General features: G+C 51.2%; 1 protein-coding gene across 2 annotated transcripts; it reads right to left on the reverse strand.

Annotated features, from left to right (window-relative positions):
* Nucleotides 1–7,553: 7,553 nt before the first annotated feature.
* Pofut2 (protein O-fucosyltransferase 2) lies at nucleotides 7,554–20,327 on the reverse strand. Of its 2 annotated transcripts, none has more exons than XM_059281551.1 (9): nucleotides 20,179–20,327; nucleotides 18,795–19,045; nucleotides 17,079–17,223; nucleotides 16,248–16,358; nucleotides 12,895–12,961; nucleotides 11,911–12,036; nucleotides 10,209–10,389; nucleotides 9,949–10,072; nucleotides 7,554–8,619 (listed from the first exon to the last, which is right to left on the reverse strand). In XM_059281551.1, exons 1-9 carry the CDS (start codon nucleotides 20,307–20,309, stop codon nucleotides 8,466–8,468), a joined length of 1,290 nt encoding a protein of 429 aa, XP_059137534.1. In that variant the 5' UTR covers nucleotides 20,310–20,327; the 3' UTR covers nucleotides 7,554–8,465. The 2 variants fall into 2 exon arrangements, 1 of the variants encoding a protein (XP_059137534.1); XR_009383453.1 differs by having other exon boundaries at nucleotides 8,507–8,619; nucleotides 9,949–10,067.
* Nucleotides 20,328–71,196: the final 50,869 nt, after the last annotated feature.

Raw genomic sequence — 71,196 nt, forward strand, 5'->3', positions numbered from 1 at the left:
AGGCATGACATCTCTCCTGTGGAGCAGGCCTCATAGCCAATCAGTAGAGGTTGATCTTTCTGTGCCCTGCCTCCGAGATGAGTGGTGTCTTCAGCATCTGGTTATGGTGGACAATTAAGAACAATGGCAATACCCTGTATAATTTTTTAGTTAGTGTACAAGCCAAGCTGAAGTTCCAGGGACAGGATCGCTGGGTCATGGGACATATACATCTTTAATGATTTTTACTATGCTTTTCCAACAACTAATGATCTCTAACACAGCCCTCAAGCACAAGGTTGTGCCGTAGGTAGTTCCAGAGCAATCAAGACTTTTAGACCATCAGCTGTTCATCAGCTAGCCCGGCATGCTGGCAAACATCTTTAATCCCTGCACTCGGGAGGCAGAGAGAGGTGGAGTTCTGTGAGTTTGAGGCCAGCCTGCCTGGTCTACATAGGGAGTTCCAGGGTTCCAGACCAGGCCAGTCGTGACTACATAGCAATACCCTTTCTCAAAAAAAGAAGAGGAAGAAAAAAAGTTCAACTAAAACCACCGCCTGAGACACCTCGGGCAAGTTAAAAAGTTTTCTTTTTCTCACGAGAAACAGGTGAGTGTGGAGAGGAAGAGAAAGCTCACGGCTAGGTGCCGTGCCATTCACTCCTCAGCCCTGCTCTTTTTACCATAGTTCCGTGATTATCCTGCACCCTACGTCCATCAGGTCTATTTCTGGGAAACATCTTGTGGGTTCCTTTTCTAGAGGAATCTCTCTTCTGTTATCCGTGAAGGATGGTGTGAGGCTGGAGACACAAAGCCAGGCTGACGGTCACTGCCCCATGGTAGAATGGTCTGGAGACAGTCCATGCTCTAGGCCCCTGCCCTGTGGTTTCAGGAAGTCACTGGTCTGCTTCTCTGTGGCTGTGGTCACCTTTGGTCCCCCAGCTTACTTCCCTGCAGCCCTCCAGGGTTGAGTCACATCTCACCTCTTGGGATTCCTCAGCCTTCTGGACATGAAGAGTAATGTCTAGAAAGTTTCCGCCCAACATCTCTTGAACAGAACTTTCCTTCAGTCTATCCTCTCTAGAGTGTTCATTAGATGGCATTGGCCTGTGTGCTCTGGCCGCTCTTGCCTCTCCGTCTTTGGCTTTCTGGGATGTGCCCTGTGGCATCCTCAGCTCACCAGCTATCCTTAGGTGCTGAATTTTCTGTTTGGTTGTTTGAATTGCTCCTGTCCCATTAGATTTTCCGTTGTGGGGGTTGCCTGCTGCAGTACCCTCTGTTACTTCTGTAGACATGGCCATCGAGGTCTCTTAGGTCTGTTACGATCGCTCACTTTCTGCGGTGCTGGGGGGTGGGGTCTGCACCGTGCTGTTCCTTCTACTGAGTCCCACCCATGCGGCCCCCTGATCTGGATGGAATTGGGTTCACGAAAGTGGATTCTGCAAGGCATATGAGAGTGGATTCCTCCACAGGATTTATGGGTTTTTGTTTTTTTTTTTCTGCCTTGACCTGAGGCAGTCCACTTGGGAATTTATTGATTTGGGGAGGAGGGGCAGGTGGGAGCATTTTTTATTCTACTTCAAAATGCCCTGTGGTTGGAAGTTCTCCCAGAGGGGATTTAGTTCAGTGGTAGAGTGCTTGCCTAGCACCAGAGGAGAGGGGGGTTACAAGCAAGTCTCTCTCTTTTTGTCCCTCGGCCCAGAGGTGGGGTTCACACCCTAAGTACTCTGTCCCTTTTCTGTGGCCCAGGTTTCCCCATTCACTGTCCCCTAGAGTCCTGCCACACCCAGGCTGACTTTGTCCCCCGCCACTCTTCCGGGACTTGCTAAGCCCAGGATCCTACCCTGCCTGTTTACGGAGCCTTTTTTTCATAGTTCCTGCTGCAGGGAACCCTTCAGGCCCTCCCAGCACAGCCTTGTGTCCAAAATCGTTTCCAAATGGCCCTCCTGGGGGTTCCCAGGTGTGGAGGTCCCTGTGGGGAGCCCCAGCTCCGTGGCATCCCCATCTCCACAGTTCAGTCACTGGAACTTCCAGACCCTTTGAAGTTCATTTCCTACTCAGTGTCCAAGACACAGGACATGTGGCCTGGCTCGCTCTTTTTAGCTGTCTGGATCTGTAGCTGTGTGCCCCTGGGGACTTGGTTAGAGTTCCCCGCTGTGTCCACAGACTGGACCTTCCATGGCCCTGGACCCGATGACAGAAGCATCAGCGGCTCCCCAGCCCTGGCCTGCGTCTCTACCAGACCTCTGTCTCAGCCTCATCACCCTCCACTGAAGCATTAAAGCTACCTGGGTGTTTTTGTTCATCTTAGCTATTCCCTGAGGCCATGGAGGGTCAGAGAGGGTGGTACAGCCCCCCTCCTACCCCATCCTACAGGATGGATGTGGGTGTCTTTTTCTGAAGGTCTGTGGCCTTGTTTGGAGCTTCCTCTACAAACCTGCTTGCCTTTCTCAAGAACAAGCGGGTCCCTGTGGCCCCAGGCTGCTGGAAGCCACCAAAGCGCCACCCTGGCCCCACAGCTCAGGGCAGGCAGGTGCCACTACAAAATGAACAAATATGTGCTGGACAGGTGGGGGGAAAAGCAGAGTGGCGTGTTGTGCTAGGGAGAGAGGTGGAACTGGAGATGTGACGGCAGTGTCAGGGGAGGGAGAGGGCTGGGTTTACATGCTGTCACCGCCCAGTAAGGATGGTGTACAGCAGCCAGGAGCTTATGCAGACACAGCCCCCAGACCTGGACCTTGGGATCCTCTGGGCAGTGATGGAGGCCCAAGATGAGGAAAGGTTCTCTTTCTAGATTGGACCCCCTTGAAAGACCACCATGGTCTGTGATACCATCGGAAGCCATGTTGGTGTTAGTGGTCCATGCTGCTGCCCCCGTCCTCGATGAAGCCTGTGATCCATATCGACATATATCATCTGTACTGCTGCCCGATGCCCGGGTGATGTCCTCAGGCTTTGCTTCCTTGGGGAGCCATGCTGATGTGAGTGACATGTGTAACCACCTGAGGCCATGTTGAGGCTCATGGTCCATGCAGCCACTGAAGACCATGAGTGGGTCAGTGGTCCTGATACAGCCAAAGGCCTTGTCAATGTCTGTGGCCCATGTTACCACCAAAACCCATACAGATGCCTGTGGTCGGGACTGCCACCTGAAGCCAAGTTATGTCCGTGGGTGCAGGAGAGCTAGCCCCATCCCTCACAGGAGAGCTGACACTACCCCTCACTGGGCCACAGCACTACAGTGCAGGAAAGCTAGCCTGTCCAACTCTGTCCACCAAACGGCTTTCCTCAGCTGATGGCTTCTGGCGTGGACGTAGGTGGAGAAAGACTCATCCTCCCTTGTGGGGCTAGCCACTAGGAATTTGACCATGCTCCAGTGAATATATGGACAACACAAAATGGACTTGTTTTTTTTGGGGGGGCTCACAGAGGAAGGGGGCAGACATGGGAAGATTAGGAGGTAAATGCCATTGGGGCACATGATGTTAGATTCCCAAATAATAAAAACATAATAATAAAAAAGTGGCAGGTGCATGTTCTAGAGGGGGCGGATTGGAGGTGTTGCTGCCCCCCAGACCCCAAGGGTTTGCGGGGCTCTTGTGTTCCTTTTGAGGTGGGGGGAGCTGATGGTGCCATGTGTCCTGCAGTCCTGCCCTCTGTGGAGCATGAGGGCGGCCATCTACAAGATACGTGAGCCCTTCTTTGTCCTGAAAAGGCCTTTCCTTAGAGCCAGGGGTTGAATTTGTCACAGGCCATTTATTGCAGCCTCCATTAGTTAGCTGATGTGGCGGCAAGGAGTGATGGCCGTACAGCAGAGGCAGATGGCACTGGAACCAGCCAAGGTGCGACTCAATACGGTCCCCAAATGTGTTTCCTGCCCGTTGTCCTCCCTCCACGTCTCCCTGAAGCTAGCAACCAGGTCATTGACTCCAGACTGCCTTGGCTTACTTCTGGAGAGCAGCAGGCTCCATTCCAGCCAGGGTCCTGCCTGTTCAGCCTTCCCCACAGACCCCTGCCCTCCCAGTGGACCCCACAGAGGGTAGGTGGGGAGGGAGAGCAGCAGCCCTAGCTGTCCAGACCAGCCCTGGACAGCAGGTCTCAGAAACATCTCTTGGTTCCACTTTGGTACATATCCTATCACAGACTTGCCGTACATGACCTGTGACTCTCCCCATCATGCAGGCTCCAGGTCCAGCGGACTGGCTACTCTGTTCTCCAGGGCAAGCTGGCTCTGAGTAAGCTATCCAAGGTCAGCCCTGACTTCTGGAGTCAGGAGTGATGTGTAGGCAATGTGAGGGATCGGGGCTCAGTGGTTTTTCAAACTCTACTGCTGAATCCCTAGTACATCTGAGCATGGTTCTGTTTGGAAATGGGGCTGTTACAGAGGTGACTAAGGTAAACTGAGGTCACCAGGGCAAGCCAAATCCAACACGACTATGTCCTTGTGAAGGAGGCTGGACAAAGGGATGGCTCTGTGGGGATAGCGAGAAGACTCCAGCTACAAGTCAAGGACTGCTTGAGGGGATGGTACTGCATTCCATGATCCTGGAGTTCCAGTTCCAGGCGTAATTTTTGTTTGAGACTCTTATCTGTCACATGTGTCTGTCTCTCCAGAGTCCCTGTTGGTTTCCTGTTGTTCTGGAGCTTATCTTGGTTCTGTGACTGAGTGTATTGTGTCCCTTCCCTGCCAAGTCCTACTTTAAAAGTGGGCAGCAAGGATCCCTACATAAGCCCCTGATGGGGAATGGATGACCCAAGTAGAAGATGGACACAGCCCCTGAGGTCTTGCAGTGTCTCCTTCCGGAACCACGAGGGCAGGGGTTCTGTGGAGGGCTTGGCTTGGCGTCTGGTGTGGATCTGAGGACAGTGTGACGTTTAACTCTTGCTGTGGCTGGGCATGTGCTCACTCCCAGCGCCCTTTCCTGTGAAGTTGGCAGTGCCAAGGGGAAGTGGTGGAATATTTAGACTTAGGTCCAGCTCGGGGGCGGGGGGCGGTCCTCCAATCTCAGTGCTGTTCACACAAGGGTTAGGTGGTCCTGGGGGAGCCTCTGTCACCCTCTGAGAGGGTCCTAAGAGCCATAGCTCAGTCCCTCCCAGCTCCCAGCCTCTGTGTGTAGGTATGATCTTCCTATTCACTTTGGCATGGCTAGCTCCCATGAGCCATTGCAGCCAAGGTAAGACCCCATTGGAGCTGGCACAGTGACATTTCCAAAGCTGTGAGCTAAATAAACCTCTGCTCAAAATGGATGAGCACAACTCCTCAGAGGCTGTGGAGCCTCAGTCCCAGACGCTGTGGGCAGTAGTGTGTCTGATTTATAGCCTCAGGTGTCCCAATTAGCTGCTGCCTCAGAACAAATGGCCCTGTGGTTCCACCAGGGATGGCCACTTGTCATCTGCATGGTCTCTGCACTGAGCCCCCGAGTGGGCTGGTTTATGCTGTGACCTGCTTGGATGGTACTGCTGGTAACGGTGCATTGTGGGTAACTCCGTTGTTCTAGTGTCCTGGGGTTCTGGGCAGACCTCAAGTGTGGCTACAGGTGGCACCAAAGACCATATGGTCCTGTTGTTCTTTCTGACCACTGGCCTTTCTCCCAAATTGTAGAACTCAGCCTCCAAGGTCCACCTCATCCTCAGCATTGCCCTGTTTGTTCGGGGCGAGAAGCCTTGCCTCCCTGCTGCATGTGGGATACGGTGTTACTAGGATCCTTATTTTCCCTCCTGGCAGTGAACTTTGAGATGACAGGGCCTGGATCATCAAATGCTGGATGGTGCCTGGAGACTGCCAGATGACAGGCATCTTAGGGCAAAGGCTTCCAGACACAGTAGATTCAGAGGCCAGAGGCCACAAAGGACCCCCTAACCTGACTGATACCGGTAACAGCTCAGGCCAGTGTGGCTGTGTTCATCTTCCTACATCTGAGAGCAGGGAAGAGCGGACGATGAGCGAGTTGTAAGCTCATAGCTGGTGCACTGAAAAATACACACCGCAAGTTGCATAAAATGTGAGGGCTGAGCACAGACTGGTGCCCAGCAGGACATGTCTATGTGTCCAGCCCATGTGATGATGGTGACAAGGACATCAGCCATGCCTGTCTTGTTGGTGTCATCTGTACCAGTGTGGAGGTCAGGCTCCCCTGCCCACTGTTAAGAAATCCCTGGCAAAAGGGGCACCATGGTAGTGTGACGGAAGGGGCAGAAGGGGGCTATGGCATGTACCTTGGCACAAGCAGCTGCTGTAATTCATGCCTGAGTTGCAATTGTCAGCATCCCCAACCCCAGTAAAACAACACTGACCCAAATGACCCCATCAGCTCCCAGCTGTGGCCTGGCTTCTCCTGGACATAGTCAGCTCCCAGGTCTTCTGTTGAATTTGCTCATTTAGAGCCGTCCCAGTTCAAGGTGAACTGCAACCTACCTTTGTAAGGAATTGAGCTGCAGGCTCACCAATCCTCCTGTGACCACTATCACAGCAACCCGTCCAGCTACCAGTAGACTGCTTCAAGACCTCCAGGCTACCCAGCTTTGCCCAGAGATGCTGCCATGTCCCCTGGCTCAGAGAGCGACCAATTCCATGTTCTTTGCTTAAATCAACGATACAGCCGTGTTTCACGCAGGCCATGCAGAGTCTCTTGTTGCTCTCTGTCAGAGGTACATGGCATGTCCTTGATACATGGTACCCGGTCCTTACACCACCCTCCTCAGATGACCTGGCCCAGCACATCACTCCATTGCCCCAGCTTGTACCCCTAGGTTCTGGTCACTGGCTGTCACTGTGGAGCAGGAGGCTCTGTCCTGGTACCAGGTGTTCCTTGCTGCTGCTGCTGCCTCTGTTTCCAGCAGATGAGCTAGCCACCCCTTTAAACAGCAGAAAGCCCACGATGGCCGCAGCACATGAACTAGCCACCCCTTTAAACAGCAGAAAGCCCACGATGGCCGCAGCACATGAACTAGCCACCCCTTTAGACAGCAGGAAGCCCACGAAGGCCGCAGCACATGAACTAGCCACCCCTTTAGACAGCAGAAAGCCCACGATGGCCGCAGCACATGAACTAGCCACCCCTTTAGACAGCAGGAAGCCCACGAAGGCCCCAGGAGAACTAGCCACCCCTTTAGACAGCAGGAAGCCCACGAAGGCCGCAGCATATGAACTAGCCACCCCTTTAGACAGCAGGAAGCCCATGATGGCCCCAGCACATGAACTAGCCACCCCTTTAGACAGCAGGAAGCCCACGAAGGCTGTACTGCCATCTCCTTGGAGTCCAGAAGATGGGATCTTCAGATTTTCTATAGTTGGAGAATGCTTTCCCCAACAGTCCTATCAAACAGTCCAACAAAGAGAACCGGGTTGTGGTGGACAGTGACAAGGTCCCCATGGCCAGATCCAAACCCCAGGTACCAGGACACACTGCTCTGTCCTCTCACACCTGGCTAGTTTGTCTTCTACAGATCAACAAGGGTCTACATTGCACACTGCCAGGTGAGCAGGCCCTCATTCTCCCAAAAGGCACAGTTGTCGTCTACATGGCGCAGCTCCTGAGCTAAGGAAGCAAAGTACTTAAAAGGCACCATTTCTGTGATTATAGCTTTCTTGAAAAAGTATTTTATTAATACACTTGGATGTACAAATGGAAAAGAATAAATACATGATTCTACCTGGTGAGCTGAGTGAGCCACAAGACCTTGTCTGTGCTCAGGGTCTACCTCGGTGCTTGGGAAGGAGACCTGGGCAGTAGCTGAGTGGGGGCTGCTCAGTGCACGGCACTGGGGAAGGGGCTGTACTGATGAGGTCGAGGACCCGAGGAGAGTGCCCTGGTCCAGGCTGTGCTGACCCTGCCTCCTGTGCTGCAGCATGAGGCCTAGGAAGGGGTTTCACAAAGCAGTGTGTGTCTCAGATGTGGCCTTTCGAAGGTCACTTCTGTCACTTCTCAAGTCTGTGTCTCAGCTGAGTGCAACGAGCCTGGGGACCCATGTGAGGTGAGGGAGTCCCTGGCACTCAAGGGCTGTCCTCAAGGTCCCAGCGTGCTGGTGAGAACAGTGCCCAAGCCGTCCACTGCAGGAGGAAATTAGCTGGGGTACCAGGGAGATGGAGGGTGAGGCAAAACCTGGCATCTGCTCACACTGGGCATGTGTGAGTCAACCTCGGTAGACAGTTATACCAACATCTCAGGAGCCAGCATCCACACCCGAGGGTGTTGCCACTCACTGGCCATCCTCAACTTGCTCAGGATGTGGCTGAAGGGCCTGTCAGGGCTTATAAATGTCCCTCACATTTCTGGACTAGCACACATGGGACATCTGTGATGGGGACACGGGTTCTCAAGTCCTGAAAGAAGACACAATTGTGAATCCTGAAGGGGGCGGAGCCTACACAGGTAGATGTCGGCCCGTGAACACAAAAGAACACGGGCTTTAGGTGTGTTGACACCCAAGTGGAGGCCTCCTCTGGGACCCTGTGACCGAGTGACTGGCAGGTGGTGGAGAGGTGGGCCTCAGTAAGCAATCTTCCAGTGTGTGGGCTGCTCACATGCTTTCTCCTGGTCTCCACAAAACCGGTTGTATGTAGTCTTGGGGTCCAACCCCAAAATCTCTCTCTCTTCATGAATCCGAAAAGAAAATGTGGAGACTGAGGTGCCAATAAAAAACCTGCAGAGTAACGAGAGGTTACCTGGGACCAAACTGGATTTATTAGTCACACACACGCACGCACCCGCATGGGTCATCCCATGCTTCAGCACCCACTCTGCCTTGCAGACACCCGTGTATCTCTCCACTACAGACAGAGACCTCCACTTTGCTATACAACAAACACCAAGAACTCTGCGTCCATCCTGACACACTGGCAGTGGCAGGGACTCTCCATACATGCTGTCATAGCTAAGGGAGCCCCTTTTCCAGGGTCCTTCAGATTCTGGGGTGACAGCGAGATGCCGCCAGCCCTGACTCCTGTAGCCTGGCCCTCTGATGGCACCTAGTGACCAACTGATCCAAGAGAAGTTCTGGAGTGCTACATTACATGACTATCCTGGAACTCTGGGGCCTTAGGTGCACCCCACCTGTGGAGGCAAGTATCGGGTGCGCTGCGCTGATGACAATCAGCTGTATGAAGTGCCTTCTGAGCTGGGAATTGCGGTCAGTTCCTGAGACACAGCTTGTGTCTAGTGGATCGTGGGAAGCACCCCAGGCAGAGAGAAGGGGCAAGCTCAGAGCCTCCTGAGAGCACTGACAGGGAAAGAGACAGAATGGCCTGGCTCCCCGTCATGCACACTGCACAAGCCATGCCTGCCAGGGGAGAGCAGCTAGTCCCCAGAGATCAAGAACGAGGCCCTCACCTGCCTACCCCTGGTGCTGGGACGGTGTCAGCGGGAACCGCAGAGGCCAGCACACAGCAGGAAAGCAGCGGTCACGGAGAGAAAAGCAGCAGGACAAGATGGGCACACACTAGCCTTCCTGCACTAAGTGTGCACGCTCCGAGCACCTCCGCATCTGGAGCCACAAGGAAAGGCACACATTCTGCCTTGATTCCCATTCTCCTCGGGGCATTCGAATCTGAGCCCACCCGGAGGGGCCTGCACTGACGTACAGAGGAGGGCTGCAGAGCCAGCAGCCCTCACGGTCTCCCAGAGCGCTGAGACAGAGGCCTTGGGCTGCAGGCAGCTCTGTGTGGCTTCAGCAGCACAAACATGCCAAGGAGGCCACGCAGCCTGGGCAGGCGACATCCCTCAGGCAGACAGGAGCAGAAGGGGGTCTTGGTACACCCCAAGGAGAATGTGTGCAGGAAAGACCTGAAGGGTCCAGACCCACTGTTCATAGGAGCCAAGGAGACACTGGGCTGGGTGTTACAGTTTAGAGAGTAACGAAGCAAAAGGGGGTGGAGAAAATGGACGGCTACAGCCACCTGCTCAACTGCTGAGTACTGGGGCAACAGGGACCCCTGAAAGGAGCGAGAGCCCCCCGGGCAAGCTGGGCAGGCACCTGGCATGAGCGCAGATCCACTGATCGATGATGGCCACACCTCCGTCCTTGTACAGCTCCAGCTCCTCCCAAGTGGGCTCAAACCTCACCATTTCTGGAAGTAGCTTCCTCAGTTCTTCCTGCTCTGCGAGGCAAAGGAGAGGCTGCTGACCCCCCAGAATGAACAGGTGCACTGTGGAGGGTCATCATGAAGGCCTACACCTGCCCAGCATCCAACGGCGGTAAGAGGCCTAGCAAAGCACAGGCTTAGAACTGCCTACCCTTCCTGATGGCATCTGTGGCCACGAACACCTTGTCCAGCTGGTGAGTCTTCATGAGGCTGCGGATCTTCTTCACGGCACCCTCCAGGCTGGGCACGTCCTCTCTGTGGCCCCAGATGAAATCCTTTCTTCTCAGGTGGACTCCGAGGTAGGGGCCGCCGAGCGCTGAGCCCAGTTTGACCTACGAAAGGCAGGGATGTGGGGAAAAGATGAGGAGAGTTCACCTGGTGTCTTGGGAAGCAGAGGGACAAACATGTCCTCGCAAGTATCCCTCCAGCCTAACTGAGTCTCACATAGAATCTCCTGGTGGAAATGGATGTCTCGGTAAGACCACGAAGGAATCAATCATCACAAATGCTTTATCTGAGCAAAATAAAAACCATAAATGAACCACTAGGAAAAAAAAAAATGAAAAAAAAAAAAAAAGCTATTTAATACTTTCTTCTAGGCAAGACCACCTAAGCACAGACCACCCACAGGCCAAACAGGTACGGTGGAGTCCTAACATCCACTGACGACACAGAGGAGGTGCCAACCATGCCAGTCAAAGAAAAAATGACACAGGAAACACAGCTTTGAGGGGAAAGGACACATACAGCAAGGAAAGGACAACACAGGACCAAAGGACTGAAGGAGCTTGTTGTAGACTATTATTTTAAGACGTGTTACGTTTGTTTGCACCATGGAACATTTTTCTAATGATGCAAAGGTGTGTTGCATTCTTTTATGTTGCATTTGTTTAAGTCTGTGAAGCTGTGTTACTTTGCCTGTTTAAAACACCTGATGAGCTAATAAAGAGCTGAACAGCTAATAGCGAGGCAGGAGAAAAAATAGGCGGGGCTGGCAGGCAGAGAGAATAAAAGGAGAAATCTGGGAGAAGACGAGGATCTAGGAACAAGAAAAGAAGAAAGAACAAGGAAAAAAGGAGAAGATGCTAGGGGCCAGCCGCACAGCCAGCCACAGAGTAAGAATGAAAGTAAGATATACAGAAGTAAGAAAAAGAAAAAGCCCAGAGGCAAAAAGATAAATGGGATCATTTAAAATTAAGAAAAACTGGCTACAAATAAGCCAAGCTAAGGCTGGGCATTTATAATTAAGAATAAGCCTCAGTGTGCGATTTAATTGGGAGCTGGGTGGCGGGTCCCCCCAAAAGCGCCAAGAGAGCAAAACCAACCCACTACAGGAGCTCTGGGACAGGCGGGCTGGCCTGCTTCTTTTCTGCTGAGTGGAGGCCACAGAAAAGGCTGACGACTCATCTTTCAATGCCTACTTCTGCTTAGGGTGCCCCCCGCCTCCCGCCAACTTCCTTCTTTTCCTTTTTTTTAATATTTTTATTTGAGACAAGGTCTCTCTACTTAGCCCAGGCTGGCCTGGAGCCCACAGCCTTCCTGCTTCCACCTCTGAAGACGGGGGCCATAGACATGTGCCACCATGCTGGGCAGAATCTGCAGACTTATAATATATATATCTCCTATTTTATGTTAACAATAATGTTCCCACTTCAATAAGGAGAAATCTGTATAAGTCCTGTCCATAACTCTGCATCAAGACAAGGATTCAGAGGAGCTTGCCCTGCAGCTCTCCTGAAGGTCAGATACTGGGTGTCACTCACGTCTGGAATATAATAGCCACAGGACAGGCATGCTAGCCTAAGAGCTGAGCCCATCCCTAGTTCCTTCTCGGCCAAGAGCAGCACAGCTACCTTCATCCGCGTCCAGTCTTCCTCGGGGACCATCTTATCGGCGGCATCCGTGGAGTTGAGGTGCTGGCTCCTGAACTCGTCGCCCACTGCCCGCAAGTGCTTTGCAAATACCATGCTGCGCCGCGTCTGCACGAACAGGGCTGAGCTGAGTGTCACGAGGCCTTCGGATGAAGGAGCAGTCACAACTTCACTATCCAGCACCGGCCCCTCCTTTCCACAGGCTGCCTGCCGCTGGCAAGGCTCCTCAGCCCTCCTAGCCGGGTCCTTCTGTGCCCACTACAGGGCCTCTAGTTAATCCCTGAGCTCTCAGGCAGCAGTGGTGTCACCCACAGAGATGGGGACGGGCCCATGTAGGGCCACTTCAGGGAGGGGCCCCCCTCACCCAGGCAGCCCAGAGCGGGGCCTGTCTAGGCTGCAAGGCTGGCCTGCACCATCTGCCCTTGGCCAGCAAGGCCATGCAGCCTCATTACCTCCATGTCTGCCCAGCTCCTGGCTTTATAGTTTGCCTGATTCAGGCTTCATTTTTCCTAAACTGAACCGAACTGGATGATTCTGTCTCTGTTGCAATCCAAGTGCTTTAGGAGCAGAGTTGCTGTTCCCAGCCTGACACCGGCTCAGGTCAGCCAGTGTCCCCTCCAAGCAGAAATGGTTCATGGTGTTGGGACTCACTGCAACAAGTGTCCCCTTCCCCAATCCAAAGGAGAAATGTCACGAGTGTCGCCACCCACAGGTGCAGAGAGGACAAGTCACGGGCTGCATGCCACTCACGGCAAGACCACCATGTTTACGGCACGAAGCATGGCTCAGCAGAGCATCCTTGAGTCACTCAGTACCACACCAGGCTCTGCAGTGAAAGCAGACAGCTCCCTGCTTCACAGCCATGACTGCACAGCCCGGGGTTTCAGTCAGCAAGGGTCAAAGTTGCTGTTGAATGTGAAGTTTTCAAAACATGAACACATGCAGAGGCCACCGTGAGGTACTCACATCCCAGTATTCTCTGCCTCCATAGTGGTCATGAAGCAGGTTTTCAGCTCGGTCCAACATCACAGACCTGCATTTAAATAAAGGAAAAAATAAAAGATTTCAACCATCTAAGAGTTAAAATGTTTATATTTGCACTTTCCAAGAACGGGAAAGCCTTGGGCCCCAACAGTGAGAGTCTGTTGGAGACCCTAAATGGGAGCATCCAGCAAGTCCCTGCAGAGCTGTGAGCAGGGGAAAGAGGACATTAGCACTAAATGAACACACTGCCAGTCCGGTGGGTGTGCCAAGGACCTGTTACCTGTCACACAGGAGAGCAAGGCACGTGGCTGTAGGTTCCACAAGGCACAAGAACATGCTCGCTCCTGTTACAAAGGGAGAGGGCCACCCCTGGGGGTCTGCATGTCTCAAGCTCACACTACCATCTTCCCTGACAGGACCAGGGACTGAGGAAGCGAGCCTGTCACCAAAGCCTTTCCTCTCACCAGATTGCAGCTGTAAGGGGAACGTGGAAACTGAAACTCACACTGGGACCCAGAGGACTTAAGGACACTGAGATGACACAGGGTGGAGCAGAAACCCAGAAGCCTTTCCACAACAGGCTGTTCCACAATAGGCCATGGAAATTTACCGGTGCGCAAAAATATCCATTTTACAGAGAAAATAAGGGTAAAATATTTAAACTTGGGGCTTCACAGACTAACATTTCAAAGGATTCCCAGTCAGAAACAAGCAAGCAGACAATAGACTCTTTCTCCTTACTCTCCCATGTCAGAGTCTGGGGCTTTGCATGGGCACCAGCTTTATACCAACGGCTCAGATGACCCCAATGAAAACTGCACCCACCACAGCCATTTCAGTTCTGGACACAACCCTACATTTCTACTTCCTCAATGTGTGCACAAAGGATTCTCTACAAAAATGCTCCAGTCTGTAGCAGCTCAGACCTGGAGCCAGCCAACCCCAAGATGGGCTGATTCCATGAACTCACTTTGATTGGTGCAGAGGCTAAAACTGTGGGGATGGCCATGCGTCCTAACAGTGCCCAAGGTGCTCAGCTAAGTGAGGGCATGAACAAGCAGCCATGTGGAGAATGCCTAGATGGCATCCACCTGTGTTTAAGACGTAGCCACACATGTGAAGAGGAGTCTGGCGGAAGGGCATTCCTAAAGGGAAATGGGAAAGTCGGTGGCTGCCTGTGACTTCCAAACAGCACTGTCCTCTGATCATAAAATAGACAGCGATACGTGTGCCGTCACAAGTACAGTTAGACAAACTGGTCAAAAGGACACGGGTCCCCTACATCCCCAGGGACTTCCCAAGAGGCCTGGTTAGCATCACTGCCCAACATACATTCCTGCCTACCTCCTGGCACATGCCTGGCACTGAGCCCCGCACACATGGAACCTAATGTCTCACAGCCCGATGATACTCTGTTGCTGAACGAGCAGCATAGAGGGTCTTAGCTGAGCAGTGTTTGGACTTGAGCACATCCCTTAAGCCGTCTATCACTGAAGGGTGTTGGCTTGGGGTTGCCATGGAGGCCTCTGGCAGGTGTGAGGACGGACAGACAGACAGTGTTACTGAAGAGGATGGATAGACGGCTTTGCTGTGCCACAGATCTGTGATCTACAAGCTTAAGTCAAGCCCTCAGCAGAGTGACCTGATTCTCCTGCCCAGGGCAGTGCCAGTCAGCTACCTGCCTCCCTGTGGTGGGGACCTGGGGGTGGGGCATACCTGTTCTGCCCAAAGCTGCCTGTGCTCATTTTCCTGTGGGCTTCCTGCCAGGCACCTGCTGATTCGGGGACAGTGTGGACAGTCTCATCCTGATCAAATATGCTGCTGCCTCACCTTCTCTGTAGTCCATCTCCTCAGTTTTTAATGGACACTGGCCGGACTTCTAGATTTTACAATAATTTAATTGGCTAGTGTTTTCCACACCTTGCTTAGCAGCTATCCCCACCCTAAGATCCTGGGGCTGTGCTCTGACAGCTTACAGTTCTCCTGCCCAGGAGGTCATCGACCCACCTGGAGTTGGGTGTTCTGGTACTAAAGTGGGCGGTAGTCTTACCTCCTCTGCCCACACAGCACCCCTCCCACTGCTCCTGAATCACAGCCGTCTATTCTCAGTCCCTCTCTGGACTCAGCTCTATTCTAGGCCCTCAACATGAGAGGAGAAACTGACCCTAACATCATGCACCTCACAGGAACAGGCTGTTGGGTTTTGTTTGTAAATCCAGGCCCTGGAATACATAAGGCCTGGTCCTGAGACAGCGTTAATGCTGAACCCCACCAGGCATGAAACGAGGGCCAGGTCCCTCCACCACATCGGGTGAGCATCTGCTTCCGTATGGAACCCGAGGCCGTCACAACATGCTCAGCGGTGGCAGGGAGGCTGCAGCGTCCAAGCCCACTGTGGCTGGCTGCTCCGACCAGGCCAAGGCTAAGCGAGTGGACTCTGTGGACAGAATCATGGCCAAAGGCTCCAGAAGTCTTGGAGGAGACACGGAGCCTGACAGGAGGAGTGTGGCCTAGAGTGCCCTGACTAGCACAATGCTCACAGCTAGCTGCTGGACACACTGAGGGCACTGAAGGGGCAGACAGGGCTTGAGACTCTAGGATGCCTGCAGCACGTTCCTGGGACGTGGCACTCAGGCACTTCCTCACAGACTCATGCCTGCCCCGCCCCCCACTCCTGGGTGGACCCCTTCCTTATGCCTGTTACCAAGGAGAGGAGGAGCAGCTGCCCTCACCTACTGTAACCTCCTGATTCCAGAAACAGGGTGTGCTTATGACCCCCAACCCTCAGGAGAGAAAGGACGAAGACAGCACGAGGCACTACTTCCAAAGCCCCAGTGCTCGAGCCCTGAAGACGCCACCTTCCAGCCAAGGCCCGGATCCCTACAACCTCCACTGTTCATGCTACCTCCACCGGACACACCGTCACCTTTCCACACACACACACACCCATACACACTCCCAGCCAGCCTAGGATCCTCATGGCATCCCAAAGAGGAATGCAAAGGGAAGCCACGAGTGTGTCCTGCCTCCACCGTCCACAGCTGCCACTCAGGGCACAGGAGGAGGATGACAGTGTAAGGATAAAGTGGCTTTACTGAGCAAGAAGTTCAGGAGAGTGCAGAGCATTCTCACACCCACAGTGCCAGAGCACAGCAGACAACCCCGGGCTGGATTCTCTCTAGGGTTCTTCTTCCAGGACACACAGTCTCCTGCAGCCTAGTCCCATGGCTGTGGAGGTGGGCACCCCACAGACTGCTGGAGTGCAGGGAGGGACTTGGTGAGGCATCACGATGGTGACATACAAAGCCACCACAGTGGAGGGCCCGGGCACTTACCGAGCAGACGTGTTCTTTAAAAGCACAGGCGCTACAATGGAAGCTGAGCCCTGGACCGACAGGCAGGAGACATTCAGACCACGCGTTTCCTCATAGCCCCAAAACCAGCCTCTGGAAAACAGAGCCCAGCCCGTCTGTCAGCCTGCATGCTCTCCCCCAGGACAGATGAGGGGCGTGCAGACGTAGAAGCACAGTCCTGCTGACCCCAACCCTTCACTCTGCGGCTCACAGGCTAGCACTATGGACAACCAGGTTCTTGTAAGAACTATGAGAAAATCCACAGAACTCAACATTCCCCAGTCACTGACAGGAGATGGGCAGTGGAGAAGGAGGTAACAGAAGCCATGGCTCAGCCAGAAAGCCATGTTCTCCAAACAACTCCTCTTCCAAGAAGACTCTCGTACATCACACATGGAGGGTGCTAAGTGACAGCCAGGACTTTGGGGCTAAGACCACCATTCCCATGCCAAGCTCAAGTGTACATAAAAGGTGTGGGTAGCTGGGCATGGTGCATGACTATACGCTCCGTGCTTCGGAGGCTAATACAGGAAGATTTGAAGTCAGAGGCCGCACTGAGATACACACTGAGAGCTGTCTTTGAACACAGAAGAACTGGAGAGATGTAGCTCAAATGGTGGAGGGCCTGCTTAGCATGCACAGGACCCTAGGTTCAACCCCCAGACCACAAAAATAAAGTAAAAAAGTAAGGGTATCTTAGTGAGGTTCTTTAAAGACCCTATGAGGTGAGCTACACCAGAATGTACCAGGGCTCGGGGGCGGCCCCTCGGGACAGTCTCTGTGAACCATGTGGGGCCCGGACCACAGTGCTACCTGTAATACTCATGCTTGTCCTGTGAATACAGCAGAGGGTCAATGCAGGGCCGCTCGTCCACCTTCTCTTCCCAGGTGCCCTCCTTCCAGCCCTCAGCGTAACCTTGCAGGACATACACCTGGTCGATAAAGGGCCCGCCGGACTCTGAAAGAGACCCCAGAGGACGTGCCACACGACAGGGACCACAGCTGCATGTACAGCTGTGCACCACACACGGATGAGGCTTGGTAAAGCTTCCAAAGCAGAGAGCGAAGGAATCAATGGTGTGAGCATGTGGCCTGGGGGGACAGAAGGGGACGCACTGAGGTCTCTTTGGCCTCTCTGTCACCCGCTTTTCCCCACTGTCCCCTAACACACTGGAGCAGGCCAAACTTCACCCCTTCTCCTGTTGCTGCCTTGGACTGTTCGCCCAGCGTAGGTTGACCCAACTGGTAAGTTCCCCTCCAAAGCTTGTTCCCACTCTCAAGACCTGCAGCATGTCCTATCATCATGTCTACTTCACCATTAACCCCCGGCGAGAGGAGTCCCAGGAAGTTTTGTGTTCCCCTTACCTGTTACCATCACCAGAACCACCAGTCATACCCAAAGTACCAAGAAGAGTGTGTCTGGAAGACGATCCCGGTTATGGCAAGAGGCAAAAAATTAATCTCTATGTCTTCAGATTCACACTGCCTGAGGCCTGCATATGGCTGATGGACCTGAAGCCCAAGATGGACAGCTCCCCTCACACCAATCATGCATCAAGCGCTGGGCTGGTCCCAGCAGCTTTATCCTGGTAGTCCCGCACCCATGGCACAGGTACCATCTTCCGTGGGCTTCCCCAGGCCTAGTCCAGCTGGAGGGACGGAGGTTCAGTGGCAGCAAGGAGAATCAGCCCTGTGCCTCCAGATGCCATACTAAATGGCAGGGGCCCCGACTATACCTTTCCCACAATGAGAAATCACTGCCCTTGCCCCACAGAGAGGCATGGGCAGCTTCTCCGGGCACTCGAGACTGAGGCTCAGGCAAAGGTCAGGCTACCTTAGGTGAGTCTGGCACCCTAAAAAGCCAATCCCAGCTCTTGTTTTCCAGGACCCACAAACAAGTTTGGGAGCTGGGCTAGGAAAGGGTATATTCTAAGCATGCATTTACTGACTTTGCATCTTCAGCCTGAATGAAAAAGAAAAAATACCGCTTGCGCTCCCATGTTCCCAGGACTGACTATAACACAGAACACGTTTGATAGTGATGAGATCTGGGGAGAGAACCACATCCTGGAAATACATCCTCCTGAGGCAGCAGTTCTGAGCAGGGGGCAGAGGTCACGGAGGAGTAAGGATCTGATGCACACCACTGGTACCAGCCAGCGCAGCAGAAGAAAGGATCTGTCTTCCCACCAAAGCCACAGTCAACTCTAAAGACCTCTGTACCCAGGAAAGCTTGATGCCTCTCACCAAGTGGGAGCAGGGTGAAGTCAAGCAACAGGCCTCTTCACAGATCCCTCACCAGCGTGGTGCAACCCACGCAGGTGTGCATCTCCCAGCTAAGATGGCCTTTCCGCTGCTTTCTCATCAGCACTGACCACACCTGCCATGGCTGTTCAGCCCTGCTTCCCTGGAGAAACCATGGAAGCAAGCGCTACAGCAGGGCTAAGTGGAAAGTGCCGGCCAGGCTGGGCCAGGACGCCGCCGGACGTCTACATCAGAAAAGCCTCCCAGCTTCAAGCCCGGTCTCACCTGCAATGAACTGTTCATACTCAATGACTGGGATGTTTTTATTGAGACTCGGAAGGTCAAAAAACTCGGACCAGGGAATCCGGACCTGATGGATGTCAGGGCTTTGCCAGTGGTACAGCCGGCCCCATGGGGGCAGGACAAGCACCCACTCCTCAGTCTTCAGCAGTGTCTTCAGCAAGGATGCAACTCGGATATAGACATCCCTGCGGAGATTGAAGCCTTCTGGGGGGTTGACATCATACAGAAGGTACCTGAGCCGAGAGCAAGACACAGGCTTTGAGTTGTGAGGGCCCTTCACCGAGCACCCATTCCCAGAGACGGTAGTTACTATGTGACAATGACCTGCAGAGCTCACGAGGGCCAACAGCAGACAAGCACTGTCTGACAATTCTCAATGTCAGTGGAACCTCGGAGGCCAAGCCTGAGAATCAGTACCGTAGCCATTTCCAGGCTGTCTAGTCCAAAGACCCCTTCATACTCTGAACAATTACTGAGGCCCAAAAAGGGCTGTTGTTTATTCAGGGATGCCAAACCTTTGACAAAGAGGCATGATGCTGTCATCAATAAATATGGCGGGCTGCATTCATAGCTATCCTGAGATGTGTGTGGTCTATGGGCACAGGTTGGACAGGTCTGGTTTATCAATTAGACCTATTGACAGTTCCTGTGTGGAAGCTAAGGCTAGAAGTATCCATTCATTCACTTGAAAAGAACAACAATCTCATTATGTTAACAAAGATTATTTTAAATGAAGAATGAGCATCTTCACAATTAAAAGAGTGAAGAGGACGGTAGTAATGTTTTTAATTTTTGAAAATCTATTTTGAATCTGGCCATACCTGGGTTCTCCAGGTGTTTTGCATTAAGCCCACTGTGATATCACAGGTCTGGTTGGCCGGTGGAAAAACTCCCCCGTACATTAATGACACTTGAGAAAGTCAAATAACGATGTAGGTTCTAAAACTTTAGGCCCTCGCCAAAGCAAGAGTCAATCCTAGGCAGGCTTCACGCACACCGTCACTGGCTTTGCTTGCACCGGACCGCTCCTGGGTTACTCTAGTTTGGGAAATACCAGCCGCGGAGGAAGACGACAGTAACTTCTGTCCTACCGCTGGCGCTCAAGATGGGCCTCGGAGCAGGACGCCCAAGCCGACCGTGGGCCAGCCAGCGTGACCAAAGCCGGGCTCCACCTACGCTCCTGGACCTTCTGGTAGAGATCTCTCGGAAGTAGACGGCCAGCTCACACCCTTACCAAGGCCAGGGCGACCTTCGTCAAACAAGCTTCACTTATACAGTCTGCGTGCGCAGCCCCGGCCCCGCTGCCCCCGCCCTACTGCTGACCCTGTCCCAGATGCCCGGCCCGGCATGGCGTGGACACGCTTACCGTCTGCGGGACGCCGCCCCCGACAGGATGTCCGCCGCCGACTGGCCAGGCCAGAACTCCTCTCCTGAAGCCGAGACCGGCCGCCAAAATCCCACGGCCAGCAGCATGCAGACGACGCCGAGCGCCGCCATGGCCCCGGCGGCCACGCACTTCCGGCTACCATACCCCCGCCCCCCGGAAGCGCGCCTGGCTGCCCCGCGGAGCGCGCGTCTCCAGTAGCTACGGCAACGCGGCAAGGCCCACCATGCGCACGCGCCTCACGTCGTCCTGGGGTGAGTGGGTGGGTGTGGGCGTGGCTGGGAGGGTGTGGTTTGGGGAGGGGCGGGGCCCCAGCGCAGTGCTGCTACCCGCGCAGTCCTTGGCTGCGGTCTTCCCGCGTTCGCAAAGCTGCACCGCGGCGGCCCGGCCGGGCGGAGTTGCAGAGTCATCATTGTGCGGTGCGCAGGATGGCCCGAGAGCAGGGAGATCTTGCTTGGGTCTCACCTGGTACATATTAAGCTGCACGATGCCCGGCATTCTGGTCGCCGGGTGTTGTACGGTGCCTTAGAACTGGGTGTGGGCGGAACTGGCTATAGGCACTGGTTATGCTGGACGCTAGGTGAGCGACCTTCCGAAGCAAGAAGGAGGACCGAGCACTGGCCTCCAGGAGAGGGGACGGACGCCAGACCCGAGAGCGCTCTCCATTCCGCGGAGCCCTCTAGCGCTAGGCGCGTGGAGCAGCATTGGGGTCAGAGGACCTGGAATGATGGACGTAGTGAAGTGACAGCTCTGAGCTTTCCTGGAAATGCCTGGTTCGTCACTGAGTGACTCTCTAGCTTTGCTGTTTAAGCTGCATCCCCGTGGAGGTATCTAGAACCAAGTGTGATAAGTTGAGCTTCATCAAAAAGTAAAACCTAGTCTTTGAAAGTCAGGGGTAGGAAAATGAAAAGACAGAGACTGGGAGAAAGCATTCAGAATATAATAATTACCTAACAGAGGACTTGTGTCCAGTCATAGAAAGATCTTTAAAGTATCAGGAGTACTTGAAGATGTAGGTGACGAAATGCAAAAAAAAAAAAAAAAAAAGACAGCCTACATATGATGGATGGACACGAGGAAGGCTGTTTCCTATCCATAGGTCTTGGAGAAGTGGATATTAAAATGCTGGGATTACAACATGATGAGCTTGTGAAGTTGTGGGACAACGGATTCCCACATACTGCTGATAGGAGTGAAGAGTGGCATACCACTCCGGAATCAGCTTGACAGATTCTGTTCTGTCCTGGCTGACCCTGGCTGGAGTTGCCCCAAGAGCTGTAGTAGGGGAGGTAGTCCGGGGGTGGGGGGAAATTCCCCAGAGCATCCCAAGAGGGAGTGCCAAGTGGTGAGTTCTGAGCATTCAGTGGGGTCATCCATTCAGTGATCTGCAGCACACAGTCACAAGGCAGAGAGGGTGGTGTATATATATGATGGTCTTCCTGGTGCTTCCTGGGGGTTGGGGGGAGGGCGTGGCTGTGGACTTGGTGTGGAACGGAGCAAGTTTCTTTCAGTGTTTTGGGCTCTGTAGCTTGGGTCTAAGCTGACAGAGAAAGCTGCAGCTGGCCCTTCCATAGTGGTCAGGGCATCTGTGCTTCTGGGTCAGGACACAGGGAGAAGGAGGTGCCTGGAGTCCTACAGCTTTTCATGAAGCTAAAACTACACCAGCAATCTAACCATCCATTCATCCTTGCATTTACCTAGGAAACATGGGCACTCGCACACTTGTGAAAGGCTACCATGAGCTTCTGCCTTAGACAACGTTGAAAAGCAGTTGTAGACCTGACTGGTACTCCTGGCACCCCAGGACTCTCCAGCATGGCCCTTCACACTGCTGGACTGCTGAGGCTAGTTGTAGGCTGTACCTCCTCTGTGGGTGAGTTACCTCTTGTTCAACCCTTTAAGAACTAGTAGTTCTCTCCCAGACAAGATGCAAGACCTTTGTGCAGTGGGTTGGGGAATAGGACATTTAAGCACTGTGGGGGAGGATGCTTGCCACAGATAGACTCGTTCACACAGCTTCTAAAGTGGTTGGGAGGCAGGCGAGCATAGGAAATAGTTTAGTAACATGGAACAGTAAATACTTGGTGCTTCGTTGGGGTTATGCACCCCCCATCTCTTGTAATAATGCACTTGGCAGCCTACCTCCTTTATCTGTATATACTGTTCGTACAACGCACCTAGCAACCGCAGAACTCCACAGGCATCTGGCTACACACACATCCCACTCTGAACAATGGGATAAGTTTCTCTCAATGACCACCCCCTCCCATCCGTTTCTAATTGTGGTAGTTTGAATGAGAATGGACCCCACAGGTTCATATATTGTAATACTTGGTCCACAGTTGGTGGAACTGTGAAGGATTAGGAGGGGTAGTGTAGCATGAATCTTAGAAGGTCTTATTAATAAAATCAAACCTGGACCAGGTATTGGGGTGAACGCTGGAAGATCAGAGAGACAGAACAGGCCACAGCTAACCTCACCTCGCCAGTTCCTCAGCTGATCCTGTTTCCTCAGACTGGATGCCTCTCAGCTGAACTGCTGCTGCTCAAAAGCCTGAATGCTTAACCAGCCAAAAGCTTAACCAGCCAAAAGCTTCTAGTTTCTGGTCCTCACGCCTTATATATCTTTCTGCTTTCTGCCTCACTCCCTGGCATTAAAGGCGTGAATCACCATGCTTGGCTGTATCCTTGAGCAGATGGATTTCTGCCTCTGGATTGCTAGGATTAAAGGTGTGAGTGCCACCATTTTCTAGCCTTTGTATCTAGTGGCTGTTCTGTCTCTGACCCCAGATAAGTTTATTAGGGTGCACAATATTTTGGGGAACACAATACCACCACAGGGTAGCCTTGTTGAAGAAGGTGTGTCACTGGGGGCGGGCTTTGAGGTTTGAGAGCCTATGCCATTCGTGTTGGCTCTAGCTCTCAACTGCTCCCGCACCATGCCTTACTGCCTGCTGCTCTGCTCCGCTGCCATGATAGTCATGGAATCAAACACTGTGAAACCATCAGCCCCAAACAGACTCATTCTTTTATGTTTCCTCGTTCATGGTGTCTTATCACAGCAACAGAAGAGGAACTAAGACACTATTTAAATGTATTTCCAGGACACTCTGGTATGAGGAAGTTAAGAGGACCCATCTGGCCTGAACTGGATTTGAATGCATGGACATCATTTTGCTTTAAATGCTTTTCTTCTTATTTTTTATTTTTATTTTTTTTGTTTTTTTCGAGACAGGGTTTCTCTGTGTAGTTTTGCGCCTTTCCTGGAACTCACTTGGTAGTCCAGGCTGGCCTCAAACTCACAGAGATCCACCTGGCTCTGCCTCCCGAGTGCTGGGATTAAAGGCATGCGCCACCACCGCCCGGCTCTTATTATTTTTGTAAACTGACGTGTGTGGTGGTATTGTGTTCCCCGAAATATTGTGCACCCTAATAAACTTATCTGGGGTCAGAGAACAGAACAGCCACAACATTAAACATAGAGGATAGGCAGTGGTAGCACACGCCTTTAATCCTAGCATTCCAGAGGCAGAGATCCATCTGGATCTCTTTGTGTTCAAGGATACAGCCAAGCATGGTGACTCACACCTTTAATCCCAAGAAGTGAGCCTTTAATCCCAGGGAGTGATGGCAGAAAGCATATATAAGGCGTAAAGACCAGAAACTAGAAGCATTTAGCTGGTTAAGCTTTCAGGCTTTCGAGAAGCAGTTCAGCTGAGATCCATTTGGATAAGGACTCAGAGGCTTCCAGTCTGAGAAAACAGGATCAGCTGAGGAAATGGCGAGGTGAGGTAGCTGTGGCTTGTTCTGCTTCTCTGACCTTCCAGCATTCACCCTAATAACTGGCCTCAGGTTTGATTTTATTAATAAGATTCTTTAAGATTCATGCTACAGATGTGGGCTTTTATTTCAGTTCCTAAACTAAGAGGCCAAGAACCTGGAAATACCCAGCTACCAGTAATAGCTCCACATCAAGGTTTTCCTGCCTGGGCCTGCTCACTGCAGAGGGGCAGCTGATTCTGAGGGCAGACAGCTGCTCTAATAATCTGAGTGGGGGCTGTGGGATGCACTTTCCTGCCGCCTGGCACTGGTGTGTTGGGAATGACCCATGTGGAAGCCAATCTTTCTTGAGAGCCACAAAAGTGCCCCTAGACCAGGACTCAGAGCCTGGCTGAGCACGGTAGCTAAGCAGGCCAGGGTGGCAGTGGTTCTGGCTCTAACACGTGGGGATCCGTCCGGGCTCACTGGTTCCACCCAAGGACCCATTCCTGTTCACAGTGGACCCGTCATCCTTACAGCAGATGGCTCTGGGGACCCTTTGTGAAAAACAGCCCTGTGTCTACAGCCTGGAGGCCGTGGGCCCCACATCACCACCAGCAGGCCCGAGTCCATTCCAAAGTCCTGTGATTCTGGGACAGATGGCCTCGCCCTGCCTTACCCATTCAGGGGTCCTCCATGTTCCTGTGCCTGTTTCTTCCCAGAACAGATGAGGTGTGTAGAGGCTCTCCATGTTGGTGTGTGCCTCCATTTCCTCTCTTTCTTTATGCTCCCAGCCTCTTTGGCCTTGGGGAGTTCATGATTGTGCCCCCTGGATTATTATGCCCTTGAGAAATTTGAGTTTTCATTAAGACAAAAAGCTCAGGTGTTGTAGGGGAAACTGAGGTCCCCTTTTGAGTTCTTAGTCTCTCGAATACAAGTTTTTAAATGGACCTGGAAGAAGATTGAGAACGTTTTTTTATTGAGGTTTAAGAGAAAAATAACAGGGAAGGTAAGCTTAAAGTCTTGGCTGCTGCCCAGAGGAGGGAGATGGAGAAGAGGAAGAGAGGAAGCTGTGCCCTCTACTCTGGAGATTGGCAAGCAGCTGCATGCTGGAAAGGGGGTTGGGGCTGGAGAAAGAGGGGGGAGGGGAGCCTAGGGTCTTAGGGAAAGCACGCTTAGGCTTTTGAAAAAGAGATAAGAAAAAGAAAAAGCATGCTGGGTTTGCTTAGTCCCAGGCCGTGAATCTGAGTTCAGAGGTCACCCCATTGCCAACTGCTGTGTCCCAGGGCAAAGGACTGCACTAGGGACACATGGTTAGAAACAGAAAAACAAAAAAATAACTTATAAGAAAGGAGGAAGCACTCCTGATGCTGGGGGCAGGCCAGTGAGCCAAGGAAGGACCTCAGAGAGCCCTGAGCCATACAGCCTGTGCCGTAGAGCATTTTATTATTTAGTGTTTGATGGGGGTGGGCCTGGCCCGTTGTGGGTGGTGCCATCCCTGAGCTAGTGGTCCTGGGTTCTATAAGAGAGCAGGCTGAGCCAGGTGATAGTGGCACACACCTTTAATCCCAGCACTCGGGAGGCAGAGGCAGGCAGATCTCTGTGAGTTCGAGGCCAGCCTGGGCTACAGAGTGAGTTCCAGGACAGGCTCAAAAGCAACACAGAGAAACCCTGTCTTGAAAAAAAAAAAAAAGAAAGCAGGCTGAGCAAGCCATGGGGAGCCAGCCAGTAAGCAGCACCCCTCCATGGCGTCTGCTTCAGCTCCTGTTTGAGTTCCTGTCCTGACTTCCCTCAATGATAAATAGTGATATGGAAGTGTAAGCCAAATAAACCCGGTCCTCCCGAAGTTACTTTTGGTCATGGTGTTTGATCATAGCAGTAATAATTTCAAGACACAGCCCATGACCCTTTATAGGACACTTACACAGCACCTGTCAATCTGTCAGCCCCATTTGTATCGCTCCCTTGTCTGCATTTGCCCTCCCCCCCCCCCCCCCCCCGCACATGCTCAGTGCCTTAGATAAAGGCCAGGTGAGGAAGGGCATCCACATTCACTCTGCAAACTAGCTATTTTCATATGTGAACCTTGATGGTTTAGTACCTAGTCCTTACCCTCATTGTGGGGGGCTAGAGATAAATCTCATCCGAACACCTTTGAGGTCCGGGTTCCATCCCAGAGCTGCACGAGACAGGGTGTGGTGGAGCATGTATGTAACCCTAGCACTTTGGAGATTGAGGCAGGAGGATCAGAAGTTCAAGATCACCCTTGGCTGTAAAATGAGTTACAGGCCAGCCTGGGATATATGAGACCCTGTCTCAAACAAAACGGAACCCACCTAACAAAAAAAGAAAAAGAAAAAAGGGAAAGAAAGAGAGAGAGAAAGAGAAATAAAAAGCCCCAGGAAGGACTAGCTGGAAGCGGCTTCCTTTTATCTCTGTCTGTAGTAACGCTGGTGAAGGTGCCTTCTTGATGCCTGGAGAGCAGGGAGCTCATTGAAATATTGCTATACCTCACCTCAGCGACGCGACCACAAGAGGGCAAGAGAGCTCTTCTTTGGAAGCTTCTGCTGCTATTCAAGGGGAGTTGGGAAGTACTTGTGGGCCCTTCCGACACAGTGGGAAGAGTGGGTGGCCAGACCAGGGCTGAGTCCAAAACTTAATAAAAGGGGTCCAGGCCACCCAGTCTTGTCCCTAGAGAACCCCAAGAGCAGGCCTTGGTCCTCCATGCAGCTGGCGCCTGACCTCTCAGGCTTCCCATAAAGACAGGACTAAGAGCCTCACCAGAGAGGGAGGGACGCCCCACTTGGCCCTCAGCCTAGGCAAGTACATCTTGTAGGTCACAGGATGAACTTAGAAATGCCCAAAGTTTCACACGCCCCTTGGGACTCCAGATTTCATCTGTCTCCCACAGACATCACAAATGTCAGTATAAGCACCCCATTCCCCACCCCTGAGAGAACAGAGCCTCTAGGTGGGGAATACATAGGAACAGGTCTTGGGCTTGCTGGCCCCAGCAGCCATGAGATGCTCTGTTGGAACAGTCCCCTGTGGAAACTGGGACGCCACAGTGCAGGGATGGGGGTGGAGGTGGGGACGTGGGACTCCACAGAAAGATGCTGCCCGCCTGCTGTGCTTGGAGATAGCCCTGCAGTTGTTACCATGTTGAAGCCATGTGCACAGACACCCAAGAGGAACTATATGAGTGGGCTGAGAGGTATGCAGTAGGGGCCAAATTAGTAGCCACCCAGGGCCAACTACAAGAAGGTAAGGGCAGAGGGGTGAGGAGGGCACCTTAGAAACTTCATTGTAATACTTTCAGAGACCACACCACAGTTATGAAGTAGATCAAAGGTCGAGCTGCTGCCGGTGGAAGACAGGGAAGCTTCCCCCAGCCGGTAAAGGGAGCTTGGCGATGGGAACTTGGTGATGGGAGCGATGGACTGGCCACAGACCAAGAGTCCAGATGCTGGGAACTGGTGTCTGGGGGCATAGACACGCACGTACCAGCCCTGCTTTTCTGTTTATCAAGTCAGTTACCAGGATCCACGGGTTGAAGTTTGGGGCCTTCGTGTGGAATTCCACCCCCTCACTCATCATAACTCCGGGGTAATAAAATCCTGGCTTTGTCGCTGGAAATGTGCTGGGAGGTGACTGCTTTGTGAGTCACCAGCAGGGCAGGGAGTTCCGGGTTTTGTATCTATGGCTACAGGCCATGCTCAGAAGGGTTTCTCAAAGGAGCTTGGGACTGCCTGCCAAGGGAGCCCTCAGAGATGGCCCAGTGTGCTCTGTAGCTGGGGAGGTGCCCGTGAAACCATGCCATCAGATGCCCAAGGTGTGACCATGCATGGGGGTTCCCTTGGAGTGGGGGAGGGGTCAAAGTGTGGCATGGAATGTAGATCTTATCCTTCAGGGTAGGTAGGCCCTCGAGAGCTGGACTATTATTAACAGTTATGCCATGGACCCAGGGGTTCCTCTGCACTTGGGGCTCCCCCTTATCCTGAAGGCCTCTGCCTCAGCCCAGCTGGAGAAAGCTATGGGACATTGTTCCCCACAGAGGAAATCTAGCCTTCCTGTGGGTAGTCTCCAGGAGCTAGTGGGCTAAAGAACATTTTCCTGGGGAAGACTGGAGTTGCTCAGGGCTGTGAGAATCCACCCCACGGGCCTATCTGGGTTCCAAACACTGGCAAATGTCACCAAGTGCGTAAGTTGCTTTATTTAAACAAGCTGACTGCTGTGTTTGGAGGACCAGGCTCAAGGACTCTCTTCTCCCCCTCGATGACAATGTAGGGAGATGCCGACAGGCAGGCGGGGTGGAGGCCTGGCTTCCTTAGAAGGAGGCATAGCAGAGCTTTTCTGATTCATAAGGAACCTCCAGTTCCACTGTAGGATCACTGTTGCACGCAACCCAGGGGGCTCCATAGCTGGAGGCTGCATGCAGGTCTAGCAAAGACCTGCAGCGACATGCTGAGTTCCTCTCTCTAAAGATCCAGGGAGCGGGGTGGGCTTTAGAGATGGCTTGAAGACTAGCACAAGGGACACAAACGTAGGAAGACACCCACGTCCCACTGTCCCCAGAGTTCCAGAACCAACACTTAAAACTTACACAGGCTGGAGCCAACTTAGAATGCATGCCCGGCTGGGGACTCGGAAGGGCCAACCTCCCTACCTCACAGAGCCGAACATGAAACAGACTGTGGATGGGGAAATGCGGTATTTGTCTGGTCTGTGGGCAGGTGCCGTGGAGCCCTCTGTAGGAGCCACAGGACTCACACAGCCGATGCTGGCATTCACAGGGTGGGGCGGGCTCTAAGGACTGGTGTCCAGAGGTGAGCTGTCCACCTGGTTGTGAAACTGTAAGCGTGTCTGTAGTCTGACCCACGGCAGGGGTTGGCTCAGAAACCACTCTGTGCCGCATGGACCTGACTTGATGTCGTCTGCTGATTCTGGACCAGTACAAGTCTGAGCGATGGAAAGGATGGTTATGCCCCTGTGTTCCCTAGATCTCCTAAACATGGCCAGCTTCGGGCCTTAGCAGGAGCTTCATCCCACCCAGAATGTAGACCTGTGCAGGGTGTGTGTGTGTGTGTGTGTGTGTGTGTGTGTGTGTGTGCACACGTGTGTGTGTCTTAGAGATTCCCACAGGCCAGAAAATGCCCTTCATTTACTCTCAGGGCTGTGTGAAGTGGGATTTATGTTCTCTTTCCAAGTACAGCCAGTGTCACAACATTTATTGGAAAACTTTTGTTTGTTTCAGATAGTGTCTCATGTATCCCAAGCTGGCCTCCAACTCCTTATGTAGCTGAGGGTGACCTCAAATGTCTGATCCTCCCACCCCTACCTCCGAAGTGCTGGGGTTACGGGGACATGCCACCACACCCTGAGACTGAACCCAGGGCTTTGTGCATGCGAGGCAGGCACCCTACCCACTGAGCCATGTCTTTGCTCCCCCACCCCCACCCCCACCCCCACCGTGCCTTTGAAGTGTAACAGCGGAGCTGGTAATTGTCTCGGGTTCATTCCCTCTCACGAGCAGAGTTAAACAACTGGAAAAGACAACAGCAAGTCACAGAGAAGGGAAGAGTAACTGCTTCATACATTCGGGATGGGAAACGCCTAAGGCTGGATGTCTATTAAACAGACCCTGGCTTGGGTGTCTTATAGGGCCCCTGCGTCCTCCCCTTCCCCCTGTTAGTCCTGTTTAGATACCCACCCCCATGCCTTCCTGATGGTTTTCCTCCAAGTGAGTTCTAGAACAAGAAACAGCCATCTCAGGAAACCCACTTCCACTTCCCTAGCCTACCTGTGTCCTTCTAACTCCACTTTACGGTGCCACCCCATGCCATCTTCAGCGCACGGTGGGGTCCCCTGGGCACTTGGTTCTGTGTCTGGCCTCTGTGGCCTCCTGCATGGTGACACAGGACAGCAACTGCACAGTAAGTCCCTTCTGCCCTTTAATCCTTCCCTGCAGACCTTCCACCTTCCCCTCCCATCTAGAACCAGTCACGGAGTTCCAGAACCTGTCCTCTCCCAGGAGTTGTTAGTGCTGTGCCGACCCTGGGGGATGACTTGGATGTTGGCTTCGAGATGCTACGGAGTCTTCAGAGGTGGCTCCATCTTGCCCTTAACTTAGGTCTTTGGCATGGTTCTTATTTTCATGCTGGATCTGCCCATGCCATGGTTACGCTGTCTCCATAACAGAGATTATTCCTAGGAGTTAGGCATGTCACACGTAAAACCTCACAACCTGGCCCCCCTCTAGGGGTGAAGCTCTGATGACATTCTTGGCACCCCTGACATTAGACAGAGAGCTTCCCTGTTTCTGTTTTGTTGTCGTTATCTTCTTTACTCAACTTTCCCTGATATGTGAAACTACAAAACAAGTTTCATCTTTCCCTGAGTGCTAGGCGGAGCCGGCGGCTCTGGTCCCTGCTGTTCAAGAGGATGCGGTTCCTCTGGGGTTGAGCTATCCATGCAGCGGCCCAGGGGCCTCGCAAAGGAGGCCTCAGAGTGAGCCCTTGATGGACACATACAGAGTTTGGGTCCAGCATCCGCCTGAGGTTCAGGAGAAAGGAGCAGCCTTTGCTCCACTTGGTAGTTAGCTGTAGAGCTTTTAGGGCTCGGCCTGCATGGATAATGCCAAATCTTCCAAGAGACATAGTAGAGCTGAGGCTAACACTGGGCTTTGGCCGTCCTCTTGGGTCCCCCATCCACAACTAGTGTATTAATCAGGGTTCCTGAGTGGATAAAATATACATACATACATACATACATACATACATATGCATATATAAACATGGCCTTCATACATGCATATATATACACCTGCACATGTGTATAGGAATACGTACATCATCCACCTTATACACAATAAAAATAATTTTAAAAGAAAATGTAAAGTTTTATATATGTATATATATATATATGTGTATATATATATATTTAAGGTTTTGTGTGTATGTGTGTGTATGTGTGTGTGTGTGTTTCTGGCCTCAAAGAGACCTTAGCACAAGATTGTCTCCTATGGGCAATATTTCCTAAGGGCTTAGAAGCAAAACTCCAAGGCAAGAACACAGAATGCCAGTTCACACCATGGTGGAATACATGTTAAATACGGAATACTGACATACTAAGATTACAGCAGCATGTCAAGGCCCAGGCAGAGCTGACACTGCTGTAGGGTGGCCATGTCTCTGTGCTCTCAGGGGCTTTGGGCTGAAGCCACAGAAAGTAGTGAATGCAAAGACGAGCTAGAACGTTCTGAAGTTTAGAGGCAAACAGCTAAAGGGGAGAGAAATGAAATCTGGGGCCTCTGATGCTTCTCTTCCTCTCCTTGCTACTTTCTCCATTTCCCCACCACTGTCTGTTCCCCTCTTGCACTCATGGGAAGCTGGCAGAACGTTCTCCACTGACAAAGCAGATGAGCTTCATGGAGCGCAGGAGGCAGAGGATGCTAGACTGGATGGTCACTCGGTTTGAAGGCACACAGAGGTCTGAAACAACCAGGCGCTGTTAGCCCAAGCTGGGGCTGGAATCCAGACTTTATACCACCTTGTAGGGTAGAGGTCTGTGCCCAGGTGCCCAGCAGCACCCACTGGGAGTTTGGGTCACAGGACTGTGTGGTCCCCATCCCCTCTCTCTGCACTACAGCACCAGGTCTGAGTGAGATTTCCCACAGCTGGGGTTCCGGGAGCCACACACAGTTCCCAGGGATGGAATGTCAATTCATCATCTAACCGACGGGCTTCACAAACTGCGGTTTTTCCATCTTAGACTCCAGAAGCCAGAAGATAGGCCCTGAGCTTAGCAAACACCGGGCGGGTGGCTGGGGCTGGCCAGTGCCTGGAGCTGCTCTGCTCCGACACCCCCACTGCTCTCCCACTCCCAGTATCTCATCCCACCTGGTGCCCTGGGGTCAGGACAGCTGCCCAATATCCCATCAGTTATGATCAGATCCCATCCTCCCTCATCTGGCCACCTGAGGGCTGGCTCTGGTCCCAGAGAGTCACCCACCACACATCTGCCCCCTTTGAATTCAACTCCTCTGCCTTTTGCTGTTCTCTGTGCCTGCCACGCTTCCCCCCGGAACCCCGGAACCCCACATCCTTCTCTGCCAGCACAGAGGCAGCCCCTTAAGCCACCCCTTACTCAGAAAAAGCATACCAGCTCTTTACAGAAAACTGTTGCTTCATCAGCCCTGGCGACAGTCTCTAGATGCTAGCCTCATAGCCCGAGAGTATGTGGTCCCCACTGGCCAGCTTGGAGGGAAAGCAGCTGTGGCTTTCATCAGAGGAAGCAGGCATGAGGGGAAGGTTCAGCTGGGCCTGGAGCTCTTAAGGCCAGTGGCTTTTCTTTCCCTTCTTGTAAGCCTAGAGCATTCCCCAGATGTTGTCTCTCATCCTGGGGCCTGGCCAGAGGTGGATCAGCTGTTGTCTGCTCAGCACCTGGCACTGGTCCAGCCTCCAGCATCCTGCCTCATGTGGTACAGCCTGCTGTGCGTCACAAGGGACAGACCGAGGGAAAGGCTTGGGGCCGAGAGGTTGTCGGTGTGATCCCCCTGCAGGTGTAATTTGGTTTCCATGCAGTTGTATCGGACAGTTCCACCTCTACAGCACTTTGTGTTCCTTCCCACTTCAGGAGACAACCCCACACCTCTACCCTGGAAGCTTGTGTTCAGGGCCTCTGGAGGTCCAGACCTGCGGTCAACCTGGTTTTCACTAATCCTGGGGTCCCCAAGCTCCTGGAAAAGTCTCCAGTTGTTCAGCTTCAGGGAAATTGCAGCAGCTAGTCCCTGCAGCCAGGGCAGGCTGGAAGAGGCAGGCTCTCTGTGAGTAAAGATGTCCCAGCAGCTGCAGGTGTGTGAGAAGTGGCCACCACACCTGCTACACTCATGGGCTAGGAGACAGCTCTGATGGCCACTGGCCTTTGAGGTGTCCATACACAGGATCAGCCGCTGGGTTCTCACGGGGGCTCAAGTGTGGGGGTCTCAACAGTGTCCAGGTGAGGCCAACTCAGCAGATTTGGGGGCCCTAAGAGCTGTGTGGGTGCAGCCGCTTCCACTTGGAGACCATGAAGCCCCGGGGCCCAGGGAAGGGCCCTACATATGCCCCACTGGGACAATGCTTAGGGGAGCTATGGGCAGACCTCACCCCCTCTCAGAGACCCCAGGTCTACAGATCCATCGGTGTGCAAGGCCAGCCTGGGAATGCCTCAGACACAAAACACCAGTCTGTAAGAACTGCAATTTAGGCTGTCTCAGTCAGCCTTGGAGCCCAGCCGGATTGCAGGACAAGGAGTCTTCAGTATTGTCTGCCTTCAGATCCCATGGAGTTGGACCCACTGGGTTCGGGCTCACTGGGGCAGCCCCTTTCTTCTTTCCTGTTCCTTCCTTTGGGGATAGGACTGTCTGTCCCAGGCCTGTCCCACCATAATTTATCAGACAAGGATAGTATCTCCGATGTCGCAGCTAGAGGGATCTGCCTCAGGGTGAACGGACCTTGAACCTCATCCATTTCTGATAATATGGTTCCTTCCATGAGACCTGGCTGACTTTATGTATTTGTTTGTTTGTTTATAGCTTTTGGAGACAGGGTTTCTCTATGTAGCCCTGACTGTCCTGGAACTTTCTCGGTAGACCAGGCTGGTCTCCAACTCAGAGATCCACCTGCCTCTGCCTCCCAGGTGCTGGGATCAAAGGTGTGTGCGCCCAGCTGACTTGGCTGACTTTAAAGTTGACTCAAGCCAGGTAAGGCGCAAAGCTACACAGAGAAACCCTGTCTCGAAAAAACCAAAAAACAAAAAAAAACAAAAAAAAAAATTAAAGTTGACTCAGGACCAGTGAAGACATGGGGCTGCAGAGATGGTGTGAATGTGATGCCATTCAAGTCAGCCAGTTGTCTGAAGAACCCCAGCAACCCTTGCCAGGCTGTATTATGTCTCTTCATTGTGCTCACTGGGGACAGCTCCTGTGACTTCTCTAGATTGCTGTGACCTGGACAGTGCTGAGCAGTCAGGCATCCCCTGCTGGGTCTGTTTCATGATTAAACCCAGATGCTTCGGGTGCTGGCTCACCTGTCAGGCCAGTGTCTGTGACCACCTCTGAACATGGCTCTTGACTGCCTAGTTAATGTGTTGTCTGCAGAAATCTCTCCCTCTGTAACGAGTTCGCCCTGTGGGAGTGATGGCTTCTGTGAACCAGGTGGTACAAATCCCTCCCCCACAGGGCCTCACCTGTCACTGGCTTCCCGTCCAGGCAGGTAGGTGCTTCAGTAACTGCAGTGGGGATGTTCTAGGCCAACTGTGTGTTTGCCAGCTGGAACCTGAGTGTGGGGTGAGCCTCCTGCTCATTTCACTAATTACATTTATTTCTATCAATAGACGTGTGGGGTTCCACTGTATGAAGCGATCTGGCATCTGCCACTGACCTTCTGTCTTTGTTTCCTTTATCTGACTGCTCGACCTTGACCCCAAGAGAGATCATGTAGACACCACAGGTTTCTGTGTCTTTTTTTTTTTTTTTTTTTAACTTAACAGGGTTTCTCTGTGTAACAACCCTGGCTAACCTGGAACTCACTCTGTAGACCAGGCTGGCCTTGAACCAGAGATCCACCTGCCTTTGCCTCCTGAGTGCTGAAATTAAAGGTGTGAGTCACCACCACCCAGCTAGGTTTCTGTATCTTTTCAACCTGGATTTGTTTATTTTTTTAATGTATATGGTGTTCTGCTGGTGTATATTCTGCACCATATCCATGCAGTGCCCACAGAGGCCAGAAGAGGGCATTAGATCTCTTAGAACTGGGGTTATATGATTGTGAGCTACCATATGGGTGCTGGGAATCAAACCCCTGTCCTCTGGAAGAGCAGCCAATGCTCTTAACTGCTGAGCCATCTCTCCAGCCCCTGGTTTCTGTGTCTTTTGACGGTTTTTATTTGTTTGTTTGTTTGTTTGTTTGTTTGTTTAACCTATCATGCCCTTGCTTTCTTCCTTATTGCAAGGTATTCCAGGCTCATCTGTGGCAGCTCCAGCTCTAGAATTAGTGGCTTCCCCAGCCCTGGTCCTGTTGGTGGTTGGTGATAGAGACTGAGTTCTGGATAGAGGTGTGCACTGAACTATGGCAGACAGAGTTCAAGAACACACACGCTCACCCAGCATATACCTATAAACTTTTTTTGAGAATACACAGACATATGTACACATAAAGCACATACTTCCCTGTTTGAGAACACACATATGTATGCATACATCATGGACATACACACTTCCCTCTTTGAGAACACATGAGTGTACTGCCATCTACAGACGATCGTGTCAGTTTTATTTATTTATTTATTTATTTATTTATTTAAAGATTTATTTATTTATTATGTATACAGTATTCTACCTGCATGTGTCCCTGCAGGCCAGAAGAGGGCACCAGATCTCATTACAGGTGGTTGTGAGCCACCATGTGGTTGCTGGGAATTGAACTCGGGACCTCTGGAAGAGCAGCCAGTGTTCTTAACCGCTGAGCCATCTCTCCAGCCCCCTGTGTCTGTTTTATTTTTAAACCAGTGGGTTCCCACTGATGCCTCCAAGACCTCAGGACTCACCGCCCACCCGCCCGCCCGCCCGCCCGCCCTCCTCTGGCAGCTGCACCTCTGTGCCCAGCCCCCACAGGTTTGCTGACCTGCTACTGTGTGAGTGTGAAATCCCCCCCCCCCCCCCCCCCCGCGGGCTCAAGTTCTGAATTCTTGTTCCCCAGCTGATGACGTTATCTGGGATTGTGGAGCATTTAGAAAGTGGAGCCTCGCTGTGGAAGTGAGTCACTGCGGGGAGTGGAGGGGTCTTGAGGGCTCTAGCCCTACCTCTCTATGGGCTTAGCCTTCTGCTTCCAAACCCACTGAGATGTGAGGAACAAGCCATCCCGCAAGATCCTGCCACCCAGGAGGGGGCTGCCTGTTGCTATGCCTTTTCTGCTATGATGGACCTAGCCAAAACAAACCTTTCTTCCCTTACGTGGTACCTTCACCTATATTTTGTCATAGCAAGGAAAGGGTAACCAACACATCTGCTCACAGCATCAATGCAACCGTCTCAGGGCCCTGGGCTTCACCCTGGATACAGCATCCCTGCAGGTCACACCTTTTTTTTTTCCTTCCGATTTCTGGTAGCCTTGCCCACTGGACTCCCTCCCTGACTATGTGGGAAGAAGGAGGGGGACTTTCTCTAAAACCAAGGCCAGGTCTCTCATGGAGAGGGGACACCTTGGGGAGGAGGGGTGAGGGGCAGTATTGGTTGGGTGACAGAGCAGGCTGAAGGACCCGCCTACCTCCCAGGGTCTCAGGGCACCTGCAGGGAAAGGCTTATTCTGCACTCAGTGGAACCCAGGCCACCATCCTCAGAGGCCACCAAGACGCAGGGCCCTGCCGCTCTGCTCTGCGGTTGCTTTCGCTTCCGCCCAGCTCAGGCCTGGGGCTCAGCTCGGCCAGCACCGGCTTCTGTGACCCACTTCTGACTGTTGCCGTGTCTTTGAGCAGTCATTGCAAATTATTCTATTTATGAATATGTTGGCCTGAAAATGTTCTATGAGGAGAGTGGCCTCCCCTGCAGGCGGTGTCCCCTGCCCCCAATCGTCCAAGACAAAGCTCAGGGGATTGGCAGGATATGCCTTGGGCATTGAGGGAGCAAGCGGGAAAGCCCTGTCCTCGGGGGCAGCCAGGCAGCCGGACAACCCATCCGCGTTCCTTGGGCTGCGGCTACAGATGCCCATGTATACAAAGGACCATTGTGCTTGCCCATCACGTGCCCTGGAGCCTGGTCTTGGCTGTTCTGAGACATGAGGAAATGTGGGAACCATGTCCCTCAGGCTGCATTTGACATTTGACATTCACTGCAGGGAAAGCGTCTGGGCTGGGTGTGTGTGTGTGAGGGGGGGCGATCACCAGACTAGCCACTGAGTTGGGTTTAGGAACAGGCAGCCCTCACATGCCAGTAGCCTAAGACTGGCCCTGGTGCGAGAACACACAGCTTTGGCCTTCCCTGACTTCCACTGGCAACAGGCAGGGCTGGCCTTAGGAGGTTGGTGGGTGAAGGAGACAAAAGAAATATAGGCAGAGTTCATGAGCACACACACACACACACACACACGTGTGTGTGTATAAACAAATGAACACACCGGCACACATACTCCAGGAACACACAAGTGCATGCACAAAAATTCCAGGCACACGTGGGAGCACACGCGAACACTTTAGAAACATACAGAAGTGCTGTATACAGAATTCTGGGATTTGCACATTTGTCTCTGAGAACATTTGCACACATGCACATAAAAAGCCAGCCCTGCTGAGAGCTGCCATATCAGAGAGGACATAGACTTGACATGGACATGACTTGGGGAGCTGCCTGCCCTTCTCCATAGCCACCCTTTGGCCAGCTCAGCTCCTTCTCCCTAAGGAGACGTCTGTAATGGTTTAGAGGCCCAACAAGAGGACAGCCCCACGGCTGCTGCTGTGAACAGCGAACTGGCTGCCCATGGTTCATCAGCACCGTGGACGTCGTGGCTCTGGGAGTGCGTTGTTGGAACTGTACTCCCAAACCACAATTACGCAGCCGAGAGCTGGGTCCTGAGTGTTTACAGTGTGCTGAGGCCATGGAAAGAGACCACTGTAAACACTGGAGGATTGCGAAATCACGGTTCTGAGTGGCTGCAACATGAAGCGGACCTGTGTTCTCAGGGACGGCCTTCAGCAGACCAGCAGGCATGAGCTCTCAGAAGGCAGAGCAGAAGACACCTGCTGGCCCATGGCTCACTGTGGTTGGGAGGCTCAAAGAGATCTTAGGCTCACAGTGAGCAATGGGTGGCTAGTCTCTATTCCCCTTTCTCTGATGTCTGTGGATACTAGCCAAAGTTCCTCACGCACCTCAGCAGCCCTCTCCAGCTCTGTCTGCGCATGCCGGTGAGGAGAGGAGAGTGCCTCTGTGCTCAGCCGTGTAGCCTGACAGGCACGGTCTCTTCTTACCTATGTACATTCGCAACGATCCACTATTGGCTCCTTCTTAGAGAGGGGTCTTTGTAGATGTGGTCAGTGAGACTCTGTGCTGATGGATTATTGGTACTGTCCAGGCAGTACCTACTTGACACCATTGTGTTCTTGTAAAGGAGATGGGAAGAAATCAGACCAAGAAGTTCTATACAAAGGCAGAGTTTAAAGTGATGTGACCCCAATATTGGACCCCAGGACCTTCTGGGCTCTGAAAGAGGGAGGTAGATATAACCTGTGATAGCAGAACTCAGGCCTGGCCTGTAGACTAGAGGGAAAAACCTTGGAGACTTCCCTCCACAGTGTGACACTTTTTCATGACAGCCTTGGGTATATCAGGACCAACCATCCTCTTCCTCAAGGCCACTTAGTGGTCAGTGAAGACACTCCCAGTGTGCTGGGCCTCTCAGTGACAGTGGTGGAAGGGGCTGGCCCTGGATGAGGACACGACCAGATGCCCGTGAGGCACTGGCCTGGGTGATGGCGATTCCCTAAGAACATGTGTGTGCACATGCATACATCCGCACACACACGCGCAGTCAGCACCCACGCACACACGTGCCTACCTATAGCCATGTGTCCACTGACCTGTGCACACTCACGCAGTTCTTCTCCTGTGTGCCCACTGCCAGGCACTCTCTGCATGTCTACAGGTGAAGGAGAGGAGGAGACATTACAGGCTGTAATGATTTGTGTGAACGGGCCTCTGGGCATGCTGGTAGGGGAATTATGTTAATTGAACTGGGAAGGCCTGCCCACTGTGGGTGGCACCACTCCCTGCCTGGGATCCTGGACTGCGTACACAGAGAAAGGGAGCTGAGTACTGGCCGCCGTCACTCTGCTTCCTGACTGTGGATGCAATGTGAGCAGCTGGTTCTTTCTGCACTCCCACCATGGTGTGCACCCTTGAAGTGTCGGCAGAATTAACCCTTTCTTCCTTTGTTGATTGTCATGGTATCTTATTGCCACAGTGGGGGTGGGAATGCAAACTAAGTCATGGGCCACGTGACAATATGAGCGTAAGTATGGGGGGGGTGGCGGATATCCAGCAGGTTGGAGAGAGCCAGGTAAGGGAGGGCCGTGTTTAGCCATGTCAGTGTGAGGTTGACAGAAATCATCTGGACATCTGAGTTCTGGGTCCTTCCCAAAGTAAAGGAGGAAGAAAACATGTCTTCAGAGCTCAGCGGGTGGCCCCGGGGACAGAGGTTTTCTTCTCACAGCCCACTGACCCCAATTCATAGCTGGGCACCCTGACCTTTCCCAGAGCCAGCAGAGAGATGGGAGACTAAACAACCATGTCCACTTCTCATTTCCCGAAAAAACTCTTTTGGCCAAAATAAATAGATGTCCATCAGCTGCTGGTCTGCTGTGGACACTGGGTCTTGCTCAGGGCAGGAGGCTCCAATTTCTGGAGGGTGGAGCAAGCCAGCTCAAACTCCAGGGAGGCTGATGGTGAGGCCCCCTGGGAAACCCATGCAGCTGGGATGGTTTGCTCCTGAGCCCGGCCAGCAGTAAGATCCAGGTCACTCTAAGAACATTCTGCCCATGAGGCTCAAACCCTGAAGCCCAGAAGCTACACAAGGGCTTTTGCATCCATCACAGCCCTCATTCCAGGGCTCATTGTCTCTGTCAACAGGTCACCGTACAAGCTAGGTGAGCAGGAGGGCCGAGTTGAGATCCTAGACGCCGGTGTCCAGAGGCAGTCAGGAGCTGTACCTCACCCTGAAGTATGTGAGAGTAGTGTGCAGGTCTCTGCTCCAGGGACTCTGCATCCAACCAGCCTACAACAGAGACCCCAGCCTTGCTCACTCCGAACCCCAGCCTTACCTCTGCCCTGTGTGATGGCGTTGCATGAAGTCCTTTTTTGGACTATTGGGGTGGGGCTAGGAAGAACACAGGACTCGTAGCGGAGCCTAGAGGTGAACCACACTCAAAACTGTGGGGATGCCAGTCCCCGCCCCCAACCCCCAGGCTGATCCACACATGAAGGATGACTCTATTCAAGTCCTTAGAGATTTGTGGTTACTCACAGGAGCAAGAACTGGGGTGCTGAAGATGACTGAGGAGGTGAGCACCACAGAGGATGTGTCCACTGTGGCAAGGGAGTTGGCAGATAGGTCAGGATACCCAGCCAGAAGCAAGGTCCAGGGGATGGTTTCACATGTCCACTTGGCAGGCCCCTGGATCTCTGGGAACTGGTTGGATATTACTTTCAGCCATGTGTCAGATGTTTGGAAGATGCTTGAATTTGATAGGGTGATGACTTAGGGGCCATTTTCCTCACCAATACTGTGGACCTCATTTAATCGGGAAGGCTGGGGTAGGACCGCTATTCCAGTCAGTAACACTGGAACAGATGGGCTACACACACACACACACACACACACACACACACACACACACATACATCAGTCTTAGCTGAAAATTAACTCTATTTGGGTTACAGATCTAAATGTAAGATGCAAAACTAATACTCACCTAGATTGTCACACAGTAGAAGTCTCAAATGGCTTTGGAGCGGTGGTGACTTTTAGACACAGCACAGAAGGCATGCTCCACCAGGGAGATGGTTGGCCAGGCCTTGCTAACATTAAAGCTTCTGTTCTGGGGCTGGAGATAAGGTTATTGCAGAGGACCTGAGTGTGGTCCCCAGTACCCGTATGATGGATGTGCTCTTTAGTTTTCTGTCAACGCGACACAAGCTCGAGTCATCTCGGAAGAGAGAACCTCGATTGAGAAGATGCCTCCATCAGCTTGACCTGGAGGAAAGTCGATGGGGCATTTTCTTGATTAATGACGGATGTGGGAGGATCCAGATCACTGTGGCCCCCAGCAGGCGGTCCTGGGGTGTATAAGAAAATAAGCTGAGTAAGCCTTGGGGAGCAAGCCAGCAAGCAGCATCCCTCATGGCCTCTGCTTCAGTTCCTGCCCTGAGCTCCAGCCCTGATCTCTCTAATGATGGAGTGTGACCTGAAAATGTCAGATAGGATTTTCCTATCTTTCCTTTCCTCCCCAGATTGCTTCTGGTCAGTATTTTATTACAGAAATAGGAAGCAAATTAGAACAGTGGTTCATAACCACTTGTAACTCTGGCTCCAGGGTATCTAGCATCCTCTTCTGGCCTCCAAGGGCAGCCACATGCAGGCATGTATACACAGCCACAGCCACATACATATGTATATAAATAAAAACAAAACATAAGTCTAAACAAAACTTCTATTCCACGGAAGACGTTAGTCAAAGAATAAGTAGCCAAGGCAGGCTTGGAGAAAAAAAATCTTTGCCAATGACACACGATACCCCAAATATGCCAAGAACTGTTAAGACCCAACAATAAGAAAATGAATCACATGATTTTAAAAAGGTCCCGAAGGCCCAAACACTTCCTCCTCAGTAGTGTGGAGGCTTCACATGAGAAGAGGAAAGGGGGGTCCACTTTCGGTAACATCAGGGTAATGCAAATAAGTCAGTGAGATATCACTTTCCACAATCAGAGGTGCCAAGTTCCCTACAATGATGTCACCAAGAGCTGGCCAGGCTAGCGAGCAAAGGAGCTCTCTCTCCCTCATCACTGGCGAGGAGGCCAAAGGGCACAGTAGCCATGGAAGACAGCTGGGCAGGTTCCTGAAAGCTCACCAGACTTCCCAGACACCCCAGAAATGCACTCTGGGTAGTTATCCACAGGACCTGAAGAGGTATTCCCGGGCAACCTCTGCGTAGATGTGCGCAGCAGCCAAGTTCCTAACTGCCAAGCTAGGCAGCAACAGAGCTGCCCTGTAATTAGTGAATGGCTGAACACATGGGCACACCCAGGTAACAACACTCATTCAGCGCTGGAAAGAAATGTGCCACCAAGCCTCAAGAAGTCAGGGGAGCCCTAAATGCACGCTGTTAAGTGAACCAGCCCGAAGGGCTTCGGGGCTGTAGGATTCTCACAGTGTGACACTCTGCAAATGGCCAGACTTGGGACAGTGAGAAGATCTGGGGATGCTGGGGTTCTGGAGGTGGGGTGGGATTGTGTGGATGGTACACAAGGGGTAGTAATGGTAGATATATGTCGTTCAACGTTTGTCCAGACACATAGACTGTGTGCCAGCAAGGGTGAACCTGCTGCTTCCAGCCACAGTACTGCTAGGCTCTGTGGTGCGGCGGGGGTGGGGCTGTGCAGCAGGCTCTGTGCTTACACCACCTCTGCTGGTTGCCAGGTCTGTCTCCCATTGCCCCGGAGAGCTGAGTTGGTCCCCACCCACCTCTAGGTGTTTTCCGAATGTAAAGATCCTGCCCACACAGACCTAGGATGCCCCGGCAAGGGCTGCACGCTGTGCGAAAAATCTTCAGAGTCTGACCGCAGCGTTCCTGATTGTGCCTGACGGAAACTCCACAGTCAGGACGGCTCCCACGAAAGCCCAGCCACTGATCTCCAGGTCCAGACTGTGGTCCAAGATCTCATTCCTGCCCAGAGCCCCAGATACCTGGGCTGCTCTTTAGCTCTCCTTTAACAGCTGTTCGTACCTTAGCGCTGCACCAGATGAGGCTGTATAAATGGCGCCCCACGTGCCTACGAGAGTGGTAGTGACCTGCGCTCACTTCGCCTCTCACTCAGCTGTAAGGATGTGATGTTCAAGTCAAAGAGAGAGAGAGAGAAACAGGTCCATAGTGCCTCTCCACCCTGGAGTGGTTTGGGGAGGGGTGTTGTCCCCATCCCCATGTGGTCTTAACATCAGTTGTGTGGACTTCCATGAGCCCTGGGACGTTCTCCCTACAGTCTAACTCAGTATAGGGTTCTCCATCCTCCGTGTCTGTGGAGCTGTTTATGTTCCCAAGTCAGGTCACTCACCTGTGACATCGTTGGTGTCTCAGATGCAGGAAAAAAGGAAGAAGCGTGCAGAATGTGAATGTCCCCAATGCCAGTGATGCTGAGACAACCACCTCCAGCCTGTTCAGTTCGGGGTCACAGGTTCCAGGCTGAGCCACCCTCTACCTCACTGAAGGTCAGACTAGAGAGGGCCCATCTCCACTGGGAGTAATGCCCTGGGGAGGAGGCATGCAGGTCTCCACAGCCACCCCCTCTCCAGGATGCTAGAGCCACATGCCTGGGATCAAGGGACTTGAAAATGCCTGAGAGCAACAGCCTGTGGGCCCAGAGCGCCTTCCCTCAGAAGACACTAAGCCCATGTCCATGTCCCTGGTCCCCAGGCCCACGCCTTCCCTCAGAAGACACTAAGCCCATGTCCATGTCCCTGGTCCCCAGGCCCACGCCTTCCCTCAGAAGACACTAAGCCCATGTCCATGTCCCTGGTCCCCAGGCCCACGCCTTCCCTCAGAAGACACTAAGCCCATGTCCATGTCCCTGGTCCCCAGGCCTCTTCAACAGCCCCTGCTCCATTCAGCCTTCTCTACAAGGAGAAACAGTCTCTGCTCAGTACTCCAGCAGCAGGGGTCCCTACACCAGACACTGTGCCCCCACTGTCCCCAGAGCCACCTTCCCATCTCTAGCTTATACCTAGTGTGGGGATTAATCTTCCCACAGTGGCCGCACTGGGATTGACTCCAATGCCCAAACCCTAGGGGACCAATGTGAGTGTACCCCTGTGTCCTCACCCTGGACTCCTACCTTCCAAGGATAGCTGACCCAGGCTCTCTCTGCCTTGGACTACCATGGCCCTAGTGTGCAGGAGGAGAGGCTGGGCCCTACAGCAATCCCCTACCCACCCTGTCTTTCAACCTCACAGGTCTTGCCCTGCTCTCCTCTGCTTCCTGCTCTGGGACCCAGCAGGCCACACTCATGCCCTGGCTTTCGTCCACGCTGAATTAACAGGGTCCCATTTAGAGGTGGCCTGCCCACTGCCTCCCGGGGTCATTCGGATGGGAGGTGGCCCAAAGTCCCACGGATTCCAGACAGCAGGGTTTTCATGACTCATTTCTGAGTCAGGTCAGGGTCAAAGGGCACAGCCAGACACGGATCCTCTGGGGCACAAGGCAGACAAAAAAGGAGCTGGGTGTGAGGGAGGGGCCACCTGCATCCAGGAGGGGCGAGGGAGGGTGTGAGAGCTCCGGAGCATGAACAAGGGTGATTGTGTGTGTTGAAGTTGGTCAGCATGGCATCTGGCCTGGCATCTGTGGCCAGCAGTTGCCCTGCTGTGTGCCCCAGCCCCCAGCCTCAGGGAGCCATGCTGGGCAGTCAGCAGGAAGGAAACAGGCATCAAGGGCCTGACCAGCCCGTCTGGCTGTCCTGGCGCCCTCCTTGGGACCCTGGCGCCGGTCCGTCCGAAGGCCAGCTGAGGCTATTCTTGGTGCTGTTGCTTGGTCCTGACCAGGAGCTCCTTATAGGGCTGTGTCCAGCCTTGAGGTGCCCTCAGAGTACCAGGGTCAACTTGCCCTCTGCCAGTTGAGGACATGGGCGTCTACTTCTACCAAGGGCCACGCCCACTCCTGCTTCTTAGGAATGTCCCTTGGATTTCTGTAAAGTTGAGGACACTTTGGCCTGGGCAGTGTGGGGAGGAGGGATGGAGCTCAGAGTCTTGCAACCTCATTGTAGAGGCACAAGTCCTTGCCATACTGGGAGCCAGTGGTGAGGGCTTATTTTTAGACGTTCCTAACCCAATACCTGGCGTGTGCCCAAATAACACACAAGATTTGGTAGCACCAAAAGAAAACTTTTTGGTGAGTCACTCGGTGGAGAGAAAGTACCCCAGGTGTGCACCAGCTTGTACTTCCAGAGACTGATGTGGGTGTTTCCTCCTGGTCCGCTGTGGTGCCAGTGTGCCTGACTCATCCAGATGTGTGGTTGCTGGTCATTCCTGTCCTCTTCAGAGGGTAGCGGGGTCGTGGGCACATGTTAGCAATGGGAGCCATGACTCTGTCCCCTCTCTGCACCATCGCTGACCTGCAGATGCACAAAGTTAAACAGAGCAGAAGAACAGGGTGGGAGGGTCCTGGGGCTCCCCAGCCCTGCTGACTGCTGGACAGCACCATGTGCCGTTCTGTGATGACAAGAAAGTGGAGAGGCAGGCTGGGCTCTGCCACATCAGGCTTCTGCCTTTCAGTGCCTTCTCCTCCGGAGAGATGTCTGCAGAGGTGTGAGGAAAGCACCCAGCTCCACCCACTAGCTTTGCCAAGGTCTAAGTGAAAGATCTTATCCAGGGGGACCCAGAACACAGTGATGACAGGAATGGCTGGTTCCCCACATTGTCACAGTGTCTTTCCTTGGCGTCCTTCAGCTGTGGTTCTTGAGCATGGATGAAGGGCTCACAGGAGGAGGAGGAGGAGGAAGAGGAGGAGGAGGAGGAGTTCCGATGCCTTGGGTGTGGCCAGTTCCCCTACATTGTGTGAGGACCTTAAAGTCTTCTCTGTATCCATAACAAGGCTGTCACCTGGAGTGAGGGCTCAGTCACAGCTGCAGACACCCCCAGCTGCCATTTTAAACAGCTGTTCCTTAAGACAGTGTGAAGCAGTGGTTCTCAACCTTCCTAATGCTGTGACCCTTTAATACAGTTCCTCATGCCGTGGTGACCCCCCACCACCATAAAATTATCTTGTTGCTACTTCATAACTGTAATTTTGCTACTGTTAGGAATCGTAATGTAAATATCTGATATGCAGGATATCTGATGTGTGACCCCTCAAAGGGGTCATGATCCACAGGTTGAGAACTGCTGGTGTAGAGGGAGAAGATAAAGGACCGCTTCCTTTCACTTACACCCTCTCAGACACACCTCCTTTCAGCGTGTAGAGCTGAACTTCTGAGGACATGGTGCTGGTGGATCTGGAAGGTATCCAGCCTGAGACCCACAGCTGCCCCAGGCATCCCAAGGTGGACTGATGAGGGCTGTCCCAGGACGAAGCTCTCCTGGCCAGCCACCCTGGCTGTACCCCTTCTCTTATCTGGGTTAGTCTGAATTCACTGTCCCCGAACCAGCTGCTTCCTTTGTGTTTATGTTTCCCCCTTTCCACTAAAATCTGCACCACATGGCATGCATTAGGTGCCTTGGGCTTTCTACCAAGCAACCTCGCTGTATTTAAGACACCCTTCCAGCCAGTTCGCCTGCCTCCTTCCCTCTTCTTCACATCATGGTCCCCCCCACCCATCAGTTACCATCTGAGTTCTCCCTGCTCCTCCTCGGTGCATGGTGCTCACCAGGGGAAGCCCAAGCTTGAAGCCATTCCCTCAGACTGCTTCCTTAGTGTCCCCGAGACATCACTGTCCACAGTGCTCACTGTCGCGCCTTACTTATGTGAGCCTTGGCCACTCTGTGCCCAACTCACTCTGATGGCTCTCTCTGCTCAGTACAGCCACTCTCTTTCAGGGTGCCACCTTCCGGCTCATAGAGCCACTCCCCAGACCTCCCATCCTGACCCCATGACTCCACCCCAGGTTGTCTTTCTTCTTCTGCATGAGTCATATACACATGGTGTCCTAGAGTTTCTGTTGCTAATGATGAAACACTGTGAGCAAAGCAAGTCAGGGAAGCAAGGCTTTATCTGGCTCACTCTTCCACATCACTGATCATCACTGAAGGAAGTCAGGACAAGAACTCAAACAGGGCAGGAACCTGGAGGCAGGAGCTGATTCAGAGGCCATGGAAGGGTGCTGCTTACTGGCTTGCTCACCATGGCTTGCTCAGTCTGCTTTTTTACAGAACCCAGGACCATCAGCCCAGGCATAGCCCCACCCACCATGAGCCGGGCCCTCCCCATGAGTCACTAATTAAGAAAATGCCCTTGAGCACTCTTACAGAGACATTTTCTCAATTGAGGTTCCCTCCTTTCAGATAACTCTAGCTTGTGTCAAGTTGGCATTAAAACTAGCCAGCACACATGTGAACTTTGCCTCTTTATCTTGAGAACCCGCACTGTTTGAGCCTCTGTGGGAATGCAGATTCCGGGAAGAGTGAGATCTCATTCTCTATCTGCTTCATTCACCAATGGAGCCTGAATATCACAACCGCACCCAGCATACAGTAGGCACTCAATAAATCTCTCTGCAGTGAGCGAGGTGCTTATGCCCACAGTGAGTGCATCAGGCCTCCCTCCAAACCCAGCTGCTGGGGATGGGCTCAGTCGCTGGCTCACCCTGACTCCAGTCCCACACAATGTTTCATCCTGAGACCCACAGGCAACCCATAGAGAAGCTGGGTTTTGGACACAGCTGCTCTCTGTCCCCACTGACCCTGATGGCCATGGAAATAATGGTACCACCCACTGTGCTTTGCCATCCAAGTCATCTTAGATTAAGAACGTTCCTGAAGGTCCCAGCCTCATACTGTTCATTGTTTCAATGTATCTCTATGGTATGACACCACACAGCCCCACACCCTTGGGGAGCCTGGGTATTGCCCATCAGGCAGTGCAGATCTGCAGGCCTGGACTGTCAGCTAGGTGAAGCCTGTCCATGAGAAGCTGATCATACTGAAGACTGTGGTAGTATTGTGTTCCCCAAAATATTGTGCACACTAATAAACTTATCTGGGGTCAGAGAACAGGACAGCCACAATATTAAATATAGAGGATAGGCAGTGGTAGCACACGCCTAGCATTCCAGAGGCAGAAATCCATCTGGATCTCTGTGAGTTCAAGGCTACACTGGAAACAGCCAGGCATGGTGACACACGCCTTTCATCCCAGAAAGTGAGCCTTTAATCCCAGGGAGTGAGGCAGAAAGCAGAAAGATATATAAGGCGTGAGGACCAGAAACTAGAAGCTTTTAGCTGGTTAAGCTTCAGGCTTTCGAGCAGCAGTTCAGCTGAGAGCCATTGGGATGAGGACACAGAAGCTTCCAGTCTGAGGAAATAGGATCAGCTGAGGAACTGTCGAGGTGAGGAAGCTGTGGCTTGTTCTGCTTCTCTGATCTTCCAGCATTCACCCCAATAACTGTCTCCAGGTTTATTTTTATTAGTAAGAACTTCTAAGATTCCTGCTACAGAAGACCCAGGACGAACACATCTCCTGGGGTAACTAGGGCGGAGGTAACACAGTCTGCACCAGGAAGGCTACCTGCAAAAACTTTGCAGGACACTCCCTGTTTCCCAGGGGGGTCCCTGTGGGGGCTCTCAGGAGCACACCCACCTGCTTGCTGAGCAGACACACCTGTGGTCTGTCCTGGTTGCCCAAACCCTATTCCCTGGAGGCTGCTGTCCTGGGTGTAACTAGGGTCTCCAGATCTTCATGTGATCTCTGCCAGAAAATTCCATACATTCTTCCCCAGGACCTGGGTAGGCATCAGCTGAAGGGGTGAGGCATGCTGGTCCTGCTTTTCCACCGTTGTCTCTGCTGGGAGATGTGGACTCTGCATCCGCATCATCTTTCCCAGAGCCACCCAATGGCTCACCCCAAAGAGCCCCCTAAAACCCACACTGCCTTACCCCTTTTACTTAGTCCCTGGACACCTGCTTTAAGATTAGGGACGCGATAGGTACTGAGGGGCTCATCTTCTAGGAGCCACGTCTGAGAGCCAGGCAGGTGAACATGGACCTAAACTTGGTCTCTCCAGAGAGTCCAGTGTGACTGGGAAGCTGCCCCCTGCCCCGATCAGCACATCTCTGCACCAGTGTTCCCCAAGGTTGCCTTCTCTGAGCTCTGCTGCATGACTCTTCCAAACAACCCTGGCCTCCCCAACCTGTGCCCCAACGCAGTCCCCCTTCTCTGGCCACAGTCTGTTTGCCAGCTCAGCCCTGACGCTGCTGGCTTAGGAACTGAGAGGAGAGCCGGGGAGCGTGGGAGACAGGCCCTGCTGTAGTCTACCCACACAGAGGGCACATTCCTAGGTCCCCTACAACTTGCACCAAGGATGCACCTTGGTGGACATCTGGCTTCTCTGCCAACCTACTCCTACTGTCTTAAATAGGAGATGCCCAACTGACCAGAGCCAGGAGCATGTGGCTGAGTGCCTCTCTGCCATATTCCGGCGTCAAGGGGGACATTGCACCCCACGTTCTCAGCTGACTCGACCTAGCTGCAGAACACTGTATTTCCATGGGCTGTTGGTTCCTGTGGGTTGGCGTCTTGTGGGTTATGATCCTAGTGGGGTTTTGTCTCCATGGGCTGTGGTTCCCATTCATTGTGGTCTCCATGGCCTGTGGTCCTGTGGGCTGTCGTCCCTAGAGCTATGCTGTGGCCCATCTGTTGCCAGGCCTTCCTCCCACTGTTCTTTTGGTTTTGAGTTCATCTGTGTCTCAACCTTGGCCTTGGCTCGGCTCACCTGCCTGCCACCTGCAGCTGGCCATGTCTGGTACATTTTGAGATGTCACAGCCTTTGTCTCCACCCCCGGGGCTCTGACCAGCTCATTCCTGGGCTCCAGGCCCACTCTCTGGAGTCGGAGTTGAGATTAGGTAAGGCGAGCTGAAGTTGTCCTCTGTGACTTCCAGCAGCCATGGCCACCTTGCTGGTGCTTTTGAATCACCCACTTGCGTCAGCCACATCAGGGTTGCCCCTTCACCCCAAGGCCACAGCAGCCTTGACTTGGTGGGAGTTGGCTGGCATTGAAAGGGGCTCTGTCTTCCACAAGAGCTTCACTCCGGACAGACACACAGGGCCTTTGTTCTCTCCCAGAGGCTCAGAAGGCCATCCGCAGCTGTGGCTCTCAGAGATGTCTGGCTTTCTCTTTTTGCAGGACTTGTCTCTCCAGGCCACAGAACTGGCTGACTGACCACGCTGTACCCAGCCCCTTCCAGGCTCTCTTCACCTGCCTTGTATGCTGGGTAGGTATTTTTTTGTCAATTTGACACATGCTAGAGTCACCTGGAGGACTCTCAACTGAGAAAATGCCTCCATTAGATTGCCCTGTAGGGACATCTGTAGGGCATTTTCTTGATTGATGATTGGTGTGGGATGCCCAGCTAACTGTGGGTGTTACTGTATATGGGCAGGTGGTCCTGGATTGTATGAAAAAAATCAAGCTGAGCAAGCCACAACAAGCATTACACAAGCCAGTAATTAGCATTCCTCCACAGGCTTTGCTTCAGTTCCTGCACCCAGGTTCCTGACTTGAGAGTTCCTGTTCCGACTTCCCCCAGTGGTGGACTATAAGCTATAATTTCAAATGAACCCTCTCCTCCCCAAGTTTCTTTTGGCCATGGTGTTTACCACAGCAATAAAAAAGCAAACTAGCATACTTTTCCCTCTGGCCACTGTCCTGGACCAGCCCAGCAGGCTTGTCTGACACCTGCAGCATCCAGAGACAGCATCTTCTGGCTCGGATGAGGCACACAGACCTGTGGAACCACATGGAAGATACTGCTTCAGAAGCGCCCTGGCTGCTAGAGAGCCCCACCTGAGTTTGGGATGATTTTTATGCCTACCATTAGTATCCACTGATTTGCTTCAGGGTACCTTGTGCTTTGTAATAAACGTCATACTTAACATTAACACTCACGGCCTGCTTATCCCACCTCCATCTTTGGGTTCCAGCCTGGACCTGGAACTCAGTGCTTGCTGCCCAGTTTCCCTGATCCCTCTGTTCAGCCTTAGATACAAGACAGGAATGAGTTCTAGGCCAGGACCCTCTGGTCCCCGACTCTCCGCTCTACCTCCTATCCCACAGGTGTTACTGAGACACTTTCCACAAATGGGGTGTCTCCCAGCATCTCTGGAGACTCCCACACCCACCCTGGGCACTGCTGGCTCTCTTTGATGCCACCAGACCCAGTCTTGTTTCCTGATCAGTCACAACGATGACAAGCCTCTGTTGGCTGCTCCACTGCCTCTGGGCTCTGTTTTCCCATTAGATTAGCCTTCAGAGCCTGTCCCCTCGTCACTTCTACCGGAAGGCACCCCTCCCACCCCGGTGCTGGGGACAGTAGTCCTCTGTGCCTCAAGTGCAGTGGACAGACATGGGTGCATGTGTCAAATGTCACCCTGTCCAGTGTTCTGAAGGTGAAGTGCCCATCACATGCACGGAGCTTGGTTTGCTGCAGAGAATAGATGGGAAGATGAACGCAGGCCAGTGCTGTCCCCAGGACATGCACAGATGGGGGTCACGTGTTACCCAACCTAGGATATCTAATGGTGATAGCTTTGAAGGTACTATCTACAGAAGACATGCATGATGGGATTGGTGGGTCTGGGAAAGGCACCACCTGGGCAACAGAGGCAGAGACAGAAAATTCAAGTGTCCTTGGCAGAAAAGAGGAACTGTGGGAGAGAGAGCCACTGAGGTAGAAAGAGAGTGCAGGAGCTGGGCGGTGGTGGCACACGCCTTTAATCCCAGCACTCGGGAGGCAGAGGCAGGTGGATCTCTGTGAGTTCGAGGCCAGCCTGGTCTACAGACTGAGTTCCAGGAAAGGCACCAAAACTACACAGAGAAACCCTGTCTCGAAAAACCAAAAAAAAAAAAAAAAAAAAAAAAAAAAAAAAAAAAAAAAAAAAAAAAGAGAGAGAGAGAGAGAAAGAGAGAGAGAGCACAAGCAGGGGAGATGGGGATGCTACCAGGATACCTGCTGTCAGAAAGATAGGGTCAGGAGGTGCCTAGAGGCACCTGGCTGACTGTGACCAGAGGCAGTCAGGGACAGGGTCCAGGTGTAGGCTGTTGCCAACCCCCCGGTGTGTTGGACTGGGCCAGGTGGCGGTAGACATGTACACAGGAGGCTGAGCTTAAGGGCTGCGAATGGACACGAGGGTGTCTAGCATGTGTGGAGCCCCAGTATGCATCTCAGGGCCTGTGGGGGGATAGAACATTAGGAAAGAGGTCCTAGAGAAGACACATATTCCTACCAGGCAGATTCCTGGGATTGGAAGTCAAGTCCTAGAGTGTGGTAAGACTCCCTTTTCTCCTAGCATTTCAGGAAGCTTTCTTGACGCCTATGAAATGAGACAGTTACACTGAATTTATTGGGCATGGAGGAGGGGGTAGAGGAGGAGGGAGTGAGGGATGAGAAAAGAGGAGCAGGGGGGGGATGGAGGGGAAGAGAAGGTCGTGTTTCTATACTGTCTCACTGAGGGCTTGCTGTAGAGGGGAACCCACACTCACCCTGGGCATACCCTACCTGGTGCCCTGGGGGGCTTGAAGCTGCGGCTCTCCTGGTGAGGCTTCCAGCTCATCAGCTGCCTGGTGGGCAGTCAGCCAATGGGCACTCATGGCGGGTGGCCACTGGGACAAGCACATAGCACAGACAGCCTAAGAATGGTTAACTTGTGGAGAGCTGGTGGGTGTCAGGGAAACGGAAATGTAGAAGCTCTCTCTTGGCAAAAGACAAAGACCTTTTAGTATCCAGAGCCCGCAGTGTGATGTGAAGGACCCAGGAGAGGCATTCACACCTGGAAGGAAGGACATTCCTGATATTGGAGGTGGGGGCTGCTTCAGGACCCGCCTGTTTGGTGGTTGGGGAATAATTGCTTCATTGTTGTGAAACTCCAGCGTGGAGGAAGGACTTTCAGGTTCAGCTAATAATTGTGGCTTGCAGCTCTTTGCATTACAAAATCCTTTTGGATTCATTTTCAATTGCCCCTGTCCATGGGTGCACAGCCCTCCCTTCACCAGGTCAGCCAACTCCATGAAATCAGAGACAGTCTCCCTAAACACACACTGTCTGAGAGAGAACTTACAATTTAGAAAAAAAAAAGTTTAAAAGACTGCAGCGTGTCCTTCCAGCCTTGATGGCGGGCATCCTGAATAACCACAGGACATTAGTCAAAACCAGAAAATTAGAGCTGAACAGTCTGCACTCAGCAAACCGCAGCCTCTTAGATGGCTGGCATCCCCGGTGTTTCAGGACGGGACTCCCCGGCTCCTTCCACTGGTGGCTTTTTCTGTCTTTCTTGAATCCTGCCACCTTTGAGTGGCATTCCGGGAAGCTCACACCCCTCAATGCAGCCTTGGCTGATGGTTTCTCACAGGTAGCCTCCATGTCTGAGCTTTTTTTTTTTTTTTTTTTGGTTTTTCGAGACAGGGTTTCTCTGTGTAGCTTTGCGCCTCTCCTGGAACTCACTTGGTAGCCCAGGCTGGCCTCGAACTCACAGAGATCCGCCTGGCTCTGCCTCCCGAGTGCTGGGATTAAAGGCGTGCGCCACCACCGCCCGGCTCATGTCTGAGCTTTTAAAGGAGGAAGCAAGTGAGGGGGCAAGGTGCCTCCAGTCACCTCATGCTGGGGGCACTGAGCTCCCTATTAACCCAGGTGACCTGGACTGTCATTGGCTTCCTCTACTTTGGTCATTGAGAGTGAGGCAGAGTCCCATGGCTCAGGGACAGAGTGAACCTCATCTGAAGGCCCTAAAGCCACAGGAGAATCAGATGTGTCTTGGAGGCTGCTCCGTGGTAATGTTTCTTGCTGGCAAATCTTCTCCGCCTCACATGTACTACTGGGGTGTCGGGATGCACGTGTGTATCAGGCCCAAGCCCTTCTGCTGAGGAAGAGGTACTTGATGCTCCAGTACCAGCCCGCATCCCAGTCATCTTGTTGGAAGATTTATATGGGGATCTCCTTTCTTCTTTGAGCATTTGCCCATTAGCTTGTTAGGGCCACATTTGGAAAGCCAGTGAGTTTTGGGGAAACAGAAATACAGAATTCACATCCAGCCAAAACACAAATAAAGACCCTGTAGCATCCAGAACCTGTGGTGTGATGAGCAGGACCCAGCAGAGGCGTTTTGAGTGGGACAATGCTATGGATTTGAAAACATGGCAGATCTGTGCCACCACAGACAGGATCCAGGACAGCCCTTCCAAAGACACTGCCCATGTCACCTTTTCTTCCTCCCTGTCCCCTCCCCATTGGCCTCTAGCATCCACTAGTCTGTCATCACTGAGTCTTTTCTGAGTGTCCTTTCACTCAGCAAATTGCTTCTGAGTCACCGGGCTGCGCCGAGTCCTTTTCTACTGCTGAGTCATGTCTGCTGACAGACGGACCACAGCCTGCCTAACGGTTTGTCCTGCTGTGCTGTTTGGTGCTGTGATGAGCCCCGTAACCAAAGGCAACTTGGGGAGTAAGTGGTTTATTTGTCTTACAGATTAAACTAGTCTATTCATCATAAGGGGAAGCTGAGGCAGGAACCAAAGCAGAAGCCATGATTTAGGAGGGAGGGCCCAGTCCACTGGGAGTGGTACCACCCCCTTCCTGGGCAGGTGGTCCTGGTTGCATAAGAAAGCAGGCTGAAGCCGGGCAAGTGGCGCTCACTTTTACTCCCAGCCCTTGGGAGTAATCACTGATTACTGGCTTGCTCAGCCTGCTTTCTTTTTTTTTTTTTTAATTTATTTATTTTGTTTGTTTGTTTCAAGACAGGGTCTCACTATGTAGCTCTGGTTGTCCTGGAGTTCACTATGTAGACCAGGCTGGCCTCGAACTCACAGAGATCCACTTGCCTCTGCCTCCCAAGGGCTGGGATTAAAAGTGAGCGCCACTATGCCCGGCCTCAGCCTGCTTTCTTATACAACCAGGACCACCTGCCCAGGGAGGGGGTGGTACCACTCCCAGTGGACTGGGCCCTCCCACCTAGAACATTAACCAAGGAAACACCCCACAGGTTTGCATTTTCTCACTTGAGAGTCAAATGACTCTAGCTTGTATAGGGTTGACAAAAATAAAACAAAACAACAAACAAACAAACAAAAAAACCCCACAGTCTGATACCCAAAGACTTTGATATTTTCATTTATCACCATGACAAAGAAAGCTGCAGTGAGTGTGACCATGAACGGTCTGGGTACAGACATGGGCAAATGCACACTGATACCTACATCTCTTTGCGATAAACACTGTACAGATTGTGGGGCGCATGGAGCTGCATGTCTCCATCTGCTGGTGACCTAGCAGAGACCACTTTGGGAGGAACCATTCCCTGTGCTTGCAAGAGGCCGCCCAGCTGGACTTCTGGAGCCGGCATGTCAAATACCAGATTGTGGGGTATTTGGTGGTCACTTGGTCTCTCACTTGGGAGTCTGGAGTCCAGGATTATGGTGTCACAGGGTAGGTCCTGGGCACTTCTCTCCTTGGCTTGTAGATGACATCTTCTTGTGTCCTCAGATGGCTGTCCCCCTGTATATCTGTGTCTTGGTGTCTTCATGTAAAGACAGACTTATGTTGGATCAGGGCTCATGATGATCCCTTCATTTTGCCTTAATGATCTCTTTCAGCACCCCATTTCTGAATGCAGTGTCATCCTGGGGTCCTGAGAGTTAGGACGTTAAGATTTGGGCTTTTAGGAGAAAGCACTCAGCCATTAGAGTGCCCTTCCCTCTGCCCATGTCCTTCCTTGCTATAGGAGTTTGTGGCGCTTGGATTCAGCTGAGCTTGCAGTATCTGGTTACTATGTATGCCTACTATCTTTGGTGCCCTTTCAATTCTCCCAGCTGTCCCTAGACATGTCTGTAGGTGGACTTTTCTGTCCCACCAGCCAGTTCCCAAATAACCACACAGAGACTTAATATTAATTATAAATGCTTGGTCGATAGCTTAGACTTTTTTAAATGTAGCTTTTATAACTTAAATTATCCCATTTCCATTAATCTATGTGCTGCCCTGAGGCTCATTTAACTCATTTATGTACTGCCCATCCTGCTCACTCTGCATTTTATGGCATCTCCTGGCTCCATCCATCTTTTCCCCAGCATTCTCTCTGCCTCCAAAATCCTGCCTAGCCATTGACCAGTCAGCTTTTCATTAACAATGAGAACAACACATGTCCATCCCTGGCTGTGTCCCTGTCACAGGCAAGGATCAACAGTTTGGCCTAGAGGGACCTCCTCTGATGGGAATCTGGTCTCAGATGAAGCCCAACTGAGGACTCATACCCTCCTTCAGGCATGCACTGGATGGTACCTATGCCTACCCCATACCTCATTGTCCCAAGGGACCAAGATGAGGTCTGGGTTTCCCTTCAGTACTGTAGGGGTCATTGGGGAAAGCTTCTGGAATTCTTCTCCATTTTCTGAACCTCTCTGGGGGGTGGTTTGAAAGAAAATGGCCCCCCAAAGGGAGTGGCACTATTAGGAGGTGTGACCTTGTTGAAGTGGGTGTGGCTTTGTTGGAGGAAGTATGTCACTGTGGGGATGGGCTTTGAGATCTCCTATGTTCAAGATGTTGCCCAGTGTCACACCACTTCCTGTTGCCTGCAAGATGTAGGACTCCCAGCTCCTTCTCCAGCACCATGTCTGCCTGCATGCCTCCATGTCCCACCATGATGATAATAGACTTAATCTCTGAACTGTAAGCCTCCTCAATTAAATGTTTTCCTTTATAAGAGTTGCTGTGGCCATGGTGTTTCTTTACAGCAATAGGAACCCTAACTAAGACATGGGGCTTCTGGAGGAAGCATCTGCCCTAAACCATTGCTAATCTCCTCCAAACCCCCATAAGTGCTACCCATCCCCATGCAACTTTTCCAGCAGCTTGGGGTGTCTATTCCTGCCTCTTTCTAGACCTCACATTCTCCCATGGTTCCTATGGTACTAATTTTTCTTCTGTTCATCTATTTCCTTTGCAGTGAGGTAGAAGCCATGTACCTCCCAGCCGTCCAAGGAATCTGGTGAGATGTCAGGGCCACAGCTGCCTGCCCTGTGGGCACTTGCACATCCATTTGCCATCTGTTGGGGGACTGAAACCTCAGATGAGACTCCTTGTGGTGTCTGGCAAGGTGAGTGCCTGAGAATTGCTCCATGTTCCTGTTGCCAGTCACTGATTGCCCAGGAGTGCCTGAGGTACCCGGTACAGTGGTTAAGCTCAACAACTTGACTCAATGAGCTCTAGAAGACGGGTCTCTGGGCATGCCTATTGGGGATTGTCTTGATTAGGTTAATTCAAGTGGGAAGACCCACTCACTGTGGGTGGTACAATTCCCCAGGCAGCGATTCTAAACTCTATGGAGAAACTGGGATAAGCACACACATTCATTGCACATCTATTTTTTTTTTGACTGTGGATATAATGTGACCAGCCCATCTCCTATTGCTGTGACTCCCCATCATGATGGACTACAGTCTCAAACTGTAAGCCAAAAATCAGCCCTCCCTCCCTTAAGGTGCATTTATGAGCCCCATGAATAGTGGTGAAGAGGGTGGTTTTGAACTTCAGATTTTAAACCAAATGGACTTTTCCTCCTTAATGTTATAGTCTTACAAGTTCAAATGTTATAGTCTTACAAGTTCAAAGGCCTTAGAGAACATCAGTACTGTAATGAAATCAAATAAAAATACAATGGGATTTTCAAGTTAATATCATTAGAGATATCCACTTTTAAAAGTGCAGGTTATAGCAAGCAGTTTTCAAGTGAAGAAAGTAGAAGGTGTCTTTGCAGCCACTGTCATGGCCAACCCAAGGGAAGGAGGTCATTTGGAAGAACACATCCTTTCTGGATGCTCAGTAACAACCAGAAACACAGTGGTCACCAGAGAACTCAGGAAACACCAGCCCTCCAAAACCCGTGTTCCAATTTGACATTTTAGGTAACTGATGCTGTTTTTTAGGAGAAACCTGTTAGATTTATTAAAGAAGGGGGCTGTGGTTGGAGATTTTAACATTTTCTTAAGTTGATAGGTTTTCTTTTTCTTTTCTTTTCTTCAATTGATAATGACGCCTTTTTTTTATGTGCATTGACGTTTTGTCTGCGTGTATGTCTGTGTGAGGGTGTCAGAACCTCTGGAACTGTAGTTGCAGACAGTTATGAGCTGCTATGTGGGTGCTGGGAATTGAACCTGGATCCTCTGGAAGAGCAGCCAATGCTCTTAAACGCTAAGCCATTTCTCCAGCCCAGTAGGTTTTCTCTTAAATGGCAGTTTCAGGTTTACAGAATCCCAGTCCATTCCAATGACTCCACTTGTCATCGTCTTGCCCATTTATAGAAGGCACAGCACTGAGCAGATACGGATCTGTTCTTATTAACGACTCCATGGATTGCTCTCAGATCTGCCCTCTATCCGGCACTCTGTGGGGCTGGACAAATGTATAATGACACATGACCAGTAGTTTGGCTCTGTTGAGTAGGTTAATGATCAAACAGGGCCTTGTCAAGATTTAAAATGTAACAGTCATAACCTTTGTTATATTTTTTCCTTCTGAAAATATTAGCCTTGGAAGGAAGCGTGTTCACAAGCAGCCACTGTTCATTCTCCAGGCATTCATCCACAGCGCACTCTGTCTATCCCTATCTTATCTGAGTTTACAGACACGTCGTCCAGAACTTCCTCCTCTGGGGGAAGCTGATACCCAAATGGAATCTTTGACTCAGAACACCATTAGCTCCATAGGAGCACGCTGGCGCTACAGGCTGGAGTTCCCAGGGAGGGTGAGGGAGATTGTTGGTGCTTTTCCTGTACACACATCCATGTGCTCGCTCGCTCGCTCACTCACTCACTCACTCACTTCTGCCAAGAAGCTGTCATCTTTCGGATGGAGGTGTCAACTTTGCCGCTGCCTCCCTTTGGGAAATAAGGCAGGTAACTGGAGTTGCACAGAGGCTAGGCAAGTGGGGCCAGGTGGCCCTCTGTCCTACTCTCCATATCTTCTTCAGGTCCCAGTACAGAAAGGAGGGGGCGCTGGTGTGTGTGTGTGTGTGTGTGTGTGTGTGTGTGTGTGTGTGTGTGTGTAAGAGGAGGGGAAATGTTTTTATCCTCTTTGGAGGGAACAGCTTGCCCAGTTATCCTTGAAGATTTTTAGTCCCATCACTTGAGAGGTAGAGGCAGGAGGATAAGAAATTCAAGCCATCCTCAGGTACCCTGAACTACATGAGTTAGCGGCCACCCTGAACTACATGAGATCCTGTCTTAAAAACAAAAACAAAACAAAACAAAAAACTTATTCTGGTGGATATGCCAATTTTTAATAGTGTGCAAATTTTTCTAAGTCAAAGTCCCTATACTGCTGAGACCCGTTCCACTATGGTATGCTGGGCGCCTTCCTTCCACAGAGATTCTCCCTCCTACACTCGCTAGCTCAGGAGAACAGATTTCACAGAGAATTTACACTCTTCTTTGTTCCTGGCTCCTCAGGTTTGAAGTGGCCCCTCTGCAGAGGGCCTATGCTTTGCTCTCAGGGCACCAAGGGAAGGGCTGACTTGTGGTTCACTGTCCCCCACCATGAGCTCCGTGCTGGCTCCCCAGGCTGGGTAAGAAGTTTGATCAAGTAGACCTGGGATCAAATGATCCAGTGGGATTCTGGGAATTGCCAAGGGATGGTAGCTTGACTGCCTGAGCATGGCTTCACTGGCTGCATCAGCACCAGCCTTCCCTATAGACAGACACCCTCTGGAGGTGGGAGAAAAAAAGCCCCCGAAATAGCCTTTAAGATGGTACTGCACCGGGTGGTGGTGGCGCACGCCTTTAATCCCAGCACTCGGGAGGCAGAGGCAGGTGGATCTCTGTGAGTTCGAGGCCAGCCTGGTCTACAGAGCTGGTCCAGCACAGGCTCCAAAGCTACAGAGAAGCCCTATCTCGAAAAACAAAACAAACAAAACAAAACAAAAAGATGGTACTGTAAGCGGAGCTGGAGAAATGGCTCAGCGGATGAGAGCACTGGCTGCTCCTCTAGAGGACATGGGTTCAATTCCCAGCACCCACATGATGGCTCACTATTGTCTGTAACTCCAGGGGATCCACGGCACCAGGCATGCATGTGGTGCACGTATATATGCATGCAGGCAAAATATCCATACATGCAAAATAAAATAAATAAATCTTTCATACTTGGGATGCGACTTCAGTTAAAACTCAACTGTACACACACACACACACACACACACACACACGCCTCGGCCAACCGTATCTGGGCTTCTATCAGCAAATTTGTAAACTGGCCTTTGAACACCCAACTCCCTTCCCAGCAGGTCCCAATTTATCAATCTTTCCCATCTGTTCTTGCAGGCCCCGTAACAGCAAGCCTTGGAATTTGACTGTGTATGTCGAAAATCCTAAGAATTTCTAGATAAGTCCTCCAGATTGAAGGTGAGCTTAGTGTGGACTCGAGTCCTGTTTGCTTTCTCTTTGAGGTGTGCGGGTCTTGGCTGTTTTTCTTGTGTGTGGAGAGTGTGGTGGTGTGGGTGATGGGGTTCTCCTGAGGCTGGCTGCATTCTTCTTGCACGGGTCTGTGGAGATGCTCAGCAAACACTCGGTTTTTATTTACAGTACATGAGGTTAGGGCTTGTGCAGTATATCTCCATAAAGCGGTTGTTTTTAAAAAGTGAGTGTGGCAGAGACACTGCATAAAGTAAGCATGCAGAAGCTAACCATTCAGTAGTTAGACCTGAGGCAAACATTTAGAAAATGGCCATTTCAACAGCCTCGAAAACCACCAAATAGCTAATGAACAATCACAAAAGATGTGTGTGTGTGTGTGTGTGTGTGTGTGTGTGTGTGTATGCACATGTGAATGTGTAGGTGAAAACCTATGCATGAACATGTGGAATGCTATAGTAGGATTTCAATGTCTTCCTCCATCACTGTCTGCCATATTGCCTTCGAGACAGGGTCTCTCACCAAACTGGAAGGTCACCGTTGAGCTAGGCTGGCCAGCCAGTGAGCTTCCAGGACCCACCTATTTTGTTCCCCCAATGCTGGGGTCACAGACAAATGCAGCCTGGCTTTTTAATGTGGGGGCCAGGAATCTGACCTCAGGCTCTCATGTCTGCAGAGCAAGCACACTTACCCATTGACCTATCCCCCCTCACAAAAGATTTTGAAGACTATAAAATATTTATTAATGTTTATGAAGGAAGTCTTATTAAATGAAGGGATGCCATATTTTCAGGCACTAAGAGGCAAATTACAAGTCATTAAAAAAAATAGATCTGCAGGTCAACAAACCCCCCTGGGTTTCATGCAGGTATAGACGGCACATGGGCAGGAAATGACGGTGTAAAGACGAGAGTAAAGGGAGACACTCTTGGTCACCCAAGCAAGGAAAAGGGTAGCCTCATCACCAGATGCTAAAACAGTGCACAGCTCCAGCCACCAGACAGGTGATATCACTCAGCAGAGGTTCATCCACCAACAGACTCCATGGAAGGACCAAGGAAATCTCTACAGCATGTACAGCCCCGTTAGAAGATAGAAGGAGCTACATACACATCACGCCATGCAGAACCAGTTCCCAGGCTGTGAAAGATGAATTAATGACGTGTCCGGAAGGGAGCATGGGGATGGACATCTGGCATGCAGAACCTGGGACCTGCGGTGAACAGGACAGTGTCACTGTCCACGTAAAACAGAGGCTAGGAAAGTGGTGCCCATGTGGTCTCATGGTCAGGGGAGTGAGTGACTTGTTATACAGGGGGATCAGTTGGGACCCCAACTAGCAGAGTGGAGACTGGTAACATCCCCAAGACAGGTGAATGCATGTCGGCTTATCTAGACAATGGGGTATTGCAGAGCTGTTAGAACGAAGGTCCCTGTGGTTGGTGCAAGGCATGATGCAGGTGCTCCTGGGCAGATGTTGGAGAATGCTGGAGACTCACGTAGTGCTATGGTAAGAAAGGCAACATCATTTCCCGACTCATGGGCTCCATTTATGCTACAGACCAGCCCAGCTCAATCCCCTGCTGTGTGTTGCTGATCCTGCCATAGGGATGACAGCTGGGTAGAAGCTACTCATGGTTCAACCAACAGTTCAACCAAGCACACCTCCCACCATGTCCATAGCAGGGTTGGGGTTCAGAGTGAGGAAGACTCATCGTCCCCTTTCTTTCCTCTACTACCTATATGAGCATGTGCCCCCACAGCTCTCAAAATCTCCTGGGCCTTAGCCCAGGACCATTTGATTTCAGCCCGTGTCCAGCTCATGAGCCCAGGATAGGAGTCCGAAGGCCTCTAGGCCAAAGCCTCACCCCTGTGCTAGGAGCAGCACTGATGTGCCCCACTGAGAGCTTGGTGGGTCTCTCTGAGGACGTCTGTCCACAGCCTCCACTCTTCCTGCTGTGTTAGTGAAGTTAGTAAATCCTAGGAAGCAAGCTTCACGAAACTGCCAGGAACAAGCTCTACAGGCTGTGCCTGTGTGTGTGTGTGTGTGTGTGTGTGTGTGTGTGTGTGTGTGTGCACGTGCTCACACACATGTGACTCCAGAGGCCTTCCAGCTGCCAGGACTCATCCATCTTCCCTAATGAGCCTCTTGGGAACTTGAGGGCCCTGGAGGGAAGAGACATGGTCAGCCTTGTTCTTCCAAAACTTCAGATAACCAGCTGTGAGCAAAGCTCTGGCTCTTGCTTCTGTTCATTTCTACACTATTCAAGGATATGGCTCCTGAACTTGAAAATGCACACGTATGTATGCACACATATCTCCATATACATACTATGGATATGTGCTCAATACACACACAAACACACACAGAGTCTCATCACATATACACATACAGCATGCATGAGTACATAAACATGGGTTGTAGCATGAACATACATGAGCTTCTACCTGTGTACACATGTGTGTTTACACGCATACTATGTCTGTCCATGGCATATGTCTGTATCTGTCTAGACTCCTGGACAGCAAGTGGGGCCTGGCTTGCTCCAGAATAGTTTTAGCACTGGCAAGCAGGGACCCATGCTAACCCCAGTCTGGACTAAGGCTTCCATCACACCTATAGTCCCCTTCTCCTGAGCTCCTGAGGAGGCCCCAGGCTAGAATTCCCCTGACCCAGGTCCCGGGGACAAGGAGGCCTGCCCAAGCCTCCCCTCAGGCCCTAGAGGAACCACAACAGACTTTGTTTCTTCAGCCCCATCTAATCTCTACAGATACAATGTGCCTGGTGATGAATGAGCAGATAAGTGCTTTAAAGGGTTATGGAATTTAAGGGCAGGCTTTTATCTGATGTGGAGACACCAAGAAGCAGGCTGGGGAGCTGAAGCTCTTGGAGCCTAGGGGACAACTGACCAGCGAATGAACCATGTCCTAGAAAGAAGGGAGACCCGCTTCTCCCAAGTTCTGACTAGGTGGCTCCAGAGTGTAGATGACTGAAGGGCTTGGGCAGGGTGGGAGCTAGGGTAGACAGTCAGCCCTGGGGGCTGTCCTCGGTCCTACTGCAGCCCACCGTGGTTTGTCTTTGTGGTCACTTCAAGTTCAGAGTCCTATATGAGAAGCCCATGCCCAGGACAGGCAGCAGACCCAAAGGCCAGAGGATTCTGTAAAGAGAAGATCCAGGAGAGGCAAGCGAAGGGCTTCGGGACACCTGAGGTCCAGCAGGGATGGGAACACAAATAGTCGTTAGATAGAGAGCTATGAAAGTGGTGGATGAGAACTGGCCAGTGTGTGTCAGAGAAGCTGAGACATCCCCTGAGCACCTGCCCAGCTGCCCCTGCAGAACATGTCCATGCCTAGTGGTCTAAGATGGGCACTTCCATCTCCTTCCATGAAAGTCCTAAGTAAGAGACCCTTGTTTATGGGTGTATCTGTCTATGTGTGGCCCTGATAGGTGGGTCTCTTCTCCCACAGCTTCCAGGGGTTAACCTGAGCCCACAGAGTCTGAGGAAAGGAGAGCCTGGGCAGCATGCACCACCCACCCTTCCTGTGGGGTAGAGGGCTTATCTGCCCCTCCCAGGATCACTTCCTTCCTCCCACACAGATAATGGGAGCCCATCCCTGGAAAGTCTGACTGCATGGCCCCAACCTGACCTCTTTCCATACATTAGGAGGCTTCACACCCTGCTAGATGCAGGCACCTGGGACCTACTTCCTGCCCGAGGCTGGCTGGAGGCCATGGGCTTGCCTTCAGGGCAGCAACTTGAACTGAGACTGTGCCACAGCCCAGATCCCCTTCTCCAGCTCAGCTCCAGCTGCTGGGGAACTGTAGGCCCAGGGGTTGATCAAAGAGGGCTGTGTGGAGGGTGCTTGAGAGATGAAAGCAAGAGGTCTGTGTCTCGAGGGGCTCCACAGAGGAAAGCACCTCCCAGCCCAGCTGCAGAGACTGGACCATGGCTGTGGGATGCCTTTCTGTATGCTGTGAATATGTGTTGTTCTGATGGTTGATAAATAAAGCTGTTTGGCCTATGGTAAGTCAGGTAATAGGTAGGCGAGAAACTAAAGAGAAAGACAGGAAGAAGAAAGGCAGAGAGGGGAGACGCCATCCCGCCGTGCAGGGAGCAGCATGTAATGGCACACAGGTAAAGCCACGGAACATGTGGCAACATATAGATCAATAGAAATGGGCTGTTTAGTTATAAGAACTAGCTAGCAAGAAAATTGAGGCCATAGGCCATGGCCATGGAATTCGTACTTGATATAAGCCTCTGTGTGTTTACTTGGGTCTGAGCGGCTGCAGGACCGGGCAGGACACAGAAAAACTTCCAGCTATAGACAATTGACCATACCCAACACCTACACTCTGCTAGTGCTCACTGACCCCAGAGACCGGCTGTCAAGTCCAGTGTGCTCCACCAGCTGCTCTGTGCCTACCTCCTCCGCCTCTCATGGCCCGTGGCCTCCCTCAGCCCAAGTTCATACAGCCCTCCTCTTTGCCTCTTCCTAAAAATGGCAGAGAGCTACAGTGGTGAACGCTTGGCTCAGGTGCCTCAGCCTCTATATGTAAGTCACAGAGGGGAAGTGACTGCCAGGCTTTCTGGTCCCTGAGGTCCTGTCCCTGCACTGGGCTCCATTTCTTTATCTGTTAGTATGAACAGGATTCACTATTGCCTGCTATGTTGAGTAATGTAACACACACACACACACACATACACACACAAAACACAAACACACAGCATACACAGGGCATGCACACATAGGCACCAACATACCATACATGGCATCCATGCACACATACCAAGTGTGCACACACATGACAAAGCACACATGCATTGTACAGGTAAAAGCATGCACACATCAGTGCTGTTGTGGGTTGGGCAATGTCATGTACTGGAGTCATGACACTGGCATTGTGAATGTGACCTTCTCAGGAGATGGGGTCTTTCCAGATGCAGTCTGCTTCAAATAAGGTCTTTGGGATGGGCTCCATGCACATGACTGTGTCCTTATGAAAAATGCCACATAATAATGGATGCAGAGACCAGGGTGTCCTACAACTCAACAGCAAGATGGCAGGCAGTTACAGAAGTGGGCAGCAGGAGGACCAGAGCAGAGGTTGGTCCAGCCTGTTTGCATCCTCCTCCCAGGCTTCTGACCTGAAAGGCTGAGATGCAGAATATCTTTTGTGTAAACCTGTTTGCAGTGCTTTACTGTGATGGAGCCAGCACACTGACACACCAGTACATGTGTGTGCATGCACACACACCTGACTGTCACACATGTACACACACCCAATATCACACAGGCACACACATGCACACACGCCCAATATCACACAGGCACACACATGCTCACATACCCAATATCACACAGGCACACACATGCTCACATACCCAATATCACACAAGCACACACATGTTCACACACACCTGGTTGACACACTGATTTAGAGATGAAGCTCTAGAAGTGATTTAGTTAAAGTGGGGTCATCAGGGTGATCCAAAATGTCAGTGTCCTTATAAGAAGGTACCAGAACACAGACACACAGAGGGAAACTACACTGTCTGCAATCCCAGGAGGAAGGCCTCAGGAGGAATCCAATCTGCAATAGCTTTCGCTCAGTCTCCCAGGGGCGAGGCAAGAAGTATTGGTTGGTTACTTAAGTCCCTGCCTAAGGGTCTTTGCCGTTACAGCCTTAGGATGCTCAGAGCCTCCACATCATTTGGGGGCTGACCTGACCCTGATGCCATGCCTGAATCAGGTGTTACAAGAAAAGAACTAAACACTGACCAAAATGCTTCATAAAGTTGAAGAGAACCAGTACCTGGAAAAGACACTATACACCTAACTGGAGTAACTTAGCTCAGGAGTGCCTGCCAGCTTCACTAACTACTGAAAAAGAAACGTAATTCACAATAGTAGCAGAATAAAAGAATGCATTATTGCATATGATTATATATAACATATATAATCCTGCATATGTCACATATAATCCTATGAGCTTTCAATAAATGTGGAAAAGTCATCAAACACATACCCACTGTCACAGATAATTACTGTCTTTAGGTTAGAGAAAAAATAAAATTTTTCCACAGGGCGGTGGTGGCTCATGCTTTTAATCCCAGCACTTGGGAGGCAGAGGCAGGCAGATCTCTGTGAGTTCAAAGCCAGCCTAGCCTAAAGAGCGAGTTTCAGGACAGCCAAGCCTATACAGAGAAACCTTGTCTCAAAATAAATAAACAAACAAATAAAATAAAACCTTTTCCAATCTTGTTTGGCTTGCCTATGGAAAACATGCGGCTAAAATTAGGTTTATTGGTGAAATGCTGAATGCTTTCATGCCCCTCCCCCTTTGACTCATGAGTAAGGAAGGATGCCTGCTCTGGCTTAGCAGTGTTCTGGAAATGATAGCCAATGCAGTATTGCGGGACAGAGATGGATATCCGATGTTAGGGTGTACTTGCCCTGAGGTCCTGATTTTTACTCCGGTTTCACTGGTACTTTTATTTCTGTTGCTGTGTTAAAACACTGTGACCGATGGACGGTGGTGGCACACACCTTTAATCCCAGCACTTGGAGGCAGAGGCAGGTGGATCTTTGTGAGTTCGAGGCCAGCCTGGTCTACAGAGCGAGATCCAGGAAAGGCACAAAGCTACACAGAGAAACCCTGTCTTGAAACGCCCCCCCAAAAAAAACAAACAAACAAACAAAACAAAACAACTCCCCCCCGTAGATGTAACCAACCGTCTTATTAAATAAGAAACACAGAGCCGATTCAGAGAAGAAAGCCAAGAGGTCAGAGCTAAGAGCCTTACCCTTCCTGCTTCAGCTATCCTGCTTCAGCCAAGAGAGCTCCCCGAAAAAGAGACCTACTTCCTGTGTGTATGTCTTTAAATAGTCTAGGTGTTCTGCCTTCTCATTGGTTGTAAACTAAACACGTGACTGCCTTGTCATTGCCTGTATGTACCGCCCTCCAGGTCCTTAAAGGCGTGCGCCACCACCACCATGCACTTGCTATGGCTCTATAACTCTGACCCCCAGGCAACTTTATTTATTAACATACAATTAAAATCACATTTCAGTACAAGTAAAATACCACCACATTTCCCCTTTTCTATTTTAATAAAAAGAAAAAAAAAGAAAAAGGTTATAATTAACAAAAGAAAAACTATATACAAAAGTACAATAACTATATACAATATATACAAATAATAAATGTCTAAACAATGTCTAGTCCATTTGTATTTGACAAATTCAGAGATGATAATCTCATTATCCTATTTTGTTAAGTCCAAAATGTATCTAATTCACTTTCTATCCTAATTAATCTTCAACTAACTAACCTTCAACTATAACTAACTAATCTTCAACTCCCTCAGAGACCCAAGAAGGAAATAATATTAGCTAACAAAAATAAAAACAGAAAGTGCATGCAAGCAACTTCCAAAAAATTTGTGAGTTGACAGAAACAGCCAACTGCCTGGACAGTCACCTGAGGTTTCTCCGCAATGCTGGGGCATCATCTTCAGCCTATATAGGCTTAGCATATCTGACAGACTCATTTGTGAAGTAGGATGTACACAAGGTCAACAGTTCAACCTCACATTGGGTGAGAGCAGTCCATGCACCAGAAACACCTGAATTCCACTAATGTCATGTCATGATTCAGGATTTTAAATTCTGGAAAATGTTGATGGTTTTTTAGTTCAGCTCTCCATTCTTCTTGGCTGTGTACATATGGCTTCATCTCAGCATCCCGTTCTTCTCCACATCTCTCTATTAAATGCCAGTCTACTATTGAGAGGCGTGAGCTTAGTTACTCTTCAAGAATAACTGTTCCAGCTGCTGTTCCATAGCACATCAGAAGCCATCGGCCCACTGCCTGTTCAGCTGCCTTCGAAGAAAAGGGCACTGTACCTTTTCCGAGTTGCGAAGGCCACGTCAGGGATGGTGCCATATTGTCCTGGCCTCAGAAGATGCCTTTTGATAAAGCCATAACCACGCTTGTTTAGGCAAGAATCAGTAGTCCTTTGTTTCATGTCCTGTCTGTCCATTTTGTCATCAGTTGATTCGAGGATACTTTGTTGTCCAGTGGCTAACTTTTGCCACAATGAAAGCTAACTCCATACACAGTTTCTTCAATGCCCATATTTTCTCTGAAGTAGATTGGTACTGCCAGGAGCCGACATGTCTCACAGTCATAACAAAAAAGAAAAATTTTCTAAGTTATTAAAACATTTTAAATGCCATATTCTGTAGATCTCTGAAGGGTTTGAAGATGACCTATCTAAAATATATCTGCTCAATTTTTAAAACATATCTAATATGACTACAAGTTCTATTGTAATGTCTAACTACTAACTATCATTTCTTTATATCCTAATGGTAATAATAACATTCAAGGATCAGAAAATTGCATTGTTAAATGAACGATATAAGTACAATTAGAAATATACATATAGCATTTTCTAACAATATCAATTTCAATATATATAATTTGTATACAATATAAAACAATCCAATCCAATGTAAAGTATTTAAAACTAGTAATTGTCTTTTTATTCTTCTTTCTTTCTCTTTTTTTTTAAATAAGAACCTTAAATCTAATCTGCTTAGTCTTTTTCCTAACCCTTGACAACAACTTGTAACCAACCCCCCTAAACAATGAAAATTATCCCAGACCCAAAACCCATTAAAAAGACCAAAAAACCACCCACCCCACACCACCTCTTTGGGAATGTGGGCGTCGTATTCTTAAAATTGCTTCCTGCTGGGTATGGGCGAAGTTATCTTTATCCTGAAAGAAAAATTTTAGGTTAATTGTCAAATTCTAGGAAAGGTAACTATATCCTTCATTATCCATTCTAGCTCAGTCGGTAGAGCATGAGACTCTTAATCTCAGGGTCGTGGGTTCGAGCCCCACGTTGGGCGCCAAATGTAGATGTAACCAACCATCTTATTAAATAAGAAACACAGAGCCGATTCAGAGAAGAAAGGCAAGAGGTCAGAACTAAGAGCCTTACCCTTCCTGCTTCAGCTATCCTGCTTCAGCCAAGAGAGCTCTCCGAAAAAGAGACCTACTTCCTGTGTGTATGTCTTTAAATAGTCTAGATGTTCTGCCTTCTCATTGGTTGTAAACTAAACACGTGACTGCCTTGTCATTGCCTGTATGTACCGCCCTCCAGGTCCTTAAAGGTGTGCGCCACCACCGCCATGCACTTGCTATGGCTCTATAACTCTGACCCCCAGGCAACTTTATTTATTAACATACAATTAAAATCACATTTCAGTACAAGTAAAATACCACCACACCCCCCCCCAAAAAAAACCACTGTCACCAAATGCAACTTGGAGAAGGGTTTATTTGGCTTACATTTCTGGGTTATGATCCATCCCTGGGGGGAAGGCAAGGCTGGAACTCAAATGGCCAATCACATCCTCACTGGAGCAGAGAGAACCGTGTGCATCCACACTGCCTGCTCCCACCTGCTTATGCTCAGCTAGCTTCCTTCACTCTGACTCAGTTGGGGGGCCCAGCTTCCGAAATGATGTCACCTACTTTTAGGTTGAGTCTCTTCTATCCCAATTAACAATCAAGACATGCCCCCCACCCCCATCCCCGACCCCTGACATATCCATAGGCCAACCCAATCTAGACAATTTCTTAATTGCAGCTCTTCTCCGGTGATTCTAGGACAGTGGTTCTCACCTTCCTTATACTGCGACCCTTTAATACAGTTCTTCAAGTCATGGTGACCCCCAACCACAAAATTATTTTTGTTGCTACCTCATAATTATAATTCTGCTGCTGTTCTGAATTGTACTGTAAATATCTGGCATGAAGTGTATCTGATATGTGACCCCTGTGAAAGCGTTGTTCATCCCCCAAAAGGTCGCCACCCACAGGTTGAGAACGGCTGCTGTAGGAAGAGGGGGCAAAAGAAATGGCCCAGGCCGGGTGGCGGCGGTGGTGGCGCATGCCTTTTATCCCAGCATTTAGAAGGCAGAGGCAGGTGTATCTCTGTGAGTTCGAGGCCAACCTGGGCTATAGAGCAAGATCCAGGACAGGCTCCAAAGCTACACAGAGAAACCCTGTCTCAAAAAACCAAAAATGAAAAAAGAAGAAAAGAAATGGGCCCAAATGCAAAGAATTAGCAAGGAAGGGTGAAGATTCAGAACAGCCCCTCTCCGTTCCTGTAACTTTAATTTTCTTCTTCATCTGAAGTTATTTTAAAACAGAGCAGTGTGTGTGTGTGTGTGTGTGTGTGTGTGTGTGTGTGTGTGTGTGTGTGTGTGTGTGTTGGGTTAAGCTGAGTAAGAAACAGCCATTTCCTTCAAAGGGAAGTAGCCATATGTTGATAATCACAGCAAGGAGGCCCTGAGTCCAAGTTCATGGAGCTGTTTGCTGGCAGTACGCTGAGGCTGCATATTTTCAAAGCTGACCTTAGCCCCCTCGAGGAGGGGGGCCACTCCTCTCTTCCTAATCAGATGTTCTTTATGGTGAAGCATGCTTGGGTTTTGGCTTTTGGTCTCTGTTAATGATGCCTTCTGGGTGAGCCTGTGTGTGTCTCAGCCTGCACCTCTCTCTCCTTAAGAGATGGTCACTATCCCTTGTCACATACCACCTACCCAGGGGACTAAGAACCCCCACAATGAGCTCTGTCTGGGCACTAGAGGTCTGGTTCACAAGCAAGTAGACTCTCCTGCCACATAGGGAAGGAATGCTCGGTACCACAGTGTACGGTGTCTTCCCGGCCTTCAATCCTGGGGGTCAAGATGCCTGGGTAGGGGGTGTGAAAAGAGACCTGTTTCAGATAGACAGAAGAGCTGGCCAAGGACATCTTTTCCTAAGACCCCAGGACTCCTGTAGAGACCTATGGAACCTGAGACCCCTGCTGTACTGGTTGGTTACTTTTGTCAACTTGACACAAGCTAGGGTCATCAGAGAGGAGGGAGCCTCAGCTGAGAAAACATCTCGATAGTGTCAGGCTGTAGGCAAGCCTGTAGGTTATTTTCTTAATTGGTGATTGATGGGTAGGGTCCAGATCATTGTGGGTGGGGGCTCTATAAGAAAACAGATTGAACAAGCCATGAGAGGCAAGCCAATAAGCAGCACCCCTCCATGGCCTCTGCGTCAGCTCCTGCCTCCAGGTTCCTGCCCCGTTTGAGTTCCTGTCCTGACTTCCATCAATGATGAACTGCTATATGGAACTGTGAGTGAAATAAACCCTTTCTTCCCCAAATTACTTTTAGACCAGGCTGCCCTTGAACTCACAGAGATCCACCTGCATCTGCCTCACTGAGTGTTGGGATTAAAGGCATGAGCCCCCAAGTTAACTTTTGGTCATGATGTTTC

Source organism: Peromyscus eremicus, chromosome 16_21, assembly GCF_949786415.1.
Source record: "Peromyscus eremicus chromosome 16_21, PerEre_H2_v1, whole genome shotgun sequence".
Taxonomy (NCBI): Eukaryota; Metazoa; Chordata; class Mammalia; order Rodentia; family Cricetidae; genus Peromyscus; species Peromyscus eremicus.

Bases quoted from the DNA above. Each gene is read 5' to 3' on its own strand.
- Pofut2 (XM_059281551.1), bottom strand. From the start codon at position 20,309: ATGGCGGCGCTCGGCGTCGTCTGCATGCTGCTGGCCGTGGGATTTTGG. The intron at 19,046-20,178 runs GTAAGCGTGTCC...CTCTCGGCTCAG, and splicing joins GGGGCGGCGTCCCGCAGACG to GTACCTTCTGTATGATGTCA. The intron at 12,037-12,894 runs GTGAGTACCTCA...CTGTTCGTGCAG, and splicing joins GAGGCAGAGAATACTGGGAT to ACGCGGCGCAGCATGGTATT.